Source organism: Myodes glareolus, chromosome 20 (genome assembly GCF_982192425.1).
Source record: "Myodes glareolus chromosome 20, mMyoGla1.1, whole genome shotgun sequence".
Taxonomy (NCBI): Eukaryota; Metazoa; Chordata; class Mammalia; order Rodentia; family Cricetidae; genus Myodes; species Myodes glareolus.
The window spans coordinates 50,865,894-50,937,982 of NC_142045.1; the positions used below are offsets into that span (position 1 = coordinate 50,865,894).

General features: G+C 43.1%; 2 long non-coding RNA genes across 2 annotated transcripts; both read left to right on the forward strand.

The window, feature by feature from the left end:
- Nucleotides 1–4,717: 4,717 nt before the first annotated feature.
- LOC125397511 (uncharacterized) lies at nucleotides 4,718–23,145 on the forward strand. The gene is made up of 4 exons (XR_007231074.3): nucleotides 4,718–4,883; nucleotides 8,168–8,357; nucleotides 20,792–20,832; nucleotides 21,809–23,145. It is a non-coding gene; the product is annotated as an uncharacterized LOC125397511 (long non-coding RNA).
- A 2,315-nt stretch (nucleotides 23,146–25,460) lies between these two features.
- On the forward strand, nucleotides 25,461–28,492 carry LOC148118842 (uncharacterized). Its single transcript, XR_015735792.1, has 3 exons — nucleotides 25,461–26,623; nucleotides 27,351–27,595; nucleotides 28,158–28,492. It is a non-coding gene; the product is annotated as an uncharacterized LOC148118842 (long non-coding RNA).
- Nucleotides 28,493–72,089: the final 43,597 nt, after the last annotated feature.

Here is a 72,089-nt window from a genome sequence, read left to right on the forward strand (position 1 = left end):
TTACTGACTAACTCTCATATCTTGATATTAACCCATTTCTAATAATCTGTAGCACCACGAGGTGGTGGCTTACCGGAAAAGATTCAGCATGTCTGACCTGGTGGCTGGCTCCATGGCTTCTGGCTCATAGGCCTCTTCCCAGCATTTTGTTCTGTTTACTCCGCCTACCTAATTTTCTGTCCTATCAAGGGGCCAAGGCAGTCTCTTTATTGACCAATGAAAATAACACAATAGACAGATAACCCTCCTCCATCATTTTATATATCCCACCCTCTACCTCGGTCACCAAGCTAGAGTAGCCCACTGGGGAGAGAGTATGGGTCAGGGCCACCCCTACCCAGGGTTTCAGCCTGGACACCCTCAAACTGAGAGTTCATCCGTGGGGTGAGATGTATTGAGCTATCATAGTGTACTCAAAGGGCCATGTACCTGTTGTATCTGTTTTTGGAATGATTATTTCAGCTTTTGGAAAACAAATGGGCCAAAAAGACAGATCAATAAATAAATAACCATCGGCCCAATTAGGGAAGAGATGAGTGTGGTAAGCCATCTTACCACAAGATGGGATCAATTAAATCAGATCTCCTAGGGGGTCCTTGACTAAATGCATCAATAATGTTTCTTAACTTATCCAAGCCTCTCCTATTATGTAAGTTTACCCTTGTTAAGTGTTAAGAAAAATCTTCTCTGCCAGTGCACAGAAATCCAATCAGATCAGGTCAAACCAAATTAAAATGCCCATGTTTTAATAAATACAGCACTCTCAGGTGACCAAGAACATGGCAGGGGAGGCAGAAAACTGGGAAGCACATACAAAACCCAGGACCACGTGTTCCTCCTCTGGGTGACTACTTTAATACCCTGTGGGAGTGGTCCTGACCATGGCATGCTGGGATTTGGAGTCCAGACCAATGCAACTTCCAGGCCAAGGGGCTGAGATGGATGTCAGGGTGATGCTCCCAACTTTACATCACGTTCCAGACTCTTTGCATATAAGGGTGACAGGAAGTTGAGGTGATCATTATGACCAACATTTTAGGCTCTCTTTGGAAAAAGGGGCGTAGCTTCAAGTCTGACTTCTTCTTGTGGGCATGGGACAATGTGGAAGAGGGAAGAGCCGAAAGTTGGCCCGGTTTTCTGTCTCCCCTGCCATGCTCTCAGCCACCCAAGAGTGCTACATTTATTAAAACATGGACATTTTAATTTGGTTTAATTTGGCCTGACTGGATTTCTGTGTGCTGGCCAAGAGGATTTTTCTTAACACTAAGGAATCCAAAGACTTTTGTAAATAACGTAATGCAGTCTCTGTCTTTTCTAATTATGTCCAGCCCAGTCTGCTCATATCCCCAGGAAGAACAATAGTAAACAGGAGGCTCCCCCCCACCCCACATAGTTTCTGATAGTGGAGGCAGTCCAGTTGCTTCCTGAGTATACATAAAAGGGTATCTGTAGGAGGGAATGTCTCCTATGGACATGAGAACACCCAGGCTCATTAGGGTAAGATGCCTGGGGTAGGGTGCACCCCCGAGAACCTCCACATTCAGGTCTCCCTTCTATCCCCTGAATCCAGTCTCCCACAACCCAGCTCCCATGTGCCAAATCACAGAGGTCAGACATCAGGTCAGACTACCACGTCCAGGGCGACATCATCTGAGAAGTCTGGTTTAGGGTCCCTCCAATGCCAGAGTTCTGAAATAGATAAACAGACAACACTCTCCCCAATGGTTAATCTCCCTTGGGCAATGGTTATTTTTCTTAGTCTTATGTTTGAATTTAGGTTTATCCACCTTAAATTGGTCATCTTGGTCTTCCTCATTGTCCTGAGGGGAGGGGAGAAATTTAAGTTACAAGTGGGTAGTCATGTCGGTTTTTCCCCTCTGTTTGGGAAGACACATCCATATCCTGGGCCCTGTGTCACAAGGGATCTGGGCCCCTCCATTGGTTAGTGAGAGGATCTTTCCATCTAACCTGTAGGCAGGGCCTCATTGGTAAGGACCCCCAATGTTTCTGAAATCTATTTTGTTCATGTGATTTATGAAAATTTAAAATATTGAATAACACCTTTTGCAGTTGTAGATGGGGGAGACTTCTCCCCCTTTTTTGTTTTATAAGAACCTCTTTGAGATATTGGTGATGTTTTTTCAACAATTGCTTTGCCCTGAAGGTTGTATGGAGTCCTGGTGGTATGGGATATATTTCATCTTTGGGAGAATTCTTTTAATGTTTTACTTATAAAACAGGGATCGTTGTTGGCCTTGACCTGTTGTGGTAGTCCCAAAGTAGCAAAACATTGTAAGAAATAGCTTTTGGCATGAATTGCCTTCCCCCCCAGTGAGCGGTATCCCAGCATGCCTTAGAATATGTGTCTATGGTCACAAACATATTTTAATTTGCCAAATGGAGAGTAATGTGCTACATCTGTTTGCCAGATGATATTGGGTCCTAACCCTCTTGGGTTCACCCCAGCCCTTATAAAGGTGGGGTGCGGAGAAACTGTTGGCAAGTCTTACATGCATGAACAATTCTCTTTAATTCTGTTGTGGGGATCTGGGGGTATAGGTATTTGAGTCCTCTCCAGTTGACATGAGTTAAGTCATGCATTTGTGTAGCATTTTGTATGAGCGGAGTTGAGACCTCTATGAGATGGGCCCCTGAAGCTGCAGCATCTGCAGCTGCATTCCCCTGGGAAACGAGGCCAGGGAGGTTTTGGTGTCCTCTGAGATGCTGAATATATATATTTACCTTCTAAGAGTGACCCGCACTTGGTTCTTGTTCAGCTGCTTACACTTGTTCAGTTGCTCCACCCACTGGTCCAGCTGAATACCTTGTCCATGGTGGTGAGCTGAGCATCCCTGCTGCCTGGATTGGCAGGCGGGGGTGGGGTGGGGGGGTGGGGGAGAGCAGCACAGCCAGCACCCTGACTAAGCCCAGTGGGCAGCTGTGGTGCCACAACCTCCAGAAGCTGCTGCCCTGCCCCACCTGGCCCAAGCCAAGTGCCCCGGGGCACGTGGCTAGGATTGCAGAGGCTCCGTGTCTCCGGGGCTTCTGCCCAAGGGCACCTGCTCACTGCCGCTGCTACCTTCAGCATCTCCTTGCTCTGACCCGGGTTCTTTCATTCTTTTTTCTTCTCCCTTGGCCTAGAGATAGGCAGCCCGGTTGTGAGATCCCAGCTGGTTGGGACCTCTTCTTTTCTGAGGACCATCCTGTGAGCTCCCATGCCTATCAGGCATTGGAATCTTTGTCCCCCCACAAATCATAGTCATATTGGGTCAGAACCCCTCTACCATTGGAATGGTCCAGTTAACTGAAGGTACATCTTTCCTTCCTTTGGTTAAGGGGACAGGAAGGCAGCACCCCCCCACATCTAGTTTAAAGGTTGATTTGCGATGGGTTTCCCATTGATATAAAATTTGGTGCAGCGTTCTGTGCCCCAATGGTACCCCTTGTGACAGCAAGGACAGGGATACAGAGGGTGTCCCTTCCGCACCTGGGTCTTATTGCCCTTTTGTGGGCAATTCCTCTTAAAATGCCCCAGTTGACCACACAAGAAACATTTCCCAGGTGTTTGCTTTTGCTATTCAGCTGCCAGGGCTTGAGTAACCACCAGGGCTTGAGTAACAGAAGAGGCTAGAGTTTAGGTCTGGGCCCGAAGGGCCGGCACAAGAGTCTGGTTGGTATGTGACTGGGTCCCGACATTCTGCGATGCTACAACCCATTGACTCATGGGCCCTTCCCTAAGGCCAGCACGAGCCATCCTAGTATCTCGGTTCGTACCTTCCCAGACTAAAAGTTTAATGAATTTGTCTCTAAGCCCACAGGGGGGCAATTTCCTCTCAAGGCTAGTCTGCACACAGACAATAAATAGGAAGCGGCTCCCCCTGGTTTTTGCTTCATGCCAGCTATAGGTAATTCAGTGGGTCCCTCCTCTAGCTTGGCCCGGGCCTCCAGGCCTGCTTGTCTAACTTGTTCCCAATAGGGAGGAGCTGCAATCCCGGCTTGTTGGACCCCAGTGGAAAAGCCTGCCCCCATACCAGTTAGCATTGGATAAGTGATGGAAATTGGGGGGTCGGCTACTCTATTGAACTCTGCCCTTGTGCCACAGGCCTCCTTAAAGAAGGCTGTCCATTTAACATATTGGAATCACCCAGGGTAGCCTTGGCCAGATCATTCCAGTCCTTGGGGACACAAGGATGGTAGGCTACCTCCTGAAGGAGGGTCATGGCCCAAGGCGAGTTGGGGCCATCCTCCGTCACTGCATTCCTCAATTCTTTTAGGTCTTTAGATTCACAAGGGTACCAGGCTAGGGGGCGAACAGTGCTAGGGCAACATTGACTGGGAAGGCTTGGGGTCTGTAAACCCTAGCCCTTTAGGCCTCAGTGTAAGTATGTATCAGCAGGACGCTCCGCTCCATGTTCCTCCCAGAGGCTGGTATATTAATTTCTTCCTGGCAAGGACGGAGCCCCCTTATTTGTCCTGTTCCCCTTCCCCATTTTATCCTTTCCAGGATGACTGGGGGCATAAGGAGGCAGCCAGTCCTCTTCACAGACAATATCTACTTTCCTTTTTGTCTTTACCTGTGCTGCCATATTCCTTCCCCCGGGACCGCTCTTCAGTAAACTGTGCCCATTCTTGATCTTCACTCTTGTCTGTCTCCTTTCCTTCTGTTTTTTTTGGTTAATCAGTTAACCTTTACTTTTGAATTCTTTAGACCTCTCGCAATCTTTGACCTCTTCCTGCTCCTCTTCGCCTCTCTCCTCCCCCGAGGTTGTGTTACCCATCATGGACTTCCACTCACCCTGAGACCGCTTTGCCCTGGGACTAGTACCCCATGTTGGGCACCAGTTCCTGGCTTCTTTGAGCCTCCATTTGCCAGGCAAGAAAAGGTGAGTGCGTTCTCTGCCCATTCCACAGCTCCATGATGCAGGACAATCAAATGCGATAGGGAGTCGATTCAAGCAGGCACTCTGCTTATTACTGTGAGTGTCAGCTTACATAGGTTAAGTGACATGGTGTGATGTTGGATAGGGGGTACCTCTATCCAATGAGAGGCAGCCAGACCCTCCCTCTATCAGGAGGGACATTTACCTAATTTTTGCTGTCTCATCCTTACTCAAACTCGAGCCAGGCTTTTTTTATGTCCTATAGGCCTCGAGGTACAGGCCCTGAGATAATTTTGGCCTAACAGAGTGTGGTAAGAAGCTGTCCATGTATACATCCTCAGAAGGCATCAGAAACTTTGTGGTTTGGTGTAAACTTACAGGGAGAATTAAAGAGCTTGTTCCTCTATTAGTTTGGTAGAAATGATTCTGCACATCTGGGCATGCTGTCGTGAGCAGTGATCCCAGAGTCCAGGCACCTAGGCAGGAAGACTGTGTGTTTGAGACCAGCTTAGGCTACTGAGTGAGCACTCAGAAAACAACCAAGTTTTAAAGGTACACGTTACTCATTTTTTCCCATTGACCAAAGGACAAGATCAATGTGTGTGTGTCTATTAAATTGGGCTTTCATACTGTTACTGATATTAGTTAAGATAACATACCAAGATCATTATTTATTGCTTGATTTTTGCAGACACCAATGCATTTAACTTTCTAAAATGATTGTTTTAGGAAAGAGATGTATCTATTGTTTGCCTATCTACCTATCTCTTTCTTTCTCTATCTATCTATCTATCTATCATCTATCTATCAATCATCTATCTATCTATCTATCATCTATCTATCTTTAATCTATTATTTTTATCTATCTCCCTTGATATATTACCTATAATCTATGTTTCTCTAGCACTGTGTGTCTATCTGTCTATCTATCTATCTATCTATCTATCTATCTATCTATCTATCTATCATCAACTATCTGTCTATCATCAATCAATCCTCTTTGTATTTATCTATTGTCTATCATCTGCCCTGCTATCCAGCCATCTATCCGTCTGTCTGTCTATCATCCAGCCATGTCTATCTACCTATGTATATCTACTATGTCTATATAGCTCTCTTATCTCCTGTTCTCCTCTTTCCCTCTGGTTTTTAGTTGGGTTTTGTCTCTGGATCTTGCCCATATGTGGGCAAGTTCTTTCCAGAGTCTATCATCCATGGATGAAGCTGAGAAGCTAGATACAAGTTCCTCACCCTCCTTCCAGCTGCTCAGGCCCAGTGTGCAGTGACTGCAGCACAGACGAGCCACCCACGCACTCTATAACTGATTTCCCTTTTGCTCCCAGCTCCTGCCTAAACTGCTTATCCCTGACTGTTCTTCTACCCTGCATTTCCATGTTGTCTGGTAATTTAGGAAGCTGTAAAGTAATAGCTTCAAACATATCTCTTACCTTGTGAGTGAGTCAGGATGCTTTTACCATTGGCACCTAAGAACTCCATAGGCTCATAGGCTCAAGAGTTCTCTCAATTTCATAGAAAATGGAAGATGTGATTTTCTGTAGGATAATGATAACTGTTCCCCCCACCCAACCAACACTTCCAAAAGCGTAGGACTTTAGGCATAAGAGTGCTGGAGATGGTGTTTCACTGTGTTTGAAGGGACCAGGAGCTGTGGTAGAAAGATAAAGATTCAGAGCAAGGAGCTCAGCATCCCTTGGGAAAGGCAGTTCAGTCCTGTTGCAAGGGAGAGGGGGCCCTTTGTTCCGTCCCTGCTGCCTTGCTAGCTTACACCTGAAATAACCACACAGAAACTATATTAATTGAAGCATTGCTTGGCCATTAGCTCTTAACTTCTTATTGGCTAATTCTTACATCTTAATTTAACCCATTTCTATTAATCTGTGTATCGCCACGTGACTGTGGCTTACTGGCAAGATTCTAACCAGCGTCCGTCTCAGGCAGAAGATCCATGGTGTCTCTCTCTCTGCCCTTCTTCCCAGCATTCAGTTCTGTGTTCTCCACCTACCTAAGTTCTGCACTATCAGGCCCAAAGTAGTTTCTTTATTCATTTAACCAATGAAAGCAACACACAAACAGAAGGACCTCCTACACCATAGTCCTTGTGGTTTTTTTTGTAAATATGTATGTACATGATCCCCAAAAAGAGGAGTTAAACTTGAATTTTCTTCAGAATTGGAGTTCTATGTTCTTCAGCATATCTAAAAACTTCCTGGTTCTGAATTCTCATTTCTGGTAATTACATAATGATGAGTAAAGAATAGGTAATAGTTAAAACATCAAATGATGCGAGCCCCCAGCACTATACATAAAAGCACAGCTGACAGATCACTAGACAAGCTCACGGGAGTAGTGAGAAACCCTGTTTGCAGAGCTTCGGGAACACCTGTCTTTTGAATACTCACCTCCAATTCTGTAAAAATCTTGTGAAGCCATAGTCTTCCTCTGTTTCATAGTGTGATTCACCCGAAAATATCCCAGCAGTGTATAAATCATTGAGTAATAACTTCTTACTGTACTGGCAACTGAATGATCTTTTCCCACATTGGGGGGCCCTGATATAAAAGCATTCACTCAGCCAAACCTTTGTTCTTATAGGCAAATCTACATAAACCTACCCCCTTGTCATTATTCTTATTGACAGGACTTCTGGCAAGGGAAGGAGCCCTTCTAATAGACCACATAGGGACCTTAAAAATACAGGCACTGAGCAGGAGAGATAGCATGTCTGTCCTTACTAATAAACAGGTCTGGGTAGGGCTAAAATTTTCAACAGCCAACTCAGGAGAGTGTAACCTACTAGCCTTTGCTCTACCCTAACAAGCTATTAATATTCTGTACTTACTTTCACCTTGGTTTTACTAACACAAGATCTTAGCCTAGGAAATTAACTGTTTATGCCTTTACCCCTAGAGATGCAGGAAAAAAGCTTTGGTCACTAAACCAGCCCCAGAGAAAGGAATTCCTTCTCACCTGGGTGCCAGTAGGCACCCCACTAGTGGCTAGAAGTGGCAGTCTCCAAAGAAATTCCCTTTAACTTAGCTAGCAAGATACACATCAAGTGCCATTACCTTCCTTCTGCAGCTTGCACTGGTTGCCATAGTTACCACAAATGCACCGCCATGTTCTCAGTTGCTGTGGGAGGAGTGGAAGTACTCAGAGAGTATCCAACTCTGTAGTATTTTTCTTCCCTACATCTATCAGTTACAAACTCTGACTTAACTAACCACACAAATGTAGTTTACACAAAACCCCCCTTTTTCTCTTTTTAGAATTCTGTACTGATTTAAGCCTTATCTTGAACTAATCCTCCTGGAATCTACAGAGGAGCTTCACGGCCATGCCCCATCTGAGACAGAAGGCACCTGCCTGCCTTGTCAGTCTCCAGCCATCTCGTCATCCTTAAGGAATAGCACAGAGCCATTGCTATTGCCTAACTGTGGAATTGCTCACAGTGCCTGTGTGAGTGTATAAACCGGAAACCTTGTGGGGTTGGGAGGAACACCGGAAAGGAATAGCAAGGGATGGTGAGGGGCATCGAGAGCACTGGAGCGCAAAGAGGAAGGATAAACGGGACACGATGAAAAGATTCATGTCAGCTAATTTATTAAAATTACCCTCAGACCTTTCTAGTCAGTTTTTGTCAGCTCTAGTGGTCCTTCTGAATCCTGAGAGGTTTAGGAGGAACGGCACCCCAACATAAACCTTCATAACTGAAGAGGAAGAAAAGCATTGAAGAGGTGGAGAAGGGGTAAATCCATTTCCCTCTAAAGCTTCAAGTCGTGTGACTTAGTGACACCTGCATTTATTCGATGAAGGTCATGGTGTGCTCAGCGTCAAGGTCAAGCACGGAACCCCCTTTTGCAGTTACCACACTGATCTTCTCTACCGTAGCTTTTCAATTTGAAAAGGAGCGTTCTTTGGTGTGGGAGGTCCTTCTGCCTATGTGTTGTTTTTATTGATTAATGGATAAAGAACTGCTTTGAGCCTATAGCAAGGGCAGAACAGAACTAGGTGGGAAAAATCTAGGTTGTATGCTAAGAGAAAAAAGGCTGGAGTCAGAGAGAAGCCTTGGAGCATCCAGAGACAGATGCTGGGAACTTTAGCCGGAAAGCCATAGCCATGTGGTGACGTACAGATTAATAGAAATGAGTTAAATTAATATAAGAGTTAGCCAATAAGAAGCTAGAGCTAATGGGCCAAGCAGTGATTTAATTAGTACAGTTTCTAGGTAATATTTCAGTTCTGGGCAGCTGGGACAAACAATTGCTTTCTTACTACAGTACTTAAATTGTATTAATAGTTTAGGTGTGAGGCCTCTAAACCGCTTCTTAAAGCCTTATTATCTCAGGTAGAACTTGAGCATTCGAGTCAGACAGTTAACTCTAACCTGAAAGGTCATTGTTGCTCCGTTAGGGAGTCTGACCTGACGGTGTGGCTCAGGGATGATGGTGTGTGTGTTTGTACTTGGGTGCATGTGCACTTGTTCTCACAAGTATGTGAAGGTCGAAGGTCAAAGTCAGGTGTTTTCCTCCATTACTCTTCACTCTCCCTTTTAGAGCAGGGTCTTTTGCGAACCTGGAGCTTGCTGATTCAGGGAGCTGGTTAGGGAGCCCCTGGGGTCCTTTTCTCTTCTCCTCAGTGTCAAGATTACAAACACTTCCTGACACCTTGGCGTCCACCTGGGTGCTGGGGATCCAATCCTGTCTTGGTTTCCTAATATGTAAATGATACGCATATATTAATACATACATGTATATACACAAGATGTGAGACTCCTGATAACAGCATCCAACACTTAAAATAAAGGGAGCAGATGGAGTATTGCACAGGGCTGGGCTCAGAGGCATCTGTGTGCACAGAGCTGGAAGCCGAGGAGCAGCTGATGTGACAGCTCAGGCCTGCTCTCTCCTCTCCCACAGTTCAGCATCCCTTCCCAACTTCAGGTCCTCCTTTCTCTTTTTGCTTTCAGGTGCTGTTTTTTTTCTTTCCTCTCCAGGGAAAAGCTAATGGATCTATTTTCACACATAAAAAATAGCCTTGTGGGACTTTTCATCTTAAGGTTTGTGGTTCTCTAGAGTTAGAGGGCCTATCTGAATAATAAGAGATGGCAAGAAATACTCTTCAGGCTGCCAGGGTTGCTCAGTGGGCACAGATGCCTGTGGCCACGTCTGATGATCTGAGTTCCACACCCAGGGCCCATGGGAGAGGGAGAGAACTGACTCCATAAAAGTGTCCTCTAATCTTCACATGTGTGCCATGGAAGGTTTCACACACACACACACACACACACACACGCACGCACGCACACACGCACACACGCACACACACACACATACATACACACACATACACACACGCACGTGCGCACACACACATGCACTCACGCAAGCACACACACACACACAGAGTGAAAACTGAAGAAATATTCTTCAGTGTAGATTCTGAGTTTCCATTATCTGTTGGGAGATGCAGGTTTACCTTGTGAGACAAGAGTAGCTTTTAAAATGACCCGGTGGTACTGAGAGATTGCACATGCATGTGTGTGTGTGTGTGTGTGTGCATGTGTGTGCAAGTACATGCCTGAGGCCAGAGGAAGACATGGGGCGCCCTGTTCTATCCTTCTCTGGCAGCCAAGTGTCAGGGGCAGATACTCACCATACCTTTTTAGATCTTTTGAGATAAGTTTCTCTGGTTGTCCTGAAACTCACTGTGTAGACCAGGCTAGCCTCGAACTCAGATATCCACCTGTCTCTGCCTCCTGAGCGCTGGGATTAAAGGTTGTGCCACTGGTACCAGCCACACTTGGCCTTTTAGTGTGGGTGTTCAGATTCAAGCCCTGGTCCTTAGGCTTGCGCAGCAGGTGCCTGCTCCTACCTGGTGAGTAGAATCCCCAGCTCTGCTCTGAGATTTAACCCTCAGAGTCCGGTGTGCGACAGGGCGTGCCTATGAAATGAACCTTGGTGTGGATTAGGAGAGGAGAGAGAGCAGCACAGGTGCCCTGGGGGAACAGGCTGCTCTGGGTCGCAGAAGTGTGCTTTAACAGTCTGCAAATACCACACGGAATGCAGAAATATCCCTGCAAATGTTCTGTTCTTCAGCGTGCTAGCTCTGCATTAATTTATTACCTGGGATTCCTGTGCAGTTACAGGGCAGGGAAAATTTATTGTAATGTTGCCTCGAGGCACTGTGGAACTCCCAATTTCCTTTTAAATAAATGACTTTTAAATTAAATAAGTAATTTGGTGGAAACCTTTAAAAATGAAACTGTATACAAAACTACCACATTAAGTGGGAAGAGCAGCACTGCCCCCCGCCCCCCGTGAGGGGGCTGTGGTAGTTGAGAGCTGAACCGAGCTTACTCACCTTCCCTGTATTGACTTTTCCCACACCTGATTCCCTGGCTTCATGTGAGTGTAACATATTTAAAAAATCGAAGTCTAATTTGGGAAATATCAATTTACATCTAATGTATGCCAGGATTCTCTATTAACTAGGACAGAAAACTAATTTTTAGACCTTTTCTGAGCACACCATGTTATCAAAGTCAGGCAGATTTAATAAAGATGTCAAGTAAATGCGTTCATTTATGACTATATTTGAGGGGTGTCAAAGGCTCCCAGGGAGACACATTTCCACTAAAAGACTGGCAGTATCAACTGAAAGATGCTCTGAAGGACTCTGATTTAAGCAGTTCTCCCGGGTGGTGCATCATTAGTAGGGAATGTAGCAAAGTCCAAAGACAGGTGCTACCTGACGCTGGAACCGACTACCCTTCAGGAGCATGAAGACAACCTGGCAGCACTTGTAAGGTTTTGCTGGGGCTGGAATTCAGTTTAGCAAAACACAGGAGAGTCTAGCTTACCCTTTTCCCTTTGTCAAGATCAGCTGGTGTCCTTGTATGGCTTGCCTGGTTTGGATCAACCTTTCCCACTTTTGTAAGGAAAAAAAAAAAACAAACCAAACCATACAGTTTGTGTGTATTTTTTTATTTTGTGCATGAAAAGCTAAAGTGTTTAAAAATTATACGTGTGTGTGTGTATGAAAGAGAGAGAGAGACTTAACTTTATTAAGTCTCTCTCTCTCTCTCTCTCTCTCTCTCTCTCTCTCTTTCTCTCTCTGTTCCTGAGGAGGCCAGAAGTGCTGGATTCCTTAAGTTGGAGTTACAGATAGTTGTAAGCTGTCCCATATGGATGCTGGGAACTGGACTCAAATACTTGGCTCTTAACTGCTAAGCCCTACCCACTGTACTTCTTTTTAAGTGTAAAAACATGAAAACCTCCATATAAAAGTGAACATAGTTTCTCAACAAACTCTTATCTATCCACAAACAACAGCAAGTTTTTTGCCTATCAAGTGGTATCATTTTGAAGCAAACACCAGATATGTCATTTTAATAAAAAGACAAAGAGTCCTTTAAAAGGACCACATGTAGGCTGGGTGATGACTTAGTAAGGTGCCCGTTATACAAGCATGGGGACCGCGAACCCATGTAAAAGCTGAGCACGGTGGCATGTCCCTATAATCTTAGCGCTTTCTTGTCTGTCCTTGTAGTCAGTCCATGAACCACAGGCACAGTGCGTGATCGTGTCTCAACTAAAACAAGAGAGAGATCCATAGACAAAGAAACATGGCATCAGTCTCTGACGTCCACATGCACTTGTACATGTGCACAAAACACATATGTAGATGTATAGCATGTGCGCACACACACACATACACACACACACACACACACACACACACACACACACACACACACATGTCCCATTCTTACTAATAGCCCAATAGTTTCTTAATGCCATACAGCATAGTGACAATGTTAAGGTTTCCAACTACATGTTTCTAACTGTCTTAAGACTATACCCATCTCCTCTCAGGATCAGGTTCTTGGCCATTTCATGTTTATCCCGTCTGCATCTATTTTGTCTTCTCAATAGTTTTTGTTCTCTAGAATTTCTGTTTGTGTTGAGACAGGGTCTAATACAACCCAGGCTCACTTTGAACCTTGCTATGTAGCTGAAGATGACCTTGAACTCCTGATCTTCCTCAGAGTACAGGAGTGTTCTACCAAGCCTGGTTTCTCCTTTAGAATGTTCCAAGTCTGTATCACTCTTGCTGCAGCTTCTTGCTGTAGTTCAGCATGTTTGTTTGATCTTCATTTTTTAAAAATTGTATTTAGCTTTAGAGGCTGCACCCAATTCAGATTAGATTCTTTTGTTGAAACAACCACAGAGATTGGACAATGGTCTGTCTACTCCGTTCAACTTAAAAATCAATGTTTTACCCCCCCCATTTTCCTCTTTCTCATCAGAGAAATGCCACTTCATTGCTAAAAAGAATGTTATAGTTTGTATAAAAGGCAGAGCCAATACTTAATTCTTTCCTAATCACTTATAAGTTTTCAAAATAATGTATTAGTTCCCAGTCTTCTTTTGATGTGGTCCAGGCTGTCCTTGAACTCACTATCTAGCTGAGGATGATCTTAAGTTTTTGGTCCTCCTGCTTGCATTTGAGTTGAGTACCAAAATGTTGGAATTGTAGGTGTGTGCCAACATATTCCGTTGAGTTAGTTTCTTATCATCCTCCAAAGATCAATATGGATTCCGCCACCTTGCCTAATTATTGTACCATTGTATTGTAAGATATCCAGATTCTTAGATTGTTTGGGGGTGTCTGGGTGAGTTCTTCCAGTAAAGACAGCATTTGATTGTCCCCTGGAATAAACATTTCCATTTTCAGAGTTGGTGACATAATCTCATCCATGGATGATGTAAATTAATAAAAGCTGGTGACAGTTTGACTTTGTCTTCTGTGTGAGCCATGACACCCATCTTCTTTTGCTTTTGTCATCAATTTTTCTCATTATTGGACCTTTGGGCTGGGATTTTCATTATGGTTCTAGACTGGAGTCTCACAACTAGCTTTCCTAGGATAGTACATGTTCATTAGTTTCAGAGTACATCATTATGTGAGATTTTACAAAAAGCCTTCTTCATATATCTGTTCAATATTCTGTCACTTCTGTATCTGGAGCACCCTGGCTAGTTCCCGCAGCAGTGGGTCCATGTGGATTTTAATGGCTTTGTGTCATACATGTTATTAGAATTGAGAGGAAAAAAGACCAATTCCACGATTGTCCAAATAAAGCGAGCTGTATTTTGGGGTGCATCAGGACTGCCAGCTGGCTGTTTCACCCTAAGTTAGGATTTCAGAGAGGCTGCTTAAGGGTCTTTTTTTTTTATAGGAGAGATAAGGTATTTACAGGGGCAAGAGAGCTGGCAGTTACACATTGTTAGAGAAACACAATGAAAGGGAGGAACGGTAAGGATATTCATCTTGTGAGTGGGGTCACACATTTAGCATGGTTTGAAAAAACATGTTTTTCATTACCTGTTTGATTGCTTTAGTACTGTGGCAGGATACAAGATCAACTCCAAAAAATCAGTTGCTCTCCTATACACAAAGAACAAAGATACAGAGAGGGAAATCAGAGAAACATCACTTTTCACGATAGCCACAAATAGTATAAAGTATTTTGGGGTAACTCTAACCAAGGAAGTGAAAGATCTATTTGATAAGAACTTTAAGGTTTTGAAGAAAGAAATTGAAGAGGATACCAGAAAATGGAAGAATCTCCCTTGCTCTTGGATTGGGAAGATCAACATAGTAAAAATGGCAATCTACCAAAAGCAATCTATAGATTCAATGCAATCCCCATCAAAATCCCAGCAAAATTCTTCACAGACCTTGATAGAACAATAATAAAGTTTATATGGCAAAACAAAAAACCAGGATAGCCAAAACAATCCTATACAATAAAAGTACTTCTGGAGGCATTACCATCCCTGACTTCAAACTCTATTACAGAGCTACAGTAATGAAAACTGCTTGGTATTGGCACAAAAACAGAGATGATGACCAATGGAATCGAATCGAAGACCCAGATCTTAATCCACAAACCTACGAACACCTGATTTTCGACAAAGGAGCTAAAACTACAATGGAAGAAAGAAACCATCTTTAACAAATGGTGCTGGCATAATTGGATGTCAACCTGTAGAAGAATGAAAATAGATCCATATCTATCACCATGCACAAAACTCAATCCCAAATGGATTAAAGACCTCAACATTAATCTGACCACATTGAACCTGATAGAAGAGAAACTCGATAGAAGAGAACCTGATAGAAGAGAAGTAGTCTACAAGCCATGGGCACAGGAGACCACTTCCTAGGTAGAACCCTTGTAGCACAGACAATAAGAACAACAATGAATAAGTGGGACCTCCTGAAACTGAGAAGCTTCTGTAAAGCAAAGGACACTGTCATTAAGACAAAAAGGCAACCTACTGATTGGGAGAAGATCTTCACCAACCCCTCATCAGACAAAGGTCTGATCTCCAAAATATACAAAAAACTCAAGAAACTAGACACTAAAACTCTAATTAACCCAATTAAAAAATTCGGTACTGAACTGAACAGAGAATTCTCAAAGGAAGAAGTTTGAATGGCCAAAAGATGATGGAGGAGGGTTATCTGTCTATTGTGTTATTTTCATTGGTCAATAAAGAGACTGCCTTGGCCCTTTGATAGGACAGAAAATTAGGTAGGTGGAGTAAACAGAACAGAATGCTGGGAAGAGGGCAATGGGGCAGACGCCATGGAGCCAGCCACCAGGTCAGACATGCTGAATCTTTCCCGGTAAGCCACACCTCGTGGTGCTATACAGATTATTAGAAATGGGTTAATCAAGACGTGAGAGTTAGCCAGTAACTAACTCTCTAGAGATAATGGGCCAGGCAGTATTTAAATGAATACAACTTATGTGTTATTATTTCTGGGGCTAAGCTAGCCGTGCGGGAGCCGGGTGAGGCGAAAAGCAGGCATGCCCGCAGTCCCTCACTACAGATGGCGCCCAACGTGGATAACTGCATCCACAGAAAGTCTGAGAAAACTTGGGAAAGAATAGAGTAAAGCATGTTTTCTTGGTAGCAGCAATTTCTCGGGTCTGCTCTGCTTGCTAGAGGCAAGCAAGTGCTCTCATCTAAGAGAGGCTTCCTGACTCAGCTTTAGCTGCAAAACCTTGCAGCTCATTAAGAGGTCCTGCCATGAAACACTTAAACGGTGTTGATGAAAAGCTGAACGCATGCTTTTCGGTTTTAAGCTGTAGCAGGAAAAAAGCTGTGCTGTTTTAAAATGCTGGTTTTCTGGGCTGTCCTGCCAGGGCAAACTCTGACTCTTTCAGGCAGGCGGTTCGACTGAGTGTGGTCTGTGAGCAGAATGCTGCAGCTTGCTGGCAAGGACCTTGAAATGCAGTAGAGTTGTGGCAGTGAACACAGCTCTGGCTGGTACCTCAGCCACGAGGCTGGAAAGCTAAGGAATGGGCTGGATCTAACTGTCAAAGCCACGGCTTTAGTTCTACCCATTAAAGACTCATTTGGTCAGAAAAAGAGAGATATACAGTAAAGAGAGATTCAAAGATGAAGAAAACCTCTAAATATTTTACAGTGTGTTAAAAATATATGCAGGCTAAAAGTTAAAGTTCTTAATGTAAAAAATGGAAGAGAGTAGTTGGGTGTGGTGGTACACACCTTTAATCCCAATGCCTGGGAGGCAAAGGCATACTGACCTCTGTGACTTCAAGGTGTGGTAGCACACACCTTTAATCCCAATGCCTGGGAGGCAGAGACAGAAGGATCTCTGAGTTCAAGGTGTGGTAGCACACGCCTTTAATCCCAGCACTGGGGAGGCAGAGACAGACAGATCTCTGAGTTCAAGGACAGCCTGGTCTACAGAGTTATTCCAGGACAAAGATATACAGAGAACCTGTGTCAAAAAGTAAAAGTAAAAATAAAAGAAATAGAGGTTAAAAATAAAGCTGCATAAAGACGGAAAATACACAGAGAATCTTGATACTGTATGCTATTATGCTCTCTTTGAATTGTTTGAATGCTGAGGAAGGAGCAACAGCTGCTAAAAGATATTTGTTTATAAATGCTGCTGAACTAATCCAAGATAGATATGTTGAAAATACCTTGACTTCTGAATTTGGATCTAAGGATATGATACTTTGGAAAGGAGGTTCTTCTTTTGTTTTCACAGAGGATGAGACCCTGTGGATTGCTTCTATCCCAATATGGTATGATAGACCACGCCCTCCTGAAATGTTGCCGTGAACACCCTCAAAAAATTACTTCATTCAACTGCCAACTGAGATGAAGCTAGCAAACAGGTTTACTGTGAAAGACCTGATTAACAGTGCCCCTATACAGCAGGAAGAAGTTTGGAGAGAAATAACTACGTCCATATTCCCAAATATTGTTTATAAATGTTCTTTTACATTTAAAGGGGGATATGATATAGATATGAATAATTTCATTGGTATGGATTTTAAGGTCAATTTTGTTATATGTATATATATTTCTGATCTTGACTGATGTATTGTGATTGTGTAGTTCATTTTAAAAATGTAATGTATAATTAAAAATATAGGTTGTTAATGGATAATACTAGCTTGTAGTAATGTTAGTCTGATTTTCTAGATGTGCATAGATATATTTCAGAGAGACATTCTTCATATCTTTCAAAGACTACAGAACATGGCATTTAATGTTTTAATAACTTAGGACTTTTCATGACAATGAGACACGTCTGCTTCTGGCAGCACCAATCTACTTCAAGAGGAAGAAGGGCATCGAAAAGGCTCCTTATGGAGTTGGTTAGCCATTTGGGCAAGAAACTGTTCTTGCCTGGACTGTTGTATAAACTGGACACAGAGAACCCACAGAAAGAGGACTGCTGAACTTGCCTAAAGGTGAGATGATCATTCGGGGTTCCTGATTCATGAAAGAGTCTGCGAGACATTCTGCAGGACACAGCAGATAGTGACTGAATTGCCTTTGAAATTTCCTGCTTCATGGAAATGTCTCTGGATATTATGGGCCTGAAGGCTGAAGATGGGTGCCCCAACGATACAGAGGAACTTTGGGTGACTGTCCAGGCAGCGAGATGTCTCTGTCATTTCTAGAGTTTTGGAAGTTGCTTACTTCTTGTTTACTTAGGTAATATATCCTTCTGGAGTCTTTGATGGAGTTAAAGAATGGATAGTCGTAGTTATAGTTTTCCATTATTATGATAAAGATATAGTTATAAATATTGTGACTGTAATTCTTGCTTGATAACTGTTTTGTTATGTGTAATTTTACTATGTCAAACTGAAAGCCTTTCTTTTTTGTTTAAACAGAAAAAGGGGAAATGATGGAGGAGGGTTATCTGTCTATTGTGTTATTTTCATTGGTCAATAAAGAGACTGCCTTGGCCCTTTGATAGGACAGAAAATTAGGTAGGTGGAGTAAACAGAACAGAATGCTGAGAAGAGGACAATGGGGCAGATGCCATGGAGCCAGCCACCGGGTCAGACATGCTGAATCTTTCCCGGTAAGCCACACCTCGTGGTGCTATACAGATTATTAGAAATGGGTTAATCAAGACGTGAGAGTTAGCCAGTAACTAACTCTCTAGAGATAATGGGCAAGGCAGTATTTAAATGAATACAACTTATGTGTTATTATTTCTGGGGCTAAGCTAGCCGTGTGGGAGCTGGGTGAGGCGAAAAGCAGGCATGCCCGCAGTCCCTCACTACAAAAAGACACTTAAGGTCATGCTCAACCTCCTTAGCGATCAGGGAAATGCAAATCAAAACCACTTTGAGATACCATCTTACACCTGTCAGAATAGCTAAACTCAAAACACCAATGATAGCCTATACTGGAGAGGACGTGGAGTGAGGGGAACACTCATCCATTGTTGGTGGGAATGCAAACTTGTGCAGCCACTGTGGAAATCAGTGTGGCGGTTTCTCAGGAAACTGGGAGTCAACCTCCCTCAGGACCCAGCAATTACACTCTTGGGAATATACCCAAGAGATGCTCTATCATACTACAAAAGGATTTGTTCAACTATGTTCATAGCAGCACTATTTGTAATAGCCAGAACCTGGAAACAACCTAGGTGCCCCTCAATAGAAGAATGGTTAAAGAAGGTGTAGAACATATACACATTAGAGTTTTACTCAGTGGTAAAATACAATGACATCTTGAAATTTGCATGCAAATGGATGGAAATTGAAAACACTTTACTGAGTGAGGTAATCCAGACCCAAAAAGAGGAATATAGTATGTACTCACTCATAAGTGGATTCTAGTCATAATTAAAGGACATTGAGCCTATAATTAGTGATCCTAGAGAAGCTAAATAAGAAGGTGAACCTAAAGAAAATCATATAGTTTTCCTCTTGGATATTGGAAGTAAACAAGATTGCCAGGCAAAACTTGGGTGCAAGGGGGTGTGGGGGGAGTGGATGTAAGGGGAGATGGGTTGAGAGAAGGGAGAAGGGGAGGATTGGGGAAAGTTTGGGGAAATGGGATGGGTGGGATGGAGGAAGGGTGGATATGGGAACAGGGAAGTAAATATCTTAATTAAGGGAGCCATTTTATGGTTTGCAAGAGACTTGTCTCTAGAGGGGTTCCCAGGTCTAAGGAGAGGTCCCCAGATTGTTCCTTGGACAGCAGAGGAGAGGGTGCCTGAATTGGCTTTGTCCCATAGCCACACTGATGAATATCTTGCATATCACCATAGAACCTTCATCTGGCAATGGATGGAGATAGAGACAGAGACCCACACTGGAGCACTGGACTTAGCTCCCTAGGTCCAAATGAGGAACAGAAGGAGGGAGAACATGAACAAGGAAGTCAGGATCATGAGTGGTGTGTCCACCCACTGAGATGGTGGTACTGTTCTAATGGGAGCTCACCAAGGCCAGGTGGACTGGGAGTGATGGAGCATGTGATCAAAATGGACACTCTGAACGTGGCTGGCAATGAAAGCTGACTGAGAAGCCAAGGACAATGGCACTGGGTTTTGATTCTACTGCATGGACTGACTTTGTGGGAGACTGGTTTGTTTGGATGCTCACCTTTATAGACCTGTATGGAGGGGGGAGGACCTTGGACTTCCCACGGGGCAGGAAACCCTGACTGCTCTTAAGACTAGAGAGGGAGGAGGAGGTGGGGAAGGGGAGGGAAAAGGGAGGCGGGGAGAAAGTGGAAATTTTTAATATATATATATATATATATGTATATGTATATATATGTATGTATGTATTTCTTGTCTTCTTCAGGAAAACAAACAAACAAACAAAAAACCACCAAAAAACCATGTTTTTCAGTTTGCATCAGATCTACGAAACAGGAACATATTTGTAATTACCAATAAAAACCTTAAATTGTAAGGACTTAACCCAGGACAAATAGGAACTTTTTCTTTAACTAAAAACAGAAACCCTAACCTGCACAGGACAAATAGGAGCTTATTCTTAACGATCTTAACTACAAACAGAACTCTTACCTGGTGTGGTTTGAATGAAAAAGGCCCCCATAGGCTCAGAGGGAGAAGCACTATTAGGAGATGTGGTCTTGTTGGCGTTGGCGTGGCTTAGCTACAGGAAGTGTATCTCTGGAGGCTGGCTTTGAGGTCTCAGAAGCTCAAGTCAGGCCTAACGGCTCACGGTCTCTTCCTCCTGCCTTTGGATTCGGATGTAGAACTCCCAGTTACCCCTCCAGTGCCATCTCTGTCTGCGTGCTGTGCTGCCATGCTTCTCAGCATGATGATAAGGGACTGAACCTCTGAAACTGTAAGCCAGCCCCAGCTGAATGTTTTCCTTTGTAAGAGTTGCTGTGGTCATGGTGTCTCTTCACAGCAATAGAAACCCTAACTAAGACAACCTGTGAGGTATATTGTTCCTGTTTTGGTCTCATATCTAGGCTCTTCTCTTGGCTCCTTGTGCCCTTGGTGTGACCCTAGTACCCACTGACAACTTCTCTCTTATCTTCCAGGTTGATCCTCTAGATTTCCTGCTTATTCACCAATATTTAAGGTGAGGGGAATTCAAGTACTTTATGAGGTTTTGGGCTTAGGACATTGTCTTAGCTAAGGTTTCTATTAGGGTTATAAATCACCAGGATCCAAAGCAACTTGGGAAAGAGCTTTATTTCAGGTTACAACTCTCAGGTTTCTCCATCTCTGAGGGAGGTCAGGCCAGGTACTCAAGGCTGGGACCTGGAGGCAGGAGCTGAAGCAGAGACAAAGATGTGTCCTTACTGTCTGCTTCTCAGGGATTGTGCAGCCTGTTTCATAGGCAGCCCAGGACCACCTGATGGAAAAAGTGACCCATGACCTGTGTCTTATTCTAGAAATAGCCAATTCATACTGTTTTCATGCAGTTGTTTATGTGAGATGGTTTCCCCACATATTCCAAACTGGCTTTGGCCTCTTATCCTCCTGCCTCTGCACCCATCCAATGTGACTGACAGTCTTACGAGATGGGGGAAAGTGGAGTTACATATGGGGAACTTGCTGTGTGATCGTCGAGGAAGGAATCAAAGCCATTCGACTACAAACCAAACTATGCCGTGAACTAATGCTCCTGCTGAAGGGTCCAAGAACAAGAATATAAAAATGTAGATTCCAGAAATAGGAATGTAGAAATAAAGGAATATAAAGGTGTAAGCCTAGGAGAACGAGAACAGATTGTCAGCAGCTTTCTCAGTAGCTTGAGGATTAACTATTAACAGTGAGTTACTCTGCTTAACAACTCATAGCTCTATTCACAAGGCCAAAGCATCTCTCTGCAAACTGAGAGCTAGCCTATGGATATGAGCTGAGTCAACTTTTAAGAAATAAATATATGACTTCTGGGTTACTCATTATCCCTGCTATGTGAAACTGGCAACATCAAAGGGGTGACATGTATTTTGCATATGTTCATGTGCAGGTGTGTTTGTGTGTTCCTGTGCCCATAGAGGCCACAAGGGTTCTTCCTTAACCACCCTCCACGTTATATTTTGAGACAGGATCTGTCACTGACCAAGAACCCTCCACGTGGATTTCAGGAATTCCTGCCTCCCCAGCTCTGGCATCACAAGCGAAGTCACCATGTCTGCTTCCCCCTCCCCCCCACCTCCCACTGCCTGCCACCGCATGGTTTCTAAGGGTCAAATTCTGAGCCTTATGCTTGCAAGGCTGGCAGTTCATGCATAAAGCCATCTTCTGCTAGAATACATCTGTTACATGGTGTTAAATAAGTTAATATGTATAAAGGCCCATAACAATTTTTCAAGAAAAACTGTGATTCTGCTCATGTTAATGGTAGCTGCCCTAGAACACACATACCATTACCAATTAAGGAAGGTAACATGAATTCAATTTTGTGCCTTTGAATTGGCACAAAAGAATGTAAACAGCAGAGACCATTGCTCACTGTCAAAAATGTTGACAAAGAACTTGAACAGGTGTCTGAAAACTTGCCCCTTCACCTATAAATGGATAAAATACTGCTGGTTCCTCTGATGGTGTATCCAGTAGAGAGAGAGTTAAGGCCTTGTGATGTAGTTCTCAGAGTGTATGGATACCACAGGTCCAGACCCCTGGACTTTGCAAAGTTTCAGTTTTGTATTTGCCTCTGGCCATTGAAGTAGACTGTGCAAGATAGTCACTTTGTCCGTTTTCTCACTTGCAAAACGGGCATAACAACAATAGCACTGGCCTGGTGGGAATAATTAAAGGACTGAAAGTACTTAGAACTATACCTGTTAAGTAGCAAGTACTTAGTAATTTTAATTTATTACTGTTTACTACTAAGATGGAAGGTGCCCTAGCAGCCCAAGGAAGAAAACATTTTAGCCCAGCAGAACCAAGAAAATCTTCATGGAAAAGCTTATAGCTCAAAAGCAAGTTTTGATCGATTAGTAGTTCCCCGGGGAATGGGATTCTGTATGGCCCTGCAGGTTTTGTGGTTATGTTTTGTTTGCGTTATTTATTTATTTGTTCCAAAAACGCAACAGATAAAAATATATCCCTTCTTTGAGTGACAATATGCAGCACAAATCACCCGCCCGCTGAATTTCTCAATGCTCCTGCAACTACAGTGTTTAAATGAGCTGAAATGCATTTGACATTACTGCAGCTTTAAGGATGCATGAGCTCTGTGTCACCCCAGAAGTCAGCCCCTGCTCGCCTCACTTGTCACACGCCATTAGCAGTATCCCTGGGCGAGGGACCTAGGGTTAAAGGTTAAGTTTAGAAGCCATCTTGTCATTTTTCTGCTTGCAATGGTTGGATGCAGACTGAGAATTCATTAAATATTTAATTTTGTTTGGTTTGCTTCAGGGTAAAGGCTAAAAGAACTCTGGCTGATGTGTTGTTGATTCCCCCCTCTGTTCACCTGTAATTTTTCTTGATCTTCAACGGAAGGATCCTTTCTTTAGGTGCATAATTATTTCTGGAACTTGACTATTACACACTTTAAAGAAAGTGTTTGGAAATGCTACTCACAGAACACACCTAGCAAGAGCTTGGTGCAGACCCTTGCGGGTCCCAGAGCACAGCTAACCTGAACTCTGGGTTAGATTCCTTCTAAACAGACTTATTTATAAAGCTCCTGCTATTTTCTTTTGCTGGGCATCTGCTGGACAAGGCAGCAAGGCCACTTATGGAGTGAGGAAAGTTCCTTTTATCAATGTCCCTAGGGCATAGTTCTACAAGGACTGGAGAGCATCTGGGTAGACATTTCTCCTTAGGTGCCTTTCTGTTTGGTGGAGAAAAGCACTTTCCTTCGACCGTGTGTGTCAGAGCTCCTTGTCAACACTGAGAAAATAGGCTTTTAGTGCTGACCAGTTCACCCTTCTGGAACATTCCTCTTCTTTTAAGCAACCATAGAAATACCAGGACCAGAGGAGGCACAGGGCACCTTTTCTTTGTCTGAGTCTTCAGACAAGGGAAGGTAACTGGAGCTTCCTCCAACACTGGCCCCTCCAGAGGAATGACCAATTTGCAGGGCGACTGCTGCCGTCTCCACACTCTCTCCTCTCATTTGTGGGTTGCTGAAGACACTGCTTTGCTCTGACATCACACTTGAATCTCTCCAACTGTGCCAGAAAGCTCCAAGGAATGAAAGATCGGCAGTTCCTTCAAAGCCACTGGCATTCCCAGCCAGTATTTCCTCTTCTTACACCGTTCTGTCCATCTTCTGTTAGAAAAGAACAGTTGGCTTATATGCAACCAGCCCCTGGGAAATCCTGCAGGAACTCTCGAGGTTTCTTCACATGTTTGGAAGCCCATTGAGGGGAGGGAAATGCAAGGCTGACTACAGGTTAGAGGGTGACTGTGCTAGGATGAGTGTGGGGGAAAGTCAGGAGACAAGCGTTTTTCTCACTGTGTTCTTCTAGTGCATGTTGGGGTTGTCATGTGGGGACCAAGTGTTTAAACACAAACTCTTGCCTGAGGGGACATTCACATCCAAATCACAACAGGCTTGTAGTATTTTGCCAGAATGAGGTTAACAGGGTGATGGCTCCTTTTAGTTTGGAATTTCAAGGACTAGAGAAGAATTTATATTATGACCACCCAGGTTGATCATGGTATGGCAACATTTGCTTCTTCCAGGCCATTTGTGATAGACGTTCAGAAAGGAGGAAGAATGTGGAGAGCATGTTTTATAACAGAAACATTGTATCTATTCATTGAAACCCAATCCAAAGGGCATCTGAAGTGGATTTTCCCCTTGATTACAGTCATAAAATGATGACCGTACTGGGTCATTGAATGTGGAGTGGCAGAAGTTGGAGCAGGCTAGAGTGACTGAATGTTGTCCGGGTAGATGTCAACTTCTTCTCTTGGCTAAAATATGTTTTGAGGTGCAGGATTAGAGAAATAACTCTGCCTCACTAGCTTTTGGGTGTGATTTTAGTTAGCACCAAGTACTATAAATTCCTTGAGGGTACTGGTCAGGCAAGCATGCGCTTTAGTTGCAGGCGGAAGGATGAAAGGTGGGGAGAAGGATGAGGTACCTGGGCTCATTCAGACGAAGGAAACCAAGATGCGGAAGGGGATTCCCGGCTGTGGAAAGCAGGCTGAAGTTAGAGGCTGCTGAAACTGGAGGAAGGTAACTATTAGGTGATACAGCACCTGCCTTCAGACACCTTAAGGCTCTCACTGGACGTGTGGAAGACAGAAACATACAGTCTTCCGGGGTGGAATTTGACTGACAGGTGGAAGCTCACAGGAAGGTTATGACATTTTAAAAACTGATCTGTCAAGGGATGGCAAGATGGTTCAACAGGTAAGGACTTGATTATCTACATTTGATCCCTGGGACCCACATTGTAAAGGAGTTTGTCCTTCTGATCTCCACAGATGCGCTGCTATTGTGTGTGTGCGCGCACGCACACACACACACACGTTCTGCCAAGGAGAGGTCTTCAGGAGTGTGATGAGCAGCCACGACAAGGGATTCCTTGTGGCTCTAATTTCCCATAGCATAAAGTTTCGCTTTGAGAACCAAAAGCTCCAGGACACCCCTATAACTAGTCTAATTTGGACACTAGGATCACGAAGCCTTGCTTAGGAGCACCCATCTGTTCTTACAAATGCGTGACCACCAAAGAGAAGGAACTTGGAAATAACAGTGTAGGAAAACAATTTTTGCTAGGAGGCTGCTTACTGTAGCCATAGGTAAGCCAGGGATGGATGTTCTTAAACCTTCTGGGGTGTGCGAGTTAGAGCCTTAAACTGTCAATCTTGTCACATGCCTGTACATCTCGGGGGGTCTTCAACAAAGGGGGTCTTCAACATACGGTGTTTGGGTCTAATAATGCTGGAACAACTCAATGGGAACTTGTGACTATCAAACATCTGTAATGTGCTAGACCGGCAGGGCACTGAGTGTAGCCTTGCTTCATAGGATCATAATATAATTATAATACATAACATTATCATTATTACATATAAAGCATAATGCTTTCAATTATTGTTTCTTTGGGAATAAGTTTCAATCCAGTTTCTATTCATGGACTATTTTAAAGCCAGTGCTTTTGATTCCCGTACTGAGGAATTTCACTGTCACTAATATGATCACTTGGTGAGGCAGGAGGGACAGGAAACACGCCTAGCCTTTAGTTCAGACTATTGAGGCAGGAACATTGTTGAGTTCATTTATACTCATTAATATACACTCACATGCAGTATTTACCACAATAGGCAAGTCATGTAGCTTCTAATGTTTGGCAGCATGGAAATGTAATTAGCAAACAAGCAATTCTGTCTTTATGACTTTCCTAGTCATGAATTGGACTACATCTCTAGCACAGATAGTGAATCCCACTTCAGAGTTTTGAGTTGAGAAACATCTCTGTCATTATAGGACTTCTGTGGCTAATCTTGTTTGTCAGTTACACGCACCTAGGGAGAAGCAGCCTCAACTGCTGAGCTACCTCCATTAGCCTGCACAGTGGGGGTCTCTGCGGGTAGTTTTCTGATTGCCGATTGAATTGATGGTAGATGGCCCAGCCCACTGTGAGCAGTGCCATCCCTAGGCAGGGGGATCTGGGCTGGCTAAGAAAGGTAGTTGAGCAAGTCACAGGGAGCAAGCCAGGAAGCATCATCCTCCACAGTCTCCGCTTGAGTTCCTTCCTCCAGGTTCTTGCCGTGAGTTCATGCCTTGGATTTCCTTGATAACTGACTGTAATCTGTAAGATGAGATAAACCCTTTCCCCTCAACTTCCTTTTGGTCATGGTGTTTGTCACAGCAACAGAAACAAATGAGGACAAGAGCAGTGTCTCCTTGATGAGGCCGAGGAGCCATCGCTCCCAGGAAACCACAGCCTTCGCAAGTACGAGCTCTTCCCCATTTCTTCCTCCTCCTCCCCCATTCTTTTCTTTGAATAATAAAATGGTATAATCTAATACTCATCTTTTTTTGATTACCCGATATAAAACTCAAAACTAAGTTTAATACTCACAGAAAGCACATTAAGATTTTCTGATAATCAATGATCATGGTTTTATACCTATTTTACATATTTTGTTTTACATACCTTGATTCTGTATATCGGCCCAAATGATTGCTATTATTACTGTTACTTCAGAGAAACAGTGGCTCATATAGGTACTGAGCTGAACTTGAACTTGCTATGTAGCTGAGGATGACCTTGAACTCCTAACCCCCTGCTTCTCCCTCTTAAGTCCTGGGGTTACAGGTAAATGCAATCAGGCCTTGTTTTGCTTCAAATTATTTGTAAAAATGAACAGAATTTGTGGGATATATATATTTAAAATTAGTAGATGGAAATGTTTGTATTTCACAGATCATTTGAGTATTTTAAACTTTGTATTTGTGCCAGAAGACAAGGTTTGACTATATGGAGGATCTTCTATAGGAATATTAAATGTGTTTTAAAAATATGTTCTCTGCTTAGTATTTTATACTTTCTTTTACAGTGAGTGATGTTTTACAAAACAAGTACTTTGATTGATTCTCTGCCAGGCTTTCCAGTCCCAATGATATACAAAATTTGTACATAAGTTTTGTGAATCAAATAACTATTAATTATATCCCAGACAAAGCCAGAGATGTTAGAGCAAGAGAAACATGGAATGTCAAGGAAGAATTGGTATCAGCATGGACCAGATGGAGGCTGGCTGGACAGCATGACGGAATCAGTGGGCTGGAAAAGGCTGGCAGGAATGATCCTACTCAGTGTTCCTGTCTTGGCAGAATCAGACTCAGGTGGGAACATCCAACAGCTACTTGGGATGTTGTTCACTAAATGGGGCTGCACACAGAGGTCTCCGGAGAAGTCTGGGTAAGTGGGGAGGGGACTCAGAGGCCTATGAAAAGCCTTCATTGGAGGGTGTGTGTGTGTGTTTTCCCCTGCAATAGGATGGGCTAATTCATTACCAACACCCTGGGGCTGTGCCATTGCCACAGTGCGCAGAAATGGAAGATGTGGTCTGCTCAGTTCTTGCAGTGTGTGCCACACGAGCGTGAAAAGATGAGTTTGGGATCCTAGAGCCCATGCAAAATGCTGAGTGTAGCAGGGTGTGCCTGTAGTCCTGGAGCCAGGGGTCCTGGGACTCTCTGGCTGTCAGTCCAGCCAGTGTGAGCTCCAGCTTCAGCGAGAGACTCTGCCTCAAAAATAAGGTGGAAGTGAGTGGGGAAACACCTAACGTTGGCTTCTGATCTCTCCACACATGTGGAGCTCCATGCACACATGGACAGGAACACACAGAGATGTAACAGAACACACACACACTTCATACACATACATCTAAAACAGACAATGCATTCGCATACATGTAAAACACAGACAGACAGACTGACACACAGACACACCCAAAGAAATAATAGTCCTTATTTTCCCCCAGGAATGCCGTAAACCCTTTGGTGCTGATGTTAGCCTGACGTTATAAATCACTGTGTTAAATGAGATGATGTAGACACGGAAGAACAATCACTGTGTGATCTCACACATATGTGGAATATAAAACAGTTGATCTCAGAAGCCGAGGAAAGGAAAGCGGTTCCTCAAGTGTTGGAAGAATGAGGTGCGACAGTGACGTCAAAAGCTTAGCAAATGTAACAAGTTAGTTCAGCAAGATGGATGCATTTGAACGGTCTTTTGCATCGTAGAGTGACGACTGACTATGATAATGTGCTGTTTATTTGTATAATTGAAAAATAAAGTACCAGCAGAGGATAATTTCAATTCTTTCTTATTTTATAAATTCGTTTTGATCTTTGTGTGTGTTTATGTGCGTATGTGTTTGTGAGTGTGGGTTCCAAGGGAGGCCAGAAAAAGGTGTTGGAGCCCCTGGAGCAGTTACAGGCAGTTGCCTAACACGGCTGCTGGGAACTGAACTCCCGTTCTCTGGAAGAGCTCCTACCTCCTGAAGCACTGCTCCAGCTGCGTTGGAATGTTTCCATCACAAAGAATCGGTAAAAGCTGGAGAAAATAGTCACACTTGCACTTGAACATTATGCAATGTACACATTGCAAGCATCATATAGCACTCCAGACATATGTGTATATTTATGAATCAGTTAAAAAATAGAAATAAAAACCAAAAAAAAAATAAAAAAGGAAAACCATCTTTTGAAGCAACTTAGTTACACTTAAAGACAAACTTTTTTTGCTTAATTTTAGATGTAAGCAATTACTTTAAAATGCTTATTTGTAATGATGAAGACTGCATATTCCCTATATCACAAACAAAGCAAAGTGGTCAAAGTTGTCCCAGTGGATGGTCTAGCACGGGAAAAGCATTTAAAGCGCTGCTGTTGGATGTAGGCTTGGGAAATGTCAGACATGCGGGTCACTGTGTGGGACAGCACAGTGCTGCGTTTAGTTGCAGAACTTCAGACTGTGAGAAACCAGATTGGCCTGGGCAGGGGTTAACATTTATGGAAGTCTGAAAACTTCCATCCAGTAACAATCAGTAGTGAGCACTGAAGTTTTGGAGCAGGAAAGTGGCACACTGGGTGCCGGGTAGACAGGTTGAATTGTGGCTGGGAGCAGTCCCACAAGCACAGTGTGTGAAGGCTGGCCGAGCTCTCAGGAGCATGGAACATGGAGAAGGCTGGGAGAGATTCACTGACCGCTATTTTAGATTGCACATCAGTCTGCACCTGTTGTGGCACAGAGCAGTCACCGAGGCATGCATGTCCTAGGGGCTGTTCTGGCACTGCAGAGTTCTCAGGCTAGGGAGGTGACTGCCTTTGTTTCCAATCAGCTTTGACTCATTGGGCTGAAACTAGAAGCATAGCCTGATAAAATGAAGCAGGTGAGCTAGTCCCCTTCAAATGCTCGGAGGCTGAGGATAAAACTTTTATTCACAAATAAGTTTTCTAGGGTTCATGCCGCATATCCTGGTTATACACCCTAGATATGAATGATGCAAGGGGGAAGGGTTTATTTTGGTTTATGGTTTCAGAGCATCTCAGTCCATCAAAGTGGGGGGAGGCATGGCAGGGTTTATAGTGGTCAGAATACTGAAGGTGTTCCTCACATCGTGGAACCAGAGCTAGGGCGTAGGTTGGTATTGCCCCTAGTGACCTACTCTTGCCAGCGAGGGCTCTGTTTCATAAGAGAGTATGCCCCAGCACTACCACTGTCTGGGGGAACAACACGAGCCCATGGAAGGTGTTTTAGATTCAAACCACAGCAGAATGTGCGTGGCTGATAGAGTGAAGTCTAGTTAGAAGGGCATCGACAGAGACACGCTAGGAAGAAGGAGATAGTCGTAGAGGGTTGACATCTGGGGTCATGGCAAAGTAGAAGAGTGATTCATGAGCCTTAAAATGTTTTGCCTGCTTTAGATCAGATTTGGTATGCTTACTAAGACTCTTCAGGCTACACTTGGCCCAAGCAGCAGCCACTTTTGCTCCTTGACGAGCACCATAGTAGTAATGCGTTATCTTTATATTTCTGGGGGGGGGTGATGTTTGCAAAATGTTAGGAATATCAGTCAGATTAAGTATTTGAAAGAGATTATCTTTTAAAATATTATATGATTTCAATAGAAGGAAATTTAGGAAAACTACGAATATTGCTAAGGCAATTCTTTCCTAAGGTAGAATGATATTAGATTGAAGGGAACATATTTTTAGAAAAATGACAGCATACACAGAAACATATGTTTATATATGTATATAGCTATGCACAAATGCATATTGTATATCTGTGAATTTGTCTATCTTATTATCATCTATTTTATATCTCTTCATCTATTTGTCTGTCTGTCTGTCTGTCTGCCTGCCTGCTTGCCTGTCTGTCTTTCTTAGTTAGGGTTTCTATTGCTGTAAAGAGGCACCACAACCATGGCAACTCTTATAAAGGAAGACATTTAATTGGGGCTAACTTACAGTTTCAGAGGTTTGGTCCATTATCATCATGGCAGGACATAGCAGTGTGCAGGCAGACATGATGCTGGAGAAGGAGTCGAGGGTTCTACATCTTCATCCATAGACAACAGGAGCAACTGTGTGTACCACACTGAACAGAGCTTGAGCATAGGAGACTGCATAGTCCACTTCCACAGTGACACATTTCCTCCAATAAGACCACCTCTACTCCAATGAGCCACATGTAACAGTGTTATACACTATGGGAGCCAAATTTTTCTAACCATCTGTCTGTCTGTCTATCTATCTATCTATCTATCTATCTATCTATCTATCTATCTATCTATCTATCCATCCATCCTCCCACCCACCTACCCACACATCTATGTATCTATGTATGTATCTATCTTCTATCTATCTATCTATCTATCTATCTATCTATCTATCTATCTATCTATCTATCTATCTATCTAATCTATTTATGTGTCCACTCACCCACCTATCCAGACATCTATGTATGTATGTATGTATTCATCCATTCATCCATCCATCATCTATCTATCTATCTATCTATCTATCTATCTATCTATCTATCTATCTATCTAATCTATTTATCCACCCAGCCACCCACACACACATCTATCTATCTATATATCTATTTATGCATCTATCTATCTATCTATCTATCTATCTATCTATCTATCTATCTATCTATCATCTATCTATCTATCATCTATCTATCTATCTATCATCTATCTATCTATCTATCATCTATCTATCCATCCATTTATCATCTCTCTCTATTTTATTTATCTTTCATCTTTTTCTATTATACATCTTGGTGTAGACAATGTTACACAATTATAATATCTGTGGATGGAGTAAGTCATTTTTCTTTAAAGCCTTAGCTTGTAACAGACTACTAAAAGACAGTAGAACTTTGAAATGACATTATAATCCTTGGTTTCTGTGTAGCAGAGTTGCAGGGAGGAAGTGAGTCTGGAAAGTGCTGGTTCTGTGCCTTCCTGCCGGTCAGTTCTCGATCTTTTGCTCACGGTGTCCATCTACTGACGTCAGCACTGGTGTCCTCTACTGCACAGCTGCATTGTGCACATGGGGACCCCATCTAAGAAAACAGTGAGTGGACCAAGATGCGCATTCAATCTTCTTTTCTTTGTCTGATCATCCTTCTTGGTAAATTAATAGCCAAAAAGTCACTTTTTTGGTTCAGAAGATTCTGAGTGTTACTGTGCAAGAGATTCTTAAGAAAAAAGATATGGAACCACAAATATACAAACAACAAATGGCTCTTCAGTGTTCATATGTGTGTATGTGCCATATGTGTTCACACATGTGTGGGCACATGGGTTCTTGTGTATTAGACATTTTACAAGGTATAGGCATAGCTGGTGCTGGGACAGTAAGTCAAGTGCGCTCTAGAATGCCAAATAATCCTCTCCTTTGTAATTATGGCCTGTTAAAAAAGTCAAATATTCATCCAGAGGAATTTAACTCTTTCCATGCCTTCCAGCTCTTCTCCTTGCAGCACTGACCCGGATGTGACTGCAAGCTGATGAACTCTGTCCTTTTGGCATTATCTCCCGTAACCTTTCATTCCACTGAGTTCAACATTTGCCTTTTAAATGGTAGTCAGTCTCAGTATACTGATTCAGTATGGGCAGCTAGAGGTGAAAGGTTTCTCTCTCCGAGATTCTTTTGAAAGAGGCTGTCACTCAAAAAAGCAATCCTGAATCTTTTATAAAAAAACTAAAATATTAATGCCCCCACCGAGACGATTAAAGAGGAGGCATCTTTCTTATAAAACAGGGAGCTTTTCCTTTCTCTTGTGATGTGGACTTCTGTTTTGTGGGCATCTGGAAAGGTGGCTAAGGACAGGTGATGGTGTTACTAAACTTTGTCATTGCTGTGTGTTTTTCGGTTTACATTTGAAGACGGGAACAGCATTGGACCAAGTTTGTCTTCCTGCCTGAAACTTCAGGGCTGTCCCTACCCCAAATCTATTTCTCAGCTCTGAGCCTCCATTCCTTCATTTGAGTCATTGATCTACTTCTAGAAAAACTAAAGATCCCGAGATGACATACACCCCCCTATTTCCTCCACTGCACAACCCCTTATACTTGAGATTCAGAACATCTCAGAGACGTGAGGGTTCTGGCTGTGCAGAGACTTGTAATTATCCTTAGAATTCACTAGGAATAATTTTATTTTCTCCAAATTCTTCTAACTTTTCACACCTTTTAGGTCTCGTTTCCTTAAATTTTTTTTTTGTCGATCTATTTATTTTTATTTTAGGTGTGTTTTGATTGCATGTATACATGTGAATGCCTGATGCCTTCAGAGGCCAGAAGAGGGCATCAGAGTGGATTCCCTGGGACAGGAATTACAGGCAGCTGTAAGCCACCAACTGGGTGCTGAGACTCTTACCCAGACCCTCTGGAAGAGCAACAAGTGTTCTTAACCCTGAGCCATTCTCCAGCTCCATGCTTCCCTTTTTGATGTAATTTATTTCCTCCCACGAAGAAAGGAGATATGAGCTTGGGAACAAGTGACTCCCAGCAGGAGAATACTTTCCTCTGAGCCTAGAACTTGATAAAGCAAGAACTCGAAACAGCTTTTAAGACAAAATCTTATTTATGTGTATGTGTGCCTCTCTGTGTGTATGTATGTCTCTCTGTGTGTATGTGTGTCTCTTTGTGTGTATGTGTGTCTCTCTGTGTGCATGTATGTCTCTCTGTGTGTATGTGTGTCTCTTTGTGTGTATGTGTGTCTCTCTGTGTGTATGTGTGTCTCTCTGTGTGTATGTGTGTCTCTCTATGTGTATGTGTGTCTCTCTGTGTGTATGTTGCACGTGTGTGGGTCCCTGGGGAGGATCTCCTGGAGTTGGAGTCCCAGGCAATTGTGGGGCACCCGATGTGGGTGGTGGGACCCGAACGTGGATCCTCCAGAAGAGCAGCAAGTGCTTCCAAGCCCTGAGCCATCACTCCAGCCCCGAAGAAGCAAAATCTTTTATAAAAATACTATGCATTTTTAATTCTTTGAGAATTTCTGTGGTGGTTTGAGTGAGATTTCCTCCATCGGTCTTGGGAATTTAAATAATTGGTCCCCTGTTGGTGACATTTTTGGGGAGGATTTGGGTACGTGGCCCTTCTGGAGGCCATATGTTAATGGTGGTGGGCTTTGAGGTTTCCAAAGACTCAGGCCGTTTCACAGGAGCTCTCCCTGCTTCCTGTTTTTGGTTCAAGAAGTGAGTTTCAGCAGCTGCTGTAGTGTCTGCTGCCTGCTACCCCTGCTCTGACATCACGGACTCTGGCTGCCTGGAACCATAAGCCCTAAAATAGACTCTTTCTTCTCTAAGTTCCCTTGGTCATGGTCACAACAATAGGAAAGTAGCTAATATAATTTCATATAATGAATTTTGATCACAGCCACGCCTCCAACTCCTCCCAGATCCACCCTCACCTCCTTACCCAACCAACTTGGCTTTTTCATCTTTTGTTGTTGTTGTTTTAAATTCACCGAGTCCATTTGTGTTGCCCTGGAAAGTGATCAGCCTACCAGTGGCCACACTATCAGAGAAAACTGACTCTTTCTCAGAAGCTGTCAGATTCCAACAGCTCCTCAGCTATGGTGGGAATTCATGCTCGTCTCCCCCTTCTATGATGGACGTTTGTCTGGCTTGAGCCAGAAGAAGGCGTGAGATTGTGCGGGTCTTGTGCCTGCTGTCGTGATGGCTGTGAGTTTATATGAACATCTGCCCTACTGTGTTTGGAAGACTCTGTTTTCTTGAAGTCACCACTACCTCTGGATCTTACAATCCTTCTACCTTCTTCTGGGAAGTTCCCAAAGCCTTGCTGGGGAGGGGTGTGATATATACACCCCTTTTTAGGGGATGAACATGCCACAGTCTCTTATCCTCTGCAGGTTGAATAAGAACTAGGAAAATTAAATGCCAATTCTATACACCCACTTAAAACCTGGCAGAAATTAATGTTTTAATTAATCATGAGTTTGTGGATATTTTTTTTCATGCCAATAACTATAGTAGGTGATGGAATATTCAAAGTTTCAAACTTGTAGAATCACTGTAATTCACATTCCTTAGATAAGGAGACTGGAGATAAGAAAGATTAAATATGGGCTGGAGAAATGGCTCAGCGGTTACGAGCACTGACTGCTCTTCCAGAGGACCTGGGTTCAATTCCCAGCACCCACATTGCAGCTCACAACTGTCTGAAAATCTGGTTCCAGGGGACCTGACACCTTTACATCAATGCACATACAATAAAAAAGATAAATAATAAATCATAGAAAAGAAAAAAAGAAAGATTAAATATATTGCCTGTAACTGGGCAGTAGTGGTTCATGGCTTTCTGACTTTAATTCCAGCACTTGGGAAGCAGAGGCAGGTGGAGCTCTGAGTTTGAAGTCAGGCTGGTCTACATAGTTAGTTCCAGGACAGTCTAGGATGTTACACAGAGAAACCCTGTCTCAAAAACCCTATATGTATGTATATATATGGGATACATATATATCCCATAGTCACATGGTAGTGGTCAAACCAGGCTGGAAGCCTATCCCCTCTGACTACATGTCAAGTTCAATAATGCATCATAAATCAGCATCTTGGTACTTAGATTCCTGTGTCTTACTGTCTTGCTTCTTTCCATCCGCCTGTATCTCTTTCCTTTCAAGTCAAAGATTAACTAGTTAAGGATTGTGTTTAATGATACTTTTTTTTCAGGAGATCTTAGATCCTTTTTCTTCCTTTAGATGTGTATGTGTGTGTATACACATGCACATACATATTTTGTATTTAAAGTCTTAATCATATCACCAAATTCTTAGCTATTGTGGTCACACTCATTTATTTTCTTATTGGTGTTTGGGCGCAGCGTGTCCTCAACTTTGCTCTCCCTCCTTGATAGCCCTCTGTTTGGGTGAGTTGACGGGTGAAGCTTACATTGGGTCTTTATTTGTTTTGTTGAGTTTTTCATTTCCAACACTTCAGTTTTTCCCCTCAAAATTTCAATATCCTTGCTGAAATTTTCCTCCTTTTTCCTACTATTTTATTCGTACTGATAACTTTCTTATCTATGTCGTTCCTTTTCTCTCACGTTGCTGATTTTCCTTCCTTGGTCCTGGATTGAGTTAATCTGCTTCTTTGTATCCTCTGTTGGCCCCAAGGGGCTTTGCAGTTTGTGAGCAGGGCAGGTTTTCCCCAAGAGTTCTTAGCTCATATATCCTTGGGATTAGTACTAATTCATATGGGGTGTTTCCTGCCTGTGTTGGGAGTATGGAAGCCGCTACAGCACTGAAATCTGTACAGGAAGAAATCTTGTCTTCACTTATTCAAGACCACCCTTAGCTACTCTTCTATTGGTGTGATAAGACACCATGTACAAGGTAACTTAAAAAAGAAAGAGCTTATTGGGGTTTACAATTTCAGAGCTTAGCGTCCATGTAGGGAGCCTGTTAGTCAGGCATGGCAGTGGAACAGTAGCTGAAAGCTCACATCTTGACCCATAAGCACAAAACAGGAATAACTAACTGGGAATGGTATGGATTTTGAAACCTGGAAGTCCACTCCCAGTGATGCACCTCCTCCAAGAAGGCCAGCCCCTCAAATCCTTCCCAAACAGTTCCACCAACTGGGAATCAAGTATTCAAATCTATGAGCCTATGGGGCTATTTTCATTCACACCACCACACAGACCACTGAACCCTGAGAGTTCCTGGGCTCTCTGACTGTGAACAGCAGGTAGGTGACTACAGAGATACCTACTAACTTCAGGCTCAGGGTGTGTTTGACTTGGATTCTTTTCTGTGCATCACCAGATGTTTCACGAATCCTGTCACTACCTTTGCACATTGCTAGAGCCCTTATTGGCTTTTATTTTTTTCTTTGATCGACTCTTTCCCTTCAGCTGGTTGCGTGGAGGCAGCTTCTAGTGTGTCAACTTATCCAGAAACCTTGGATCTTGAAGACATTTACACTCTCTCCCAGGTGACCCTAATAACTGTGCAATTTTATTTTTACAAAATTTGGCATTGCATATTTTTTTTGGGGGTATGACTTGCCCAGATTTCATTTTACTTGTAAAAACTAGTACAAAATTTCAACTTAAACAATATTACTACACACATGAAACTATTTTATTATTATTATTAATTACATTTATTTATTTTACATCCTAATTGCAGTTTCCCCTCCCTCATCTCCTCCCATTCCCTTCTCCCACCTCCAGCAGGGCCTGTCCCTAATGCTTTGGATGGTTCTTGGGAACATATTCCTTATGCTGGATTATCTTGCCCCGCCTTAATACAAGAGGAGAAGCTTGCCAGGCTTGGAGGTGTGTGATTATTTTTAATATTATCTTTTCATGCAAGGCTTCATAGTCTATGAGTATAGAACATAAAATCTTTGTTTTGTTCACTACTGTATCTGCAGTCCTTGTATTGAAGCAGAGACTTCAATAGAAAGACAACTAAAATACATTTATAAAACAAGCCATGATGGTTAGCTCTCTGAGCAATAGATGTCATGTTGTATTTATTAGTCTGGTGATTATGGATACACCACGAGCTCATTGAAGAACCTGGCAGGGTAAGAGTGCAACAAAAAGACTTTCAGCATTGGTGGTTGCTGAATGCAGCCTGGAGGTGGGCTGATGTAATCAGAATGGATTATAGAAGGCCGGTACCTGGGATTGCTAGTTAGCAAGCACGTTCCTTTTGACCTACATGCCAGTCATTTCCTAAGGACGTCTGACAAGAAGCAGCCTTTTAACCTGTAGCTTTGATTTGAGAGAAGAAATTGACTCATCTCTAAGTTCCAGACTGCTACAAAACGAGAAAAGAACTCCAGAGGCAATTTAAGCCATGCAGGAGGCAGGGAGTTCCCTGTGCTTGCAGATAAGGAAACTAGGGAAACAGGAACGTTAAACATGCAGATCATCCCTTTCATTGAAGAGATGTGCTACCCATTTTCATCCTGGAAGGCCGGGAATGATGTAGCTAACAGCCTGGTGACTTCTGCACTATCTATACGACCAAGGCTATACCTGGCTCCCCCATATGTTTATGTTTATCTCGTCCTCCCCAGACCCTTATTACCGCATTGTTTCTCAGTTAACCAATGGAATCCACCTTTATGGAAGAGGCCACATGTTCTTTACAAAGAGTTTCAATGTAATCATATCTTGAGCTTTGTTGTACACATGGGATTGAGTTAAATCACACCAGGAAACTATTTTCTAAGTTGTTCTGTGCTTAAATATGCCTTAAACAAACTGCTCAGTGTCAGATTCTCAATTTGAACCAACACTGGCTACTGAGTTCTGCTGAACTGGACTTGCCCCACGTGGTTGACATTCTACTAGCTATGCTGTTTGAGAGGATCCCTCCTCAACAAAGTCACATAGATTTTCCCCCTTCAGGCATTTTCTGTGTTGTCTAATTGGGTTTGGAGCCAACTGTGGCTTCCTATACTCCCAATCAAACGTGACTTTAGGCTGGTTGTCTTCTTTTCATGCATGCACCTTGTCTACTCTTTTCATACATGCAAAGTTCAGAGATAGATTTTATTTCCCTATGAGCTGGGCTGCCTAATTAAAGTCAGATGAAATAGTTTCAAACATGAGTTAACATGTCTCTTTCACTGTGTACTAATCCTATTTTTGCTAGATTTTAGCCAAAGATAATGTAAACTGACCCAAATTGCTTTTATTTTTTATTTATTAGGTTGATTTGTGGGTTAAAGTTTTGTGCTGGGGAGGGATTAAGAATCTCAGATTTTAGAGATTTCAGGTCAACTAAAGCAGCTAATGCAAATATGTTATTAACTCATTCCAAAGGATTGTGCCCAGTGGGTATTTAGAGCTGTAACTGTATGGTAAAATGTCTTTAACCAAGGATATTTTTGACTTTACTGTACCAAAATCTATATAATTTTTTTTTATAAAAACCTGTGTAAACAAACTCTTTGGAATAATAGAAAATTATGGTTCTAAACAAGTAAGAGTGGTACATATATAATATGTGATATATATATGATATAAATGATAGATGATATATATATATGATATAAATGACCATCCAACAGAGACAGAAATTAAAGCTAAACATTAAGTATATTCATTAAAAAAGAATTTGACAGCTTATGCAAACACACAAATTATAATGGCATTTCTTATTTTCTGTTGCTATGATAAAGGATCATGACTAAAAGCAATATATGGAAGGCGTTTACTTTGGCTTATGGTTCCCGAGGGATATGAATCCATTGTGTCAGGAAAGCATGGCAACTGGAACAGAAAGCAGAGAGCTCGTATCATCAGCAGAGAGGTATGAAGCATGAAGCAGTGGCATGAAGCTGCTAATTTCAAAACATTCTCAAGTGTTGAAAATGACGTACTTTCTCCAGTAAGGCTGCACTGCCTGAACCGCCTCAGACAGCAGCACCAATGGGGAGCCGAGTGTTCACATGTTTGAGGCTATGGGGGCTTGGGCATTTATAAAATCACCACAATGAAAAATTAACAGCCTTGTATCTGTTATTTCATTTAGGATTGGCATGTAGAGAGTGGGTCTTGGGTGGCAATGCTTTTCTGTTTTAAGAAGCAGAGCAACATTTAAACTTTTGAGTTGAAGAACTGAGTTTTCCCATAGACGACGGTGGACCGTTTAGGAGATGCACTGTGGAGAGTACGGTCAGGCAGGATGGGAACTGAAGCAGAGGCTGTGGAGGAATGCTGCATCTTGGTTTGCTCCTCGTTGCTAGATCAACCTACACTATTCTTTTTTAAACATAATTTTTTTTTATTGAATGTTTAGGAATTTCACAACAAGCACCCTAACTCTGCTCACTTCCCAGTCCCTCCAGATTCTCCTCTCATCCCTGCAGCACATCCTCCAAAGAAAATTAAAAAAAAAAAACCTAAAACAAGCAAGCAAGGAAACAAAAACCAAAAAAAAAAAAACAAAAAAAAAACAAAACAAAACCCAATAACCCCCAAAAGGAAAGAAAAGAAAGAAACAAACATCATCTTGGCTCCTCCATCTTTCCCGCCTCTCTGATGCTTCTTCCTTTGTCCTAGTGGCATTGGGAGCCGTGGTTTGTCACACAGTAGAACCTTTTGTCCAAACAGCTTTGCTTACAAATGATCATTGCAACGGACATTTCTGGTTCAAGGCCTCTAGTTTCTGGAACACCATCATCAATGGATTCTCACTGAAACCTTTTCAGATATCCTGTGGCTTCCCTGAGTCATGGAGCTCCTGCATGTCTTGTTCCACAGGACCAGTTCCTACATGAACGCCAGCATATCCTAGATGGGGTAGATGTTAGGGTGGGCCAACCCAAAGCCTGGCTGTAGGCCTAGCAGGAATTGAGCCGGCCAGTCCTCCCTAGACCCTTATCTTCAGCTCCCTGCCTCAGGTGAGGGGCAAAGCCAGCTCCTCTATACCCACGCCATCAGGGTTTGTTTTCACTTTCCCATGGTGGGGAGCATCTCTTCTGAGTGAGAGGGCTGGAGGTAACGGAGGACGTCCTTCTGTACGCTGGGAGTATGTGTTGCTTATTGGTTGATAAGTAAAGCTGCTTTGGCCAATGGCAGGGCAGAATATAGCTAGGCAGGATAACCAAGCAGACATACAGGAAAAGAAGATGGAGTTGGGGAGAAGCCAGGAAGCCGCAGGAACAGCAAGATGTACCAGAGAGCGGGTAAAGCCACGGAGTCATGTTTCATTACACAGATTATTAAAATTGGTTGATTTATGGGCAAGAGCTAGCTAACAATAGCCTAAGCCACTGGCCAAGCAAATGTAAGTAATGTTAAGCTTCTGAATGATTATTTCATAAGCGGCTGTGGATGGGAGAGAAACCAGCCCAGTGGGGCCAGGTAAGGCAGAGAAAAGCCTCTGCCTATGGGGGTGGGGAGGGGAGGAAGTTCTCTTGCTTTAGTGCCCAGTGAGAGGAAAGGTAAGCTCTCCAAGGCCCGCGAAGAGCTGACCTGGCTCAGCACAGCCCTTTGATTTCACCATGGGCGGTTTCTACGCAGTCCCTAACTGCATCAGGACCACAGACCCAGACACGGCCCTTGTCAGCAGCTTGGAACTGAATGATATCCTGGCTCCAGGTGGAATCACAGGCCACTCAGATCAGGATGGATCCGGTGGTGGCATGGCCCCAGACACCAACAAGGCCACAGGTTGTGGCCCCAACCCTGGGCTTCCGTGTAACCTTTCGTGGCAACACGGGCTGCAGATTTCAACACAGTCCCTGGCAATGGTGGGACAAGGGACTCAGACATGGTCCTCAGCAGAAGCAGGTCTGAATGTCATCCTTGTCCCAGCTGGCAGTGTCGGCCACTCCAATTGGCATGGCCCCAGTGGCGGCATGACCCTGGGACACCAGTAAGGCACCAGATCTGAGGCCTCTACATGGCCTTTGATGGTGACAGGAACCTTGGACATCAATACAGACCCTGGTTGTAGAAGGACCGTAGACCTAGACATGGTCCGTGGCAGCAGCCTGGGTCTGGATGTCGCCATGGTCACAGGTAACAGTGTTGTTATAATTCAGAAAGAGTGGCATGTGAGAGAAAAATGCCACACGACAGAGCTCAGGGAAAAGTGAATGGGAAAAGGGGGAAGGAAGAGGGGAGACTGGCTTCTGGGACAGGAGTGGCAGAAGAAAGGAGAGAGACATGCAGGGAGACAGAGAGACAGGCAGAGAAACAGAAAGAAAGAAAAACAGGAAGAGACAGGAGGGGCGCAAGGCCCACCTTTTAAAAAAGAATGTAGCTAAGGTACACAGGCGGTGCTCTTAGTGGCTGGAGCTGAGGGTGAATCCTGTCAGGACCCCAAAGGCAGACCAGTACAGATGCCTGCCCTATCGCAGCTCTAGAGATAGTCTGCTTTCCCTACAAGTCAGGATACCTTACCCTCCAGAGCTGTGACACTCATGCTTGCTTGCAGACATCAACATAGAGCCTGGCTGCAGTAGGGCCACGAGCTGCAGCCCTGACCTGGAAGTCACCATGACACCAGATAGCATTATGTGCCACTTAGAGTTATATGGCCCTGGATACAGCATGGCACCTGGGCATCAATATGGTCTCAGTTGGCTGATCATATTCTGGAAAAACCACATGATCCTTGGTTGCAATAGGAGCTACAGACATTGATTCAGAGCCTGGCTGTAGGGCCACCAACTCAGACATGGCTCTCAGCAGCAGCTTAGGCCTGCAGAACACTATAGCCCTGCCTGGGATGGCAGCAGAGGTCACCTGGGCTCTCAGACACCTACATGGCCATCCGTGGCAGCCCAGATACTGGGCATCCTGTGACCTTTGGTGGTAACATGGGCCATGGATGGCCACACAGACCCTGACTGTGGTAGGACTATGGACCTGACCTGGCCCTTGTCAGCCTACATTCTTAAACAAGCCAGGCCCAGATGTGACACCACCCACCAAGGGCTGAACCCTCTCATGTCAATCACGAATTGAGAAAATGCACAACATATTTACCTTCTGGAGGCGTTTTCTCAATTGAGAGTCTCTCCTCCAAAATAACTCTAACTTGTGTCAAGTTAACAACAGAGTAGCCAGCTCCTAACAGTAGCAGCTTTTAATATATTATAGGTGACTGGAGGATTGTTAGGACAAACAAATTGGCTCCTAAAATGACCGCGCTCATTCGCGTTTGAATTTTTCTGATCTGCTTTTATTTGAAGCCTCATTATGTCATAGTCACCCTGTCTGTGGCTCAGCACCCTCTGTCTCACTTTGTTTACAGTCAGATTATGAAGCAAATTGTCTCCGTACCTCCCACAACCCATTAGTTATTCAAAAGCCCATTGGCCATAATGAGTGAAATGGGAAGCTGGTGACCCGAAAGGTCACCTTTGCTTCCCCTTTGCTCAGTTCCTCTGCCTTAGAGCCACTTAGGCACTTAGGGAATTTGAGTCAGTGACTGCAAAATAATCATGCTTGACCCAGGTGCACCAAGAACAGGCTTTTAAAACATGCCAAGACAGGGTTGTCTATTGACCCGGGCAAGTTCCAGAGAGTTAACGGTTCTGATCACAGCGATTGCTGCTTCCATGAAGCGCTGGAACTCAACGCTGAGTCATGTCTGGAGACTGGAACAAATGCTAAGGGTCAAGGTCTAAACCAAACACAAAATAAACTTTCAAGAATGCAAATCAGGCTGGAGTCCACTGGATGATGGCTCCCAGTTACTCTTACGCAGGTTTATAATGAAAAAGAGCAATAAGTGGCACAGAAAGAAATGAAAAAGCATGCAGCTCAGGGAGGAAAGACCACCACAAAGCTTACAATTCTGGTCAAGGCAGGTACTGCAGAAGACGCTGTTATTGCTAAAGCAATTCGTTCCACAAAGTGAAGTTTGTAGTTCTGCACTCTAATTATAGAAAAGAAGGAAAGACCACCAAAAGTTAACCCTCCAACCTGTGAAAGAAGAAAGCTTAAAGGGGTTTCTGCTTCTTGAAAGAAAGGATGGGAGGCCTTACCCTTCCTGAGGAGTGGGTGGGGGTGGGTTGGGAGAGGTGGGGAGGGATAAAAAGAGGGGAGGGAGGAGAACCTGTAGTTGGTATGCAAAATGAATATAAAATTTAAAATTAAAAAATAAATACTTTATAAAAAAAATGAAAGAAAGTATCTAAGGAAAAATTTCACCAGCTCCAACACACAGAAGCGGTTGCAGCTGTGGTTGAGAGACACCATGACCACGGCAACTCTCACAATAAGAACATTTTATTGGAGGTGGCCTTTTTACAGTTCAGAGGCTCAGATTGCTGTAGGAAATCCTTCAGCCAGTAGCCTTTAAGTTACTGACTCACTTGGGCATGGCCTCTTACACTATAAATGTTGATGCAAAGTGCTCACTCGATCTCTCTTCCGGCTGCTGGATTCAGTTGCTGTTTTCCCATTAGAGTAGAGGACTGTGATCTGTGAGTTTACCCCTAAATGACTCGGAAATTTCCCAAACTTGTGCACATCCCCCCCCCCATTGCCACGTTCCCTGCCACGCAGTGACTTGCGCAGCTTCCGGTTTGTGTTCCCTGCTCGTGAGTTCTGAGCTCCTTGCTTTGTGTACAGAGTTGATTTGATTGCTTTTGGTTTGTCAAGCAAAGCATATTTGTCAGTATTTGACCAGCACCAAGGCAGAAGACTGAAATTGTGCAGGACTGTTAGTGCTGCTACCGGTTGTGCTGCCAGTTGCAACTCTGCAACTGAGACACCTCCTGGACAATAAATATTATTACACCTCAAACAATCTACCAGATCTCATAATACAGGTGACTATTTGATTAATAAATAAATCAATAAACTTGAAAGTTATATAGTTGCAGACATTATCATGCAGATTTTTAATAACCTTTTTACTGATATTATGGATTGTATTCTGCAAGGCTTATATATGGTTATTGTGATACACCCATTTATTGGATATTGGGACTCATTTTTTTTCTTCATATTATATCCTTAAGAAAATGGTCTGATAACAGAGCCAAGAATGAGACACTTTTAGAAATACAGTCTTTACAGACTAATAATGAGTAGCTAGTTGACAGGATTAATACCATCAAAAATCAAAAGTTACCTGATAAACTTATTCAAAAGGATAACATTAATTTGACAGACAAAATTCAATCCACATCAAAGGGTACTGAGAAATCATCAGAAAGAGTTCATACTGTTGAATTTGGCAATCAGAATCTGTTAAAAAGTTCTGATAGGTTAGCAGATAGAGTATCACTCCAGGAAGGCAATCTGCACACTATCCAAATAATGTCCAAGGATGAGATGTTATCTTTAAAGGAAAAAGTTCACACTTTGGAATCACATGTGAAGAATAAGGACCAGAGGCTACATGCCTCAATGATATCACTAGAAATATTTATAGGCCCAGAGATTCAGGCTTTACAAAAGACAGTAGTAAAAAGATTTGAAACAGGTGAGGAAATTACTGGAGCTGATAAGCAGGGAAAGAAGACACAAGGACAGGATTTAACATCATCAATACCTGTCAGAGACGACTCACCCAGGGTTTCTGCTTCCTACCCTGTAATCTACTCTGACAAAGCATCAAGTTCTAAATGCCAAAAAGGAAAGGAGGTAGATGGATACCTATAGGAATGAATGAGCTAAAAGAAATTAAGCAAGTAATAGTATCTTATGGCTTGCATTCAGCATTTGTTAGGGAGATGGTAAAGACATGGGCTTCTAGCAAAAAAATTACCCCACATGATTGGCTCCAATTAGTTTCAGCCGTCCTGAATGATAGGCCACAACTGCGATGGAAATGTTATTTGCGAGAAGAAGCAAAAATTTTAGAACAACAGGGAAAAGCAAAAGGACTTGAGATTTCCCAAGATCAAATTCTTGATGAGGGCACTTATGCTGACCTACAGGCTTAAGCTCTTTATGATAAACAAATCTTGTCCCTATGCCACAAAGCAGCCTTAAATGATTGGGACAGGATTCAATAACTTGGAAAACAAATTGAGTTATATACCAGGGTTAAATAGGGCCAGAGAGAACCCTTTAGTGACATTTTACAAAGATTAACTAAGGCTATACAAATAGTAACAGATCCAGAAACTAGATGAATACTTATTGAATCTCTGGCTTTTGAAAATGCCAATTTAGAATGCAAAAGATACTTGAGCCTTTAAAGTTTAGATCAGCACCATTGGATGAATGGATCCTACATACAATGAACATTGAGACATTTGAATATAATACTGAGGCTTGGGTAGGAGAAGCAATTTCCAAAAGTATGAGGAGACATCAAAATGCCAAATGTTTTAATTGTGGTAGAATAGGACATCTGAGAAGGGATTGTAGATAAGGATTTCCTGGAAATAATGTTTTCTCTGGGAATGGCAAAAATAAAAGGTTATCAATCTTATGGATTATATAGAATGTGTGGCAAAGGCCAGCATTGGACAAATGAATACAGATTAACAAAAGACAGACAAGGCAACCCGATACCATTGGGAAACTCCTTGGGGGGCATCTCATAGGCCCCCAAGTTGAAAGTAGTCCAGTAAATCCCAATCATTGTGGAGGATATGTCTTACCATGAAAATTTAAAAATCTAGTGCCTTCTGTAAGAAAAAACATATTGTTCTAGATGATGGAATAAACATGGAAGATGAATCAAAAATTCCAATAGGAAATAGGAAACATATATTCTGGCAGACTTCTATAAATAATCAAAGACCAAAGCTAAGAGTATATATAAATGGCATTGTAATTGTGGGTTTGATAGACATGGGTGCTGAAGTGGGTATCATTACTCCAGAATCTTGACATCCAAATTGGCCTCTTCAAGAAGCAGATGTTCAGTTTTTAGGAATTGGGAGCCTATCTCAAGTGACAAAAAGCATAAGATGTGTTGCATGCATAGAGTCAGAAGGACAGAGAAGAAGACTAAGGCCATATGTGGCTAATATTGCAGTGAATTTATGGGGTCGTGACCTGTTGCAGCAATGGAATACCCAGATTATCATTTCTGCAGTCCCAGAAACTTGTATTTCTGGGAAGGGTATTCTATGGTACTATACTCAAACATCACCAGCCATTCAAGCTATACAAGAACACAAAGCAACTAGCAAGCCTTTAGAGGTACCAATGGCCCTAACTTTAAAATGGTTAACTGAGAAACCATTAACAGTGGCCTTTAACAGAAGAGAAACTGCAGGCTTTAGCTGGTACAGAAGCAACTTGATGCTCATCATATTGAAGAATCAACCAGTCCTTGGAATTCTCCTGTATTTGTTGTTGAAATCTGGTAAATGATGACAGATCTAAGAGCTGTCAACAAGGTAATTCAGCTTATGCTTATGGGCCCTCTACAATCTGGAATTCCTCTGACTTCTCTATTACCAAAAGGATGGCCTCTTTAGTTATTTATTTAAAAGTTTGTTTCTCCACTATACCTTTACAAGAAAAGGACAGAGAAAAATTTGCCTTCATGGTGTCTACTTTACAATAATTCTCAGCCTACTAGGAGCTACCAATGGACCGTCCTCCCACAGGGAATGCTTAATAGTTTTACACTATGCCAATACTTTATAAGTCAGCCATGGGAAATACTATGTAAAAATTTCCTAAATATATAATTTACTATTACATGGATGACATTTTGCTATCTGATTCAAACATAGATACTTTAGAAAGAATGTTTGAAGACGTAAAGAAAGTTTTGCCAAAATGGGGATTGCCAATTACTCCTGAAAAAATGCAGAGAGGAAATTCTTTCAATTACCTAGGTTATAAAATAGGTTTACAGAAAATTAGAACTCAAAGGCATAAATTAAGAAAGACAGATTGTGGACCCTTAATGTCTTTCAAAGATTGTTAGGAGACATTTCCAGTCTATAGCCAACTGTTGGGAAACACCTGATCTAATAGTTTATTTAAACAAATCCTTAGATGGTGACAGAGACTTAATAAATAACCCTTTATTGTACTCAGTTCTGAGCTGCAACATTGCAAATGAGACTTTGGGTGATTGCCCAGGTAGCTTAAGCTATTGTGGGATTTCTTTTTAGCATCTGTCTTCATCAGACCATTATCACTATTGTGGAGAGCCTGGCTGTGTATAGGCAGACATGGTTCTGGCTACATCTTGATCAGAAGGCAACAGGAAGTGAACTTTGATACTGGGTGATATCTTGAGCTTAGGAAACCTCAGACCCTGTTCCCACAGTGACAGACTTTCTCCAACAGGCCATAACTAGTCCAACAAAGCCACACCTCCTAATAGTGCCACTCTCTATGAGTTTATGGGATTATGGGGGCCAATTGCATTCAAACTATCACAGGGAAGAAAGGGCTTATTTTAGCTCTTAAATCTTATCACTTGGGGCCCTCAGGACAGGGACTCAAACTAGGAACCTAGAGGCAGAAACTGATGAAGAGGCAGAACTGATGGAGGAGTGCTGTCAACTGGCTTGCTTGCTTATGGCTTGCTCAACCTGCTTTCTTACATCATCCAAGACCAACAGCCCAGGGTTGGCACCACCCACAGTGAACTGAGCCCTCTCACATAAACCATCCATCAGGAAAATGCACCACAAGCTTCCTCATATGTGGTAGAGGCTTCCTCATAGTTGGTAGAGGCTTCCTCATATGTGGTAGAGGCTTCCTCATAGTTGGTAGAGGCTTCCTCATATGTGGTAGAGGCTTCCTCATAGTTGGTAGAGGCTTCCTCATATGTGGTAGAGGCTTCCTCATAGTTGGTAGAGGCTTCCTCATAGTTGGTAGAGGCTTCCTCATAGTTGGTAGAGGCTTCCTCATAGTTGGTAGAGGCTTCCTCATATGTGGTAGAGGCTTCCTCATAGTTGGTAGAGGCTTCCTCATAGTTGGTAGAGGCTTCCTCATAGTTGGTAGAGGCTTCCTCATAGTTGGTAGAGGCTTCCTCATATGTGGTAGAGGCTTCCTCATAGTTGGTAGAGGCTTCCTCATAGTTGGTAGAGGCTTCCTCATAGTTGGTAGAGGCATTTTCTCAATTGAGGTTCTCATTTTCAAAATGGCTCTAGCTTGGGTCATGTTGACACAAAACTAGCCAGCACAGGGGACAAAAATGATGCAAGATTGAGGGGTTTCTGAACTTTTTTTTCCTCCACAATGCAGACAGTCTCTCAGGCTAGGCAGCATGTGGTAGGGTTTCTATGAGGAGACCCTGGGAGACACTGTATGAAACTGTGATGCTTCGTTTTGGTGGTGATCCCAAGATGCTGAAGAGGCCAGAGCTGTGAGACATCTGTCATGGAGAGCTGCACACAGGGATTGAACCACTCTAAGACAGAAGTGTATGTTCCAGTCAGCAAAACTGGAGGGGGAGAGCTCCCGATCTCGTTGAAACTGAAGCCCCAGGTATGAGACCTGGAGTCACAGTGTTTAGTATTTGCTCTGCTGGGTTTTGGTCCAATATTTCTTTCCTATCCCTTTATTCCTCCCTTTTGGAATGGAATTCTTTAGTATGTGTCATTGTATTTTGGAGGTGTATAATTAAAAATATTTGCAAAGGGTTATAGTTAGGAGGTTGTTTTGAGTTTGAGTTCTGAGTTTCAGAGGACAGTTTTGAAAACGTTGAAAGCTATGCAGACTTGGAATACGTGTATTTTGCATCTGTGAGATGGCCACAAGCCTAAGGGGCCCATGAATGTGGAGGTTGGAGTGAGAAATGCCCCACCATGGCATCGTGTATTGGAATATTTTGTCCCCAGTTGGTGGACCGCTTGTGGAGACTGTGCAACCTGTAGAATGTGGAGCCTCACTAGAAGAAGTGTCACTGGGTATGGGGCTTTGGGGCTTGATAACCCTGCTTGACTCCCTGTTCTCTCTCTGCTTGTGATGTGTGGATGAGCTATGACTTTCTGCTTCAGAATTAACAGGCCAGCCTCACATTCCTCCTGCCATGTCTTCCCAGCCTTGATGGATGGCGTTTGCTCTGAAGTAGTAACCCCAAATAAACTTTCCTCCTCTAAGTTGCTTTGGGTCGTGTTCAGGAACATAAGCATGAACTACACCCTGGTAATCAAGGTTAACCTCATCACCCTTCCACACCTCTCTTCCTTAGGGGCAGTTGTTGAGTTGGGTCCAGCTCATCATCATTACGGGTCTAGGTTTGGCTTGAGTTGACACTGAGTGGTCCCCACATGAGAAAGGATGCCCAGATGAGGAGAGGATATGTGGAGGTGGGAAAATTGATCTGCCCCAAATGCTAACCCCTAACCACTTAGAGTTATTTCAATTTAAAAGGCGGAACTACATAACTTTACACATTCAGGTTTCAGTTTTATTAGCGACATGTGACAAGCAGCATTCACAGCGGATAGCTCAAATAACGGTGCCCACCTGGGGCAGTTCAGGTCACTGGCTTCACACTGGATAGCTCAAATAATGGTGCCCACCTCGGGAAGTCCAGGTCGCTGCCTTCACGCTGGATAGCTCAAATAATGGTGCCCACCTGGGGCAGTTCAGATCACTGGCTTCACATTGGATAGCTCAAATAACGGTGTCCATCTGGGGCAGTTCAGGTTACTGCCTTCACTTCTCCTCGCCAACTCTTTTGCTTGGGCATAGGTTATTCCCAGGCATGATGAACTAATCAAAAACTTGGTTTTCCAGAAGCTGTCAAGACACTGGCTTCAAGTTCTTGTCCGTACTGTCAAGACGGACTCGGCGTCCGTCTCGGCGGTAGAACTCTTGATGTTGAGGTAAAACTCTCTGTGATTAACTCATGTCCATAGCTGAGGCTACAATGGCAATCAGAGTGATCCTGGGAGTCTGGGGATGCTGTTGTAGGTGTTTCCCATTTCATTGTATACACTCAACTCTCTTCTTGAGGACCACAGTCTCCTCTCACAGGTCAGACAACACTAAAAGATCTGATCTCATGGAAGCTTCCCAACTGTCACTTTTCCTTGGCATATCCTTAACACCAGCTCTGTGTATGATAGGATGACATCACATGACTGTATTTAGAAATCTGTCTCTGTGTCTGCCAGATATGTGCAGCTGGGACAGTGTCTATCCTTCTCCAGGCTCGTCTCTTCTGCTGTAAGTTGGAGGCAATGATACATTTGTTATTATTTTGCTGTATTTATGTGTATTCAGAACTTACTACAGGCTACACATATCAAGGTCAGTTTTCTTTCACTAGTTTTTCCCTGTGGAAGAAATTTATTTATTGGCAAGTTACCCGAGGAAGAGTTTTAAAGGTTCGGGTTACAGTTTAAAAGGGACAGGACCTCTTTGGAAGACGCTCAAGACTTGTCCCCCAGATGGATGTCGCATGCCATTCAGGTTGATCCAAAAGGAAACACAAAAGGGAAGCTCCTTCCTAGCTGGGGTGTGATGGGTTGTCATGTTACCATTTCCTGGGGGGGGGACTCTTTATAATGAACAGAAGTTTCACTTTGTAAAGAAAGAATGACTCCTGGAAGTTGGGAGAAAATGCTATGTGGCAGCTCATTATTCTGGTAGCCAAGGAGAAAGTAGAAGGTGGGTCCAGCCTGGAAGAGATTGGATTTTCTGGGTGTGGCTGTGCACCTTTAGCCCCAGGAGAAATCCATCATTACTCGGACTGGGTCAGTCAACCGTTTCTACAGCAGTGGGAGCCGGGGTAGCAGCACATGTGAAGGCTGACTGTCCGTCTAGTGAGGACCTGGATACTGGAGGGGAGAATTGCTAGGAACCAAACTCAGGGTTTAATCCCTGCCAGGCAAGTGCTCTACTACTGAATACTCAGCCCTAGTCAGTTGTATATTTCTTTATTAATTACTGATAAGCAAAAGGAAACTCCAGAAGAAAGAACACGGGATTTCTAATCCAGGCACTTAAAGAGAAACTTGTGTGCATGCTAAAACTCTATGGCAAGAGCTATTTAGGGAGGACCACCCGCCCAGGGGCAGCACCATCATAATAGACTGGACCCTACCACATCCATCACTAATGAGGAAAACGCCCCACAAGCGTGCGTATGGTCCAGTCTTACAGAGGTAGTTTTTCAATCATGGCTCCATCTTCCTAGATGACTTTAGTTGTGTCAGGCTGACAAAGGAGTAACTAGCACAGTGTGTGTGAGTGGATGTGCGAGGCCAGAAGTCAACTGACAAACGTGTCCTCAAGTACCAAGTGTTTTCTGAGTCAGGGTTACTTGCTAAGCAGGAATTCATTGTTAGTTCAGAGTCCCAGGGATCTGCATGTCTCTCTCTGTTTCCCAATTTTGGGATTACAACTGTGTACCACTGTGCCCTGCTTTTCCATGTGGATTCTGGGGATCCAACTTAGTTCTTCTTGTTCATACCAGAAATACTTTACCAACTGAGCTAGCCTTCTAACTCAAAGCTTGGTCTTTGTGGGAACTCTCTCACTGATATAGAAACAACATTCATTTTTTAAGTCTTCTTTGATTATGGTCATCAATGATGCCCCAAGTTACAAGTAGACAATGAGTAAAGCTAAAAATAGAAGTTTTCATCTGACACCAAAAACCTCAAAAATTCTTCCCAAATCAGGGTGCATGCAATTTGCTTCTCCAGATAATTACATTAGCGACATGTTTTTATTATGTATTTTAAATCTTAAAAACAGATAGGTAGCCAATTGAAAGTGGTTTGTGTGTTACTGTTTGATTTATTTTTCTACTTTATAGCAATTTACTCCACAGTTCAAGGAGATTTGAGCTGAAGCTTTCAGAGACCCAGGAATCATAACAACCAGGGTGAAATTACATCCTGAAGGCTGTGCAAATAAGTAGTGTGATGTGATGTTATTTTGATCAGTTATTTAATGTGGGGCTTTTATTTACTGATGTGGCATTTTCTCTGTCCCTCTTTTTCTTTCCTTCTGTCTGCCCCTTTATACTTTCTCTCCTTTCATTTACTCCCTCCTTCTTCTCTCTTTTCCCTCAATGATCCTCTGGTTTATCCCTACTATGTGATTTATGGCTAACAGAATGAAATTTTGCACAGTATTTACTGAGTAGCTATGGTGTTCCATACCTGGCTCCAGATACTAAGAAGACAGTGGGTAGAAAATGTACAAAACTCTGTCCTTATGTGCCTTATTCTTGTTTGTATGTGTGTGCGTAGGTGCATGCTTGTGGATATGCTCATGTGGTATGTCCATAGCATGTGCACATGCTTGTGTGTGAGCCAGCATGTGAATGTAGGGGTCAATGTCCCATGTTCCCCCAGTCTCTCTCCACCTTGGTTTTTGAGACAGGCTTTTTCACTGAACCAAGAGCTCACTGATCCAGCTAGGTTGGCTGGCCAGTGGGCCCCTGGGATCCCCCCAACTCCTTAGTGCTAGAGTTGCAGGTCACACTGGACATCTGTGCACACATGTATACATGAACATGCACACAATTGTAACAAGAAACAAGTTCATTTAGAATGCATAGGTTGGGCCAAAAGGATGGCTTAGTTGGTGAGGGGGCTTGCTGCCAAGTCTGATGAGCTCAGTTCCACGAATTCACATAAACGTAGAGAAACTGATCCCCCCAGCCCCCCTCTCTGACCTTCACATGCATGGTGTGTAACATGGGCCCACATACATATACACTTGTATACACAAATAAATAAGTCAATGCAATAGGGTACATGATAAGAAAATAAACAAGAAAATCACCTAAGAGTGATTCCAAACAACTTTGTGTTTAAGTTTTTTTTATTATAGTTATTTTAAATGTCATCTAAAAATCTTAAAATCTTCAATTAATATGTTTCCAAATGAACATGTGTACAGTTAGATGGTCATGGTTATGTCTGACTGTCAATATACTGAGACATTGTTATTCATCATGAATGGATAAATTTATAATTTAGTCTAGTTTTGAAGATGCAGATGAATGGAGTGAACACCCTTTTATCAACTGGCTAATGCCTGCAGGCCAGAAGAGGGCACCATATCTCACTACAGATGGCTGTGAGTCACCTTGTGTTTGCTGGGAATTGAACTCAGGACCTTTGGAAGAACAAGCAGTGCTCTTAACTACTGAGCCATCTCTCCAGCCTCAACTGGCTAATGTTGAATTATTTTGTTAGGATGAGCAGCAGGCTAGTTGTGGGCTTAAAGGCTATTTTTGCTTTTTAAGATTTTCTAATGCACATTTCCAAAAGGCACTCTGGCTATTTGTGACTGTTTACATCACTATAAGAAGCACATGAGTTATGAAGCATCCCAGACTCAAAGGTTGTTCGGGCAAGTTTAAAAATATTTCTCAACTTGGTAGAAAAAGTGGTGTCTCAGTTTTTCAATGACATTCCATTCCTTTTGGGAAGGGTCATGCCTTCTCAGGTTGCTTCAATGCCTTATGTTTTTTTTTTTTCCTTCAGCAAATTGTCTATTTATTCTTTTTGACTTTTTTCTGTTTAAGTGATTTTTTTTTGGTTGGGTTTTGAATACTGGGGATATTATCTGCCAAATCTACCTACCTACCATCTATCTATCTGTCTGTCTGTCTGCCTGCCTGCCTATCTATCTATCTATCTATCTATCTATCTATCTATCTATCTATCTATCTATCTTATTAACTGCCAAATCTACCTACCTACCATCACCTTCAGCGTGGGGGCCATTATGATGAGCAAGTACCTGGTGGAGAAAGGGGAGAGAAAAAGAGGCAGAACGGTTCATGTGCCGTGATAAGAGGCAGATCTGAAGAGGCATTGAGGAATGGGCTGATGTTGGACTCCTGCTCACCAGGCCATTTTGGTATCTGAGGTCGGTGCCCTGCCATGCTGCTGCTGGTGCCATGTTGGTCTGGGTGACTTGTGCTGCCACCCAGGGATATGATGACATTCAGGCCTGAGCTGCTGCTGGAAAGGAGATGGGTGGGTGGTGGGCATGTCTGGGTCCAAGGCCCTGCAGCAGCCAGGGTCCATGACTGCAGTAATGACTGAAGGCCATGCAGATGACTGGAATCTGGTCAGACACCTGAGTCCATGTTGGTGTCCAAGAGCCTGCTGCCACAGGGGCCATGCCCATCTGAGTGACCTGGGCCATGGTGACATCTAGGACTGCTACCGAGGCATGCCTGGGACCATGCCTGGGACTATGTCTGGTGCCATGGGTCTATGGTCCTATCACAGCCAGTGTCTGTGTTGATGCCTGTTGCTCATGTTATTATCTGGTCAGATACCTGAGACCATTTTGGTTTCTAAGGATCTTTCTGCCACTGGGGCCATACTGATCTGGGTGGCCTGTGCTACCACCAGGACCATGGCAGCATCCTGCTGCCACCGGGGTCTGTGATGATGTCCATGGCCCGTGTAGCAGATGTATGTTGAAATCTGAGGGCTTCCCCACACTGGCTCTGGGAAAGTTGGCCCTGCCCCTCGCTGGTCACTGCAGCAGGAGAGTTGACGCCACCTCCCTCCTCATGGGAGAGCTGGCTCTCGCACTAATTAATTTTTTTGGGAGGAGGAGGCTGCAGGGGCGAGAGGAAGATATGGGGTACTGGGAGGTGAGTGGGATTGGGGTGCATGATGTGAAATTCCCAAAGAATCAATAAAGAATTATGTTATAAAAAGAAAGCTTTGTTTTCCTTATTTTATGGTTTCACTTAAATCATTGATCTGTATGAATTCATCTGTATTTATGTTTTGAAATGGAACTTTAACTACATAACCTCAGGTGTATGTTGTTTGCATATGTGTGGGGTCCTCATCTTTGGTGGGATGCTCATCCTGTGTGGGGTGCTCGTCCTGGTTGGGATGTACATCTTGTGTGAGGTGCATACCCTGTGTGGGGTGCATACCCTGTGTGGGGTGCTCATCCTGTGTGAGGTGCTCATCCTGTGCAGGGCGCTCATCCTGTGTGGGGTGGATACCCTGTGTGGGGTGCTCATCTGTGTGGGGTGCTCATCCTATGTGGGGTGCTCATCCTATGTGGGGTGCTCATCCTGTGCAAGGTGCTCATCCTATGTGGGGTGCTCAACCTATGTGGGGTGCTCATCTGTGTGGGGTGCTCATCCTATGTGGGGTGCTCATCCTATGTGGGGTGCTCATCCTGTGCAGGGTGCTCATCTTATGTGGGGTGCTCATCCTGTGCAGGGTGCTCAACCTATGTGGGGTGCTCACCTGTGCGGAGTGCTCATCCTGTGTGGGGTAGATACCCTGTGTGGGCACACATTATGTGTGGGGTACACAGAGGCCAGATGATAATATCAGGCTTCATCCTGAGAAGTGCTTCCGTTTCCTTGGAGACAGGGCTTCTGTCTCTGACCTGGGGTTCTCCATTTAGGCTGTCTTTCGGTGAGCACCCGGGGGTCTCCTGCCTGGACCTCCTTGGTACTGGATTAGAAGCTTGTATTGCCACATCCGACTCTCTGTGTGAGTCTGGGGATTAAATGCAGGCCCCAGCCTTCTCTCCAGCCCAGCCACATTATCTTTGCATCTTTGGTCCAGTTGTCAGCTAACTATAGTGATGATATGTGTGTGAGAGTTGGATTTTCCCCTCCAGATGAACGCTTATCTTTGATCCAACTGTTTTCTTAGGCTTGTAGCTATAGCACTTGTGATGCAGAGGAGGAGAACTAAGAGTTCAAGGTCATCCTCAGTTACCTATGGAATTCAAGGTCATCCTCAGCTACATGTGGAGTTCAAGGTTAGTGTGAACTGCAATAGATTGCATTTCAAGAAGCCAAATACAGAACCCAACCAAAATGAGAACAAGTAAGAAGTTCATTGTATTACAAGGTTCTCTAGAGGAACAAGAGTGATATAATGTGCATATATATATTCTTATATATAAAAATTCCTTTTATATAAATATATATGGAATTTATTGGGTACCCTGTATATATTGTCTTCACTTGGGGTTTTATTATTGTGACGTGACACCATGACCGTGGCACCTCTTATAAAGGAAAACATTTAATTGAGGTAGCAGCTTATAACTTCAGAGGTTTATTCCATTATCATCATGGTAGGGAGCATGACGGCGTGCATGCAGACATGGTGTTGGAGAAGCAGCTACTACATGTTGATATACAGGCAACAGAAAGTAGACTGAGACACTGGGCATGACTTGAGCATATATGAGACCTCAAAACCACAGTGACACACTTCTTTCAACAAGACCACACGTACTCCATCAAGGTCACATTTTCTAATAGTGTCACTACCTTTGGGGGTCATTTTTCTTTCAACATACACACACACACACACACACACACACACACACTCACACCCCTATATAGTATTCTATATGATACATATTCTATATGATACATACATATATAATTCATATTATATACATTATATATACGTACACACAAACATATATGGAATTTATTAGAATGGCTTACAGGCTGTGGTCCTTCTAGTCCAAAAATGACTGTCTACCAACAGAAGGTCCAAGATTCAGTAGTTATGTCGTTTATGAAGCTGGATGCTTCAATTGATCTTCAGTAGATGCTAGAATTTTAAAGAAGTAGGCTCCAGTGCTGGTAAAGGGATGGACTTGCCAGTGAGAGGAGAGCAAGCAGGCAAGAAAGCAAGCTTCCTTCTTCCGTGTTCTTTATGTAGGCTGCCAGCAGAGGGCATGCCCCAGATTAAAAGTGTATATTCCCACCTCAAAAAGATTTGGATCCCAGTTCAAAAGATCCAAATTAAAAATGGATTTCCCCACTTCACATGATTTAATTAAAAAAAAAAAACAACCTCTCACAAGTGTACTACCCACTTGGTTTTAATTAATTCCAGATGTAGTCACACTGACAGCTAAGAATAGCCATCACACTCAAGTTTGTCAAAGGGTAGGTGTGTTTCTGGACTTGCCTTGTGTGGTTCCGTGTGTTTTCCGGTACCTGTGTACCAAGCAATTGCTGTACTCCTATTCTAGATAGAGCAGTTCCCTGCATTCTTTTTCCTTTAAATTAGCTCTTGAAGACATTTTCAGTTTATTGACTTATGCTTTAAGAAGAAATTTAGAACTATTTGTCAAGCTCCCTCAAACTGTTTTTACAATCTGATGAGCATCTCATTAGCTATATAAATTGACGATGACTTTTTTACAAAAGCATATTTTTTAGACAAATATGGTCTTTCTGTAGTTGATAAAATCTTGGATGCCTTTGGCTATGTTATCACTTTGATCTTAAAGGGTCTATGTATTTCAATTTTCTCTTTTACCACAGAGAAAGGATTTTATATGTTGTAACTAGCTACTGTTGACACTAAATAGAAATAATGGATTTTTTTGGTTATGGATCATATTGGTTGGACACCTTCAATGTTTGCTCATCAAGTCTTTTTGTAATAGATGAGATGTTTTGGAGGGAGCATACATCCTGTGACCCAGGAAACCGAGAAGGGGGGGTCACAAACCGGTCTCTTACCAAGCTTTACAGTCTTGCCATTACAGAAGTTAGGTTTTCCTCGCAGATACTAATACACACTAGCCGGACAACTGGACAACCACAAAGGACACTTTAATACAGTGCAGAGGATCATCCCTTGGTATGGCTCAGAATGGTTCGTGGCTCATTCTAAGGTGTTCTCATTCTTTGTTTTGAGACAGCTGGGAACTAAAATTAGCAATGAAATATTTGCTTCGGGAGCAGACAGATCAATTGTTTTAGAGTTCATAAATTATATTTGAGATATAGTAGAATTTGATGAGTTTTCTCAAGTTCTATGCCAAGGACAAAGACTTCTTTAAGGTCCAGAGTGTGGAAGCCTACTTGAACCATTTCATTCTCTGAGCCTGTGCTTTACTCTACTCCCCAAAGTTAGTTTCTGTGCACAGCATCTTTTTGCTGGTCACTGATTTTTTTTTTACTTTTTTTCAGTTTTTCTGTCTCAGCCTCATGGGAGCTGGGGTTACAGGCATGCGCCATCAAGCCTGGCTTGGTCGCTAACTTTTTACTTTGAATGACTTCTTACTACTGCATGTTTTTAGAAGAATAAGTCTTTTTGTAGAGACAGAGAACTTTATCTCCTCCCACCGTGTGCAGAAGATGCTTTTAATTTTTTTTCTGATTTCCAAGTTTAGTGTGAATCTGTATGAAAGTCACACATGAACATCTTTGCCCATGGTTTCTAGAGGCATGATGAGAAAAACATCATAGCTACCGCCATGATGACTTGCATAGTGGTTTTTTTTCGTTAAAGTTATTAAATATTTTAAGGGGAAATTAAAGGATACATTTCTTGAGATAATGGAGACATTGTAAAGTTTGGAAAGATATGGAATCAAAGTTTGGACATAGCTTTGGCAATTCTCTACCACAACCCACACCAGCACCAAATTTGTGAAAATTTAAACGGCAGGTGAGAGGTGCCCTAGAGAAGCAAAGCTCTGCCCGTTCTTGAGAATAGTTTGGACAATGAGAGAAGGGTTCTGCTCCTCTCTGTGTCTCAAGAGAGTGGGTTGTTGCGTCCCCTGAACCAGAAAGGGAGAATTAAGACCTTTATTAAAAAACCAAGTAGATAATCACTTTTCCCCAACTTAATAAATAACAATTGCCTCGTGGCGGTTTGGTTCTTCATGACACACTGGAGTGAGTCCATTGGGTGTTATCTGAATGCTTGCCAGGAAACTGTCTCACGTAGTTTGCTTAAGTTGAAAGAGCACACAAAACTTCCACTGCACTGGATGTGAATACAGATTAAAGGAGGATCCAGACAGTAAAACAACATGTTGAGCAGGTAATCCCTCCTTTCAATGGAGGAAACTACTTCAGACATCAAGGGGTGGATAGAGATAGCGAGGGCTGCATTACAGTCACTAGCAAAGGTTTGGTCAGGAAGAGACACAATGACAACAACAAAATTACAAGTCTATGAGACGCTTGTCTGGAGCTGCCTTCTTTACAACTCCGAAAACTGGACAATGAAACGCTCCTCAGAACAGCGGCTGAATGTGTTTGAGATGGCATGTCTCAGGAGGATTCTAGTGTCACAGGAAGAGACAGGCTGCACAGTGATGACATTAAGATACATCTCCACCTACAGAAGGAAGTAAACTACAGGATATGGTAATAGTGCTTGAGATATTTTGGTCATGTTGTGGGAATGAATGACAGCAGATACCCAAAGATGCTTGGAGGAGTGCACGGGATAAGGTGAAGAGGAAGCCTCCTCATCCCCCCAAAACTCCGGAGAGATAGCATAAAGAGAGATTATAGAACCTTGGGTATGACAATAACACAAGCATCTAGAATTTCCCGGGATAGGAACAATTGGAGAACCTCCATAAACAGGCTGCCCATGCAAGCTCAAGCATTGCCGGGGCATACATGATGTTGATAATGATGATCAGGTAATCTCCTATCAGCAAGGACTGACTGGCCTGCATGGGAACATCTCCTCATTCCTGTTGTTGGTATGTTTGCTGTTGCTCCTCTGCTCACTGCTTTGCAATTTACAGACTGTGCATACTATGCTGTAGAACTCCACACCCCGATGTTCATGCTGTGCTATAGAACTTCACACCTCGATGTGCATGCCGTGCTGTAGAACTCCACACCTCGATGTGCATGCCGTGCTGTAAAACTCCACACCCAGATGTGCATGCTGTGCTGTAGAACTCCACATCTGATGTGCATGCTGTGCTGTAGAACTCCACATCCGATGTGCATGCTGTGCTGTAGAACTCCACACCCAGATGTGCATGCCGTGCTGTAGAACTGCACATCCAGATGTGCATGCCGTGCTGTAGAACTGTACATCCAGATGTGCATGCCGTGCTGTAGAACTCCACATCCGATGTGCATGCCGTGCTGTAGAACTGTACATCCAGATGTGCATGCTGTTCTGTAGAACTGTACATCCAGATGTGCATGCCATTCTGTAGAACTCCACATTCAATGTACATGCCGTGCTGTAGAAGTGTACATCCAGTTGTGCATGCTGTGCTGTAGAACTGTACATCCAGATGTGCATGCTGTAGAACTCCACATCCTGATGTGGGCTGGTGTTCTTATGATTGCCGTCCTAACAAAGAAGTTTTAGAAGTTTCTGTCTTCCATGAATGCGAGCCTTCTTCGAGCTGATGCCTTGTGTGTGTGTCCCTCTCTTCAAGTCCTTCAATGCTGTCATAAATCATTTGGTTATATGATCTGCACAAGATGACAGCAGCCACATTGATGAGTCTCAGGAGAGCTATGAAATTTGTCCTAGCAACCACTCCAGGACCAGAAGAGGAAAACTGTTTTTGAATTAATGAAGTCAGTCTTCTAAATAGGTCTAATGGTTTTCATCACTGGGAGAGGCTATCAGCAGAGGCCGGGGTATAAAGAACAAATAGTAAATGCCAGAGCACACCTGACCAGAAAAGAAACACAGAGGCAGCAGTAATGAAGGAAGGGACCATGGTAGTCAACTGTTCGGACCCAGTTGAGGGCTAGGTGATCATGTTCACAAGAACTTGGAAGGGTCCACTGACTGTTGGGATGAACCTTTCACAAATGGCCCTCAAAAAGCAGTTCCAGGAGAGCAAGCAGAGAAAGGTCTGACTGTGAAGGCAGAGAAAGGCGAGAGCAGTGGTATGCAGTGGTTAGCACAAGTGTCTACAGCTAACTAGCCTGGGCCAATAACTAGCTATGCATTCTGCTTTGTACTAGTTTTGACGAGTCACCTGATTTTTTAATAGCTGTCCTGTGCCCACAGAAGAATAGACTAGAATAACTCATAATGTGCAGAAACATAGCATAGTCCTGGATCTCCAAAAGCAGACGATAAACATTTAGCACCAAGAAGAGGTAAGTGCAATATATATATATATATATATATATATATATATATATATATATATATATATATTAGAGTTAAATTTTAATTATTCAAATATTTTGGAAGAGGAAACATTGAAGAACAAAAAAAAAATCTGAGGAAGTTCATAGACTAATCAAGATATAAGTGTAGATGGAAATCATAGTACAAAAGGGCAGGAAAAATGGTGGTCCCTGTCCCGTGCTACCTTCTCGCCAGCAAGAATGACGCGGGGCACTTAGGATTCTTCTGCAGTAAAGCTTTAATGCGTCTTGAGAGGGAGAGCATCAGCTTCCAAAGCGGAGACCCAGAATGAGGGGAACCCAGCCCTTATAAAGGAAACAGTCCTCGCTTCTGATGTGTCACTCTTGGATTGGTCCGCTGCCCATTATCCCAGATGATGCCTCGGAAGTAGGCAGGGACGCAGCAGTAGAGAGTTACCAAGCACGTGCGCTGGGATTAAAGGCGTGTGCTACAACACCTTGAACTCACAGAGATCTACCTGTCTCTGCCTCCCAGGCATTGGGACCAAAGGCGTGTACTACCACACCTTGAGGTCACAGAGGTCAATCTCTACCTTTGTCCCTTGAAGCAATGGAGAATGTGGTTGCGGCCCTCCACAGGTCCCTGAGGTGCAGGGGGAGAGAGGGTCCTGCCAGGTCTGTCTCTTTAGACAGAGTACAAGGAAGGGGATGAACTTGCTAGATCACCAATCTTTGGAGTGAAAAATCTGAGGTAAGTTTATTTATGTATGTCTTTGAGAGAGTGTGTGTATGTGCATGTCTGCATGCCTGGATGCATACATACGGAGGTCAGAGACCAACATGTGGGAATCCATTTTTCCATACCATGTAGGTTCTGGGGATTGAACTCAGGCCGTCAGACTTGGCAAGTGCCTTTACCAGCTGTGTCATCTCGCCATCCCTAAGTCATTTTTTAAGAGAGTGTGGAGTGAGATACTAAGTGATTACATAGTTGCTATGGAAAAATCAATAGAAGGTAAGCACAGGGTAAGGCGACAACTTGCTCTTGTTGTTGGTGGGTGTGTATCTAAAAACAAAGTGAGGAGCTTAAGTGTTATATGGAGCGTGGGGCCCTTTATTCTGGCGGCCCTGACTAGCTTAGCCCCGAAATAATCACACAGAAATTGTATTAATTAAATCACTGCCTGGTCCATTAGCTTTAGCTTCTTATTGGCTAACCCTCACATCTTGATTAACCTATTTCTATTAAATCTGTGTATCACCACGTGACTGTGGCTTACCAGCAAAATTCTAACCTATGTCTGTCCCAGGTAGGAGACCCATTGCATCTGCCACACAACCCTTCTTCCCAGCATTCAGTTTGGTCTACTCCACCTATCTAAGTTCTGCTCTATCAAAAGGCCAAGGCAGTTTCTTTATTCAACCAATGAAAGTAACACATAGACAGAAGAACCTCCTATACCAGTTAAGTTAGTACTGGCCATGCTCCTGGGTCCGACAAAAGCTGCAAAGGTGGTAGACATGGGGGTGTCTTGGGTTGGGGCTGGTAACAAGGTCCAGGAGAGGGATCAGAGAAGAGCAGTTGTGAGAGGAGGGTGGATGATTGGGATGACCAGGGAGTGAGCCAGACAGTGTTGGAACTGACGTGCTAGACACAGAGAGGGGAAGTGTAGATGGTGCAGTGTAGGCAGAGATTGTAATAGATTGTTCAAGAACATTGTTTTTTTTTTTTTTTTTTTGCACTTTCCTCCAGTTTATGGTAATATTCTGGGGTTTGAGGGGCAATATCTTCCTGAATGAAATAGGTAAGATTTCCAAAGAAAACCTGGGGAAGTTTTTCTAAAAAAATGAAAGAAGCTTGAGACTGTTCCCCCTCTGATAAAAACTGAAGGGTCCCCAAAGGTCATTCCATTTTTTGGCTAAAAGCCCTGCCCCTGAATACAGACTCCAGGGTCAGAAAGCCAGGGAATTCAAAACAATTAAAGTGTAGCTCATTGTATGGGTGCCCCTCTTCCCAGGTGACCCCATAAAGAGCATGCATCTGGTGAATGGCGTGAACAAACACCAACTCTGAAATTAAGGCTTTCTGAAGATGATTGATTGGTTAACAGAGTTTATGACTTACACATACATAAATGATTTCTGAGTTTATTAAAAAATAGCCCTCTTAGTAAGAAGTATCACTACAATTTCAAGCATGCTTTTCCTTTTTATAATCCAATGGGAGGCATGTTGGGTTCTCACCACTTTTAAAACAAACCACCAGAGGCCTGGCAGCTGTCCTAGGTTGCTTTCTATGCTGTGACAAAACATTCTGACCAAAAGCAATGTGGAGAGGAGAGGAAAGGGTTATTTGGCTTAACACCCTGTTCATAGACCATCATAAAGGGAAGTCAGGACAGGAACTCAAGGCAGGAACCTACAGGCAGGAGCTGAAGCCGAGACCTCGAAGGAGCATGGTTCACTGCCCTGTTCTTTGTGGATTGGCTGTTCAGCCTGCTCCTGCTTTCCCTCATTCCCAGGACCATGTGCAGAGGGTGACACCACCTCCAGAGGCTAGGCTTTCCCACATCAATTATTAATTAAAAAAATGCCCTACAGACTTGTCTACAGGCAATCTGATGGAGATGTTCTATCAGTTGAGGGTCCCTCTTCCAAGATGACCCCAGTTCATGTCAACTTCATAAAAAAAAACTAACCAGCACAGAGATCTACAACACCACCAATGGGTTAATTAATTATAAAAGGCTTCATTTACATATCATTTAAAACAATCAATTTGCATTGTCAATTCTCACAGCAAAGAAATGAATGAGAAAAAAAAGAATTAGGTTGTCCAGAATCATGTTGCCAATCTCCACATTCCACAGAACAGAAAAATGCAGGTTACATCCACTGCCAAGACAAGCATGCTGCCCATTCTCGTAAATAACATTTGTTAGAACACAGCTATGCTCCTATACTTATATACTGCCTGTGGCTGCTCTTTCACATCAGTGGCCAGGCTGAGCTGTCCTGACAGAGAGCATATGGTCTACATAGTCTAGAACAGTTACACTTTGTTTCTACAAAGACTACTACGGCTGGCTGTGAAAGCTGTATCACAATCAACTTGTGGGACCCTGACCTCAGGTGATGAAACATTACCACACAGATAGTGGATTTCATTATGATATTCATGTGTATGTATTCCATTGCACCTAACTTCATGTCTCATTTCTCTCTCTCATGGTCACCCATTTCTCTGTTAGGGTCCCCATTCATTACCCCAAATGATCCCACTTCTGTTTGCAACACCCCCCCCCCCACACAGAACACACACCCATACACGTTTAAGCTCTCGTTAACTACAGATAGTATAAAACATGAAATATTTGTCCAAGGTCAGCTCATGCTTTAAATTTAGATTCATTTTATTTTTATTTGTGTGTTTGTGTGCATCTTTTTCTCTGTGTGTGTATGTTCATGTGTGTGGGGTTCTGGGTGTTGGATTACTTGGAGCTGAACGTTGTGAGGGGCACAGTGTAGGTTCTGGGAGCTGAACTTGAGTCCTCTGCCAGGGACACAAGCACTTTTAACTGCTGGGTCCTCTCTCAGCCCCACACTTAACAGTATATATAATCTAGTTCCATCCATATTCCTGCAAATGACATAATTTCTTCTTTTCTTTTTAAATGACTGAATACAGATCCATTGCATCTCCATGCCTCATTTCCTTGGCTCATTCTTTTGCCAATGGGCCTGTAGGCTGAGTCCACCACTGGGCTCTTATTAGTAACACAGCAATAGACATGAACGTGTGGCATCTCTGTGGCTTGACGATCAGATTCCATTAGGTGTATACATGAGAGTGGTGGAGCCGCACCGTACTGCAGCCGTGACTTTAGTTTTTGTGAATCGCCGCACTGCTTTCTGTAGTTGGTGGGCTGACTTGTACTTAATTTCCATTCTCACCAACAGTGTATATAACGGTCTCTTCTCTGTGGATCCTCACCCAGATGTGTTAAAAATAACGTGGATCTGTTGTCTTGTTGACTTGGAGGCTAGAAGTTTAAAGTGGGCTCCCCTGAGCTAACATGAAGGTGTGGATGGCAAACGCATTGCCTCTGAAGCCTGAAGAGAAGGACTGTGTTTGTCACCACAGCTTCTGAAAGCTGTCATTGTCCCTTGGCTCAGTGTCCTCCCACCTTTGTGCTGTGCTGAGGATTAGACTCACTCATTCGAGACAAGTACTCAGCCACTGACCCGAGCATCCCAGTTCCTTCTCTGTGTTGCAAACCAGTAACACCATCTCTTCAATCCTTCCCCTATGACTCTGACATTGTTGTCCCATCTTCTCTGACTCTGAACTTGAAGTCACCTGGTCCCCTTGCCATAGTACCGGATAACCAAAGACCCATAACTAAAGGCACCTGGAAAATAAGGCAGCATGCTAACAGGCTGTGAAGATCGGACTGTGGACCATTTTGGACCCTTGCTTGGTATAGCACAGAAGGTGTTCTGACTCCGTTTCATGGAAGACGACTCAGAGAATGAGCAACAGGACGAGAATCAGACCTCAGGGTTTTATGGAGGAACCAGACCCTCTCAGTTTTTGATGAACTCACACCCACTTCTCTAGACATAGGAGATGTTTCTGATTTTTATACAATATATCCAAATGGTGTTTGAAAATGCACATGTATTTTAAATTCCTGTAGTCACTGGGTGGGACCGATTACCACACATTTGATATCTTCAAACACTACACATTAATTCTCTTTGGAGTATGAAGTCCAGATTTGGAGTCCAGAAATTCAGAATTGTATATTGTGAGTCAAAGCAAGAGTGCCCATGGTGGTACTGAATTCCCATGAAGTCCATATGGAGAATCTCTAGGGACACAAGTATCATGGGTCTATGACCACCTTATCCATTGATGCTTCTGTCTTCTCTGCACATCCTTTCTCTGTTGTCTGTCCTGCTGATGTCTGTCTGTCTTAGGGTTTCTATTGCTAGGACAAAATACTGTGACCAGAATCAACTTGTGGAGGGAAGGGTTTATTTCATTTTATACTTCAATGTAACAGTCTATCACTGAGGAAATGTGGGGCAGGAACTCAAACAAACAGGATGGCAAAATGGAGGTAGGAGTCGATGCAGAGACTATGGGGGAGTGCTGCTTACTGGCTTTCTCAGTCTCCTTATAGCACCCAGGACCACTGGCCCATGGGTGACACCACCCAGAGTGAGCTGGGCCCCTCCACATCAACAGTAAATCAAGAAAATGCAGGCACCATAGGCTTGCCCACAGGCCAGTATAGTTGGGAGCATTTTCTCAGTTGAAGTTCCCTATTCCAAAGTGACTCTAACTTGTATCTAGGTGACATCAATCTATCCAGCCCACTGTTTGTTGTTTATGAATTAACTGATACGATCATAAGGAATGGCAAATCCAAAATCCATAGGGTAGGTCAGCAGGCTAGAGACCTAGGCAGTGTTGATGCTGTTGTCGTGAGACGGATTCTCACTAGGAAACCTTGTTTCTGCTTTGAAAGTGGATTGAATCAAGCCTATCCACATTATTGTGGATAATGTACCTAACATCAACTATGTATGTTAACTACAACATAAAATGCTTTGACAACAACACCCAAGTTAGCATGTCATAAAACAGTCATTGGTGACAGCCAATCTAACTTGACACATGTGTGTAATAGGACACATATCTTTGGCGGCACTATTTAGCCTGTTACATCATATTTGTGTGTGGTAGGGCTAGTGTCTATGTGTTCAGATGGGTGTTTGTGTGTGTGGCCATCTACTGGAGCATGGTCAGCCTACCAGGAGCCACACCCTTAAAGAAAAATGACTTTCATCTAGTATGATGACTCACACCTTTAATTCCGGACAGAGGTAGTAGATTTCTGAGTTCAAGGATAGCATGGTCTATATAGCTAGTTCCAGGACATCCAGAACTCTATAACAGAGACCATATCTTAAAAAGCCAATAAGGTAAAAACATGAAACAGAGAAGCAAAAGCCAAAACACTGACTTATCTTTCCCAGAAATCATCGGTATTCATATTTCCTCGATTAGGGGTGGGAGCTTGTGAGCCCCTCCCCCTCCTATGCTGGAACATTCATTGACTTGACTTACATAGTGTAACAGGAGAGCGGGGATCCCTTTGTTCTGTCCTGGCCACTCCACTAGCTTACACCAAACTAATCACACAGAAATTGTATTAATTAAATCACTGCCTGACCCATTATCTCTAGTCTCTTATTGGTTAACTCTCACATCTTGATTGAACCCATTTCTAGTAATCTGTATATCACCATGAGGTCGTGGCCTACTGGGTAAGATTCAGCATGTCTGACCTGGCAGGTCCATGGTGGCTCTTCATCTGCCCTTCTTTCCAGCATTCAGTTCTGTTTACTCCGCCTACCTAAGTGCTACCCTATCAAAAGACCAAGGCAGTTTCTTTATTCAACCAATGAAAGCAACACATAGACAGAAGAACCTCCTACACCAGTGTAGGTCATGTGGAACCGCAGTTTCCATGAGTTCATGTCATGTACAGAGGACATTATTTTGCTCCAGTCCCCCATGATCCTTGGCTCCTACAGTTTTCTATAGTGGTCCCCTTCTTACATCTTCTTCAATGCTCCCTGAGCCTTGGTGATAGGGTGTGGTATAGATTTCCCATTTGTGGATGAGTATTCTGTAGAAATACATTCTTTGCATTTTGGCCATTTGCTAGTTTCTGCATTAACTATCATTGCCTATCACACACACACACACGCACACACACACACACACACACACACACACACACACAAAGTTCTCTGATAGGTCTGAAAAGTGTGCCAATCTGCATATAGATACAAATTTCAAAGACGGTCTGACACTATCAAAACAGCAGGAGTGGGTTTACCTCTGGGACCCACAGACTCTCCAACTGTGGCCTGTTGGCCAGATTTACAGTTCCAGGCATGAATTTCCATCTGCCTTAGATTCAGACCGGAAGATTATCTCTGCAACACCTTTGCCACTAATGTGTTCATGGGCAAATCTTGCCTTCGCTTTATTTGTTGAGACAGGGGATTAAAAACTGAGCCCGAGCTTTTAAATTGGCCAGGCTGGTTGATTCCCAAAGATCCTCCTGTATCTGCCCCACACTACTGGGATTAAAGAGACACTGACATCAACTGCCTTTTGCATGGGTGCTGGGAATCTGAGCTCAGATTGTCTCACTTGAATAGCAAGCATTTTACCAACTGACCTGTCTCCACTGCTCAGTTAGAACACTTTTAAAAAGTAGGATAATGACTGGGGAGATAGCTCTGTGGTTCAGAGTGCTTGCTGCTTTATCAAAGGACAGGACTTTGGTTCCTAGGGCTTACACTGGCTGGTTCACAGGTGCCTATAACTCTAGCTCTAAGGGGTCCTAACTCTTCTTCTGGACTCTGTAGATATTCACACATGTGTACCTACACACACATGCAGACACAGGAATATCAATAAGTAAAAAAAAATTAAGATTTGGATGTCATAGAGCAATAAAGAGAAGTAAGAGCTTCTTCTCTCCTTTGGTTCCCATTCTAGTCTTTTTCTAAGAAGCAAATGCTGCTAACTGATGTTTTTATTTCAGGTTTCCCCCCTCATATTTCTGCATCATCCATATTCCTACCTTCACATGATATGCATATGTGTGTGTATCCATTTTATACGCATATATTTGTTATAACATATGACATATATACGGTAAGACTTGATTTGCCTTTAAGAGTTATGTACAAATGTTTCTTTCCACGTTTGAATGCATGGGTCTATTTCAGTGCTTTAGCATTTGCATAAGAATCAAGGTTTCTATGCATCAAAGTAGAGCTAACCCCCTTCCTCAGTGGTAGACCCTGACTTTCATTTTCTCTGATTATGAACCTTGTCTCAATGCACTGTCCTTTGCTATACATGTGAGCATAATTATTTCACTAAGTGGCATATATATTTTTAAAATTTTTTATAATTTATTTATGTATTTATGTATGTGCATCTCTGTATGAGCAGGCAGGTACATGCAGATACCTGCAGATGTTAGAAGAGGGTGTTGGGCCTCCAGGAGCTGGCATTACAAGTGGTTGTGGGCTGCCTAAGGTGGTTCTGGGAACCAAGCTTTGGTCTTCTGAAATGGCACTTTTAACCTCTGAGACATCTTCCCAGGTTCACTCAAGGGCATCTTTAGAAGTAGAATTGTCATGTCCATGAATTCACACTTTAACCTTTGAGGGTACTCAGAAAGTGTGCTCTGGAAAGGCTACACCACACTATTTCCACAAACAAGAAAGGAGAATCCATTTTTATCACCCTTACTCACAGCAGGAATCATGTAGAGTTAACACTTTGTACCATAATGGGATAGAGGAATGGCAGGTCACCAACACTTAGCTGTCATCACAGACATTATTAAATATCTTCTGAAATATTTACTGACTATATGTATATATATATATATATATATATATATATTTACACAATACACACACACACACACATATATATTTACTTTTCCATCAATTACTGATGCCTTTTGTTTGCTGATTCTTGATCAGTGCATCATTCTCTTACTGTTTTTGAGTATTCACTTAGGACGTGTATAGTTGATTTTTGTGCCGTATGAACTACAAATATCCATATTTTTCACTTTTATGTGAATTTTATTTTTGTTTTACAATTATTCTTGGATATATCAATATTTTCACATGTTAATCTGTTAATATTTCCTCTAGGCTTCTGGATTTTGTGCCTTGCTCAGGGAAGTCTTACCTATTTTCTGTTCAACCATGAACAGAAAACATCTTGGCTTTATACTTTTATGAAATAGCTTCCATTTGCTTACCACCACAGTGCTGGGAAACCAGTGGTGTGCTAGCTGGCTTCAGTGTTCATAATTTTCCATAGAATTTGTTGATAAAATTGAACTCGAAATAATTTTATTTTTTGGAAAATAACTTTTCCGAGTTTATTAATTATGAAGCCATAGTACTAATTTTTTGAAGGATACACCAGAAACCAGTTTACTTAGCTTCTTCTTTCACTCTTTAGACCTTACTGGTGATAACATGTTTATGATGAGGTCACTGCCAAAGGAAGCCAGAGTGCTCTTCTGCTGCCTGCAGCGGTGGGCTGTCCCTGTTTCCTGCATCATTGTGTGGACCTGCTCATCCCCTGTCACTGCCTGATGGGGAGCTAGCACCCTTCACGTTCATCTGTCATCCAGGGACCCAGGTGAAGACAGCATCTGATGGAGACATTGTTCCTGTGCTTAAACAATGACTCCACCCTGAAGAAACGGGTCCTGGTCAGCACATTGCCACCAAGCTACACATCTTCAAAGTGACTTCTCGGGAAATTGTTTATGGATAGTTATTCTGCAACATGACATTGTGTGTTCCCGGCTGTGCTACAGCTCCCTGCTCACCTTTTCTTTTTTCTTTCTTTTTTTTTATGTTTTCTACATTTCAAAGGGAATTTCAGAGCTCACTTGGTAGAGTGCTTGCTTAGCACAAATGAAGCTCTGGGTTTGGTCCTCAGCACCACAGGTAACGAGGTTTGTGATGCCCACCTGTCATCCTAGAGCTTAGGAGGTAGAGGCAAGAGGATCATAAGTTCAGTTCGTGGCCACTTTGGGTCACAAGGTAATTTCAGCACTATTTTTTTTTTAAATATGACCAGCTACTAGGAAATCCCCCACTTAGGGGCCAGAGATGACTGAGCAGTTAGGCGTACTTGCTGCTCCTCCAGAGGACCTGAGTTTGATTCTGAACACCTGTGTCAACTCCAGGTCCAGGACATCTGGTGCCTCATGTCTCTTTAGGTACTTGCGTACACGCCCACATAACTATACACAGAAATACCCACCTGTACATGTTATTAAAAATAAAGTAATTTTTTTTCTCAAGCAATAGCTTTGGCTGTCCTAGAACTCACTTTGCAGACCACTCTGGCCTCAGCCTCACAGAGTTCCACCTGTCTCCTGAGTGCTGGGATTAAAGGCATGTATTGCCACTTCCCAGGCCAAAAAAAAAAAAAAAATCTTAAAAAAAGAAATTTTCCCTTTAAACACTTTCCCCTAAGCATTTCTTCACACTTCATGTTCTCTGAGCATTAGCCTGGGACAGATACTTCTGAGGCCTTAAAATTGTGTTAGTGGTTGCCAGAGAGTTCATGATTCCCCACTTCTTCCTGTGGAATTATTTTGTTGTTAACACCTGCGAGGGGGAGGAAGAGATTTTCTTCAGTGTTGTAGCCGCTGGTTAGTTGTTCATGTTCCTGTAAGTAGCCCCTCACCTGCTCTCCTGTAGGGAGCCCTTTGACAGGTTTGTTTTTATTGCATTTGCTTAGGTGCAGGGAGGCAGAGGCATGCGTACCTGCATGTGGGTATATGCGTATGCATGCAGGGACCCAAGGAGGTCAGAGGCGTTGGGCTCCTTGGAGCTGGCTGCGGTTACTGATGGATATGAGCCAGCTGACACGGAATCTGTGTGGACTGTGCCTTTAAACTGTCTGCCAAAGAATTCCTTTCTGCTTTATGTTGCTTTTGTTGGGTATTAAATCCAAACATCAGGAAAAGTCACCAACACCCCACAAAAAACCCAAAATAATATATATCTTTAGTATTAAAATGCAATAATTAAAAAACCAATCTTTGAATAAGTAATCCATTCAAAAGTTTAAAATTCCAAGTTTCTAAAGGAACTTGGAAAAGTGTGTCTTTGTCCCTTATTGCCTAACCACACAGATTCCTCCTAGACCACAAGTAACTACACCAATTTCTCATGCATTTTGCAAGGTAACCATGCACAAGCAAATTTATCTATCAGATTCCTCATATCTGCACATTGTAGTAGCTGGCTTCTCTTTTTCATTCCCTTTTCTGCATGTGTTATATGTGTGCAATACATACACATGAGTGTTTGCTGTGGTGTATGTGTGCAGTGCATACACATGAGTGCTTGCTGTGGTGTATGTGTGCAGTGCATACACATGAGCGTTTGCTGTGGTGTATATGTGTGGTGCATACACATGAGCGTTTGCTGTGGTGTATATGTGTGGTGCATACACATGAGCGTTTGCTGTGGTGTATGTGTGCAGTGCATACACATGAGCGTTTGCTGTGGTGTATGTGTGCAGTGCATACACA